This window comes from Branchiostoma belcheri, unplaced genomic scaffold, assembly GCF_001625305.1.
Source record: "Branchiostoma belcheri isolate BF01 breed outbred unplaced genomic scaffold, Haploidv18h27 scaffold12, whole genome shotgun sequence".
In the NCBI taxonomy this organism is placed as follows: Eukaryota; Metazoa; Chordata; class Leptocardii; order Amphioxiformes; family Branchiostomatidae; genus Branchiostoma; species Branchiostoma belcheri.
The window spans coordinates 366,090-425,899 of record NW_017802602.1 but is presented as its reverse complement, the minus strand read 5'-3'; the positions used below and the strand labels follow the sequence as shown (position 1 = coordinate 425,899).

The following is a 59,810-nucleotide window of genomic DNA, read 5'->3' as shown; positions in this document are numbered from 1 at the left end:
CTCCCTCCCTCTCTTTCCCTTCCTCCCTCCCCATCTCTGTCTCTTCCTCTCTTTCTCTCCCTCCCCTACTTTGTCCCTCCCCCCCTCTCCCCTTCTCTCACCCGGCGTGTCTGTCTGTGCGTCCCAGCCTTCCTCCCTCCCGGCCCGGCGGATGGCAGTCACGGTGCCCGCCTCCCCGCCGATGAGGACCCGGTACCCCCCGGACGGGCCCCGGTCGGACCCCGGCGCGGGGGACAGCGCGATGTACACGTCACTCCCGGCTCGCACCTCGAACGGGAAGGGTGACGTCACCAGCGGAGGGAGGTCCCAGTGGTACTCACCGCTACCGTCTGTTGTCGCAGCCTCGCAGTGCTCTGTTGGCGGGAAATATACTGTAGTAACTAGAAAGTAACATTTGCAAAGCAAATGCATAATGTTTACCTTCGGATATGTTCTGCCCTGGTAATTCTTGCTCAAACACATTCACATAGTTTACATGATTGTATATGGTGACAGGAGTCTGAATGCCTACTATGAAATTGCAACATTTATGTAACCCAACACTAGTTACTATGGTGACAGACGTCAACAAATGAGGCCATTGGCCAGGTCAGAGGTCACTGTTTGGAGAAGAAGAAGAGGAAGAAACTGAGCAAAAACAATATGTTTTCCTTCGGTAAACATAATTAAGGTACACATGTCCAAAGCAAATATACAGTGTTTACCTTTGGCTTAACATGGTTTAACCCTATTACTCTCATTATTATTAGGGTCCTGTCATTCTTCTGCGTATAGTCATTGCGTGTGAGTTGCGTACGGAGAATTCTTTCGTACGCAGCTGTACGCACAATACGCACTTCATATGCATCTCGGTCGTTTTATCTGAAAGTTTTGTGAATGCCAGCATACGCATAGCACACGCACAGTGTGGCTCAATACGCAGCTTAGTTTTGAAAGTGCCCAAAATTACACTGGTTACGTTGCTCAAACGTTATAAATACGCAATACGTCATTCGGTCAAGATCTTCCTCAGTTTATATTTTAGGGCATGCAGTCGCTATTACTTTTGGTCAATCTTAGAGTCATATTAAGGTATGTACTGACCTGTGAGTTGCATGCTTTATATCATTACTTTCAAATTCAATAAGAATATTTCAATTTCGATTCAATATTCAACAAAACATCTTACAGTTACACCTGCACCAGGTAACACAGATAACCACAAATCTTGAAAAGGAATCTTCCCTAGCCTCTAACAGGCTTCAGAAGGCGACTGGAAAGAGTAGAAATCGGCCAAAGATAGCATGCCGAGGGAGTTGGTCTGCTGGAGAGAACTGTTTTTCGGCTGAGGCAAACTGTACTCTCCAGCAGACCAACTCCCCTGACATGCCATCTTTGGCCGATTTCTACTCTTTCCAGCCGCCTCCCGAAGCCTGGTAGAGGCTAAATCTTAATTTTCCCACCTGAGCCCAACACCGAAGGAGGACAGGGCGGTCTGCCGATACTGTGGATCTCCTGTTCACTCTGACACCCGGTCCTGGTCATGACACACTCGTTCGAGTGCTCTTTTCCGTCGGAGCCGCAGACCGGGGAGAGGACTAACGGGCAGGCCGTTGGGCACTCGCACCGACCTGCCTCCTCGCTGTACACAGCTCCATACTTGCACTGGTGAACCTCTGTACAACATCCATTGCCACACAGTGGAACAATCGCTTCATTCAGCGTGGCCATACAATGTTATATAGAATTTAACGGCAGATTTACACTGCTTTGTCGTAGTAGTAGTTGCTGTAGTAGTAATAGTTGAAGTAGTAGTTGTGGTAGTAGTAGTAGTAGTTATAGTTGTAGTTGTAGTAGTACAATTTAGTTGAAGTAGTGTTAGTAGTAGTAGTAGTAGTAGTAGTAGTAGTTGTAGTAGTAGTAGTAGTTATAGTTGTAGTAGCAGTAGTGGTTAGTAGTAGTAGTAGTAGTAGTAGTAGAAGTAGTAGTTGTGGTTGTAGTTGTAGTTGTAGTTATAGTTGTAGTAGCAGTAGTAGTAGTAGTAGTAGTAGTAGTAGTAGTAGTAGTAGTAGTAGTAGTTGAAGTAGTAGTAGTAGTAGTAGTAGTAGCAGCAGTAGTAGTAGTAGTAGTAGTAGTAGTAGTAGTAGTAGTAGTAGTTGTAGTAGAAGTAGTAACAGTAGTAGTAGTAGTAGTAGTAGTAGTAGTAGTAGTTGTAGAAGCAGTAGTAGTAGTAGTAGTTGTTGTTGTTGTTGTTGTTGTAGTAGTAGGAAGTTGCTGCTGCAGCACCAGTTACCATGGTGACAGACGTCTGGTCTGGGTCATTGATCCAGTAGGAAGATATACACGTCCGTAAAACTACTGCACATAGATATAAAGTTTAATCTTGTTTTATCTTGTAACCATTTCATTTCTACCATGCAGCAGTACAATTTCTAACCTTCTTCGTCTTCACCTGTCCCGGGGCCTGTTCCATCATCTGGATGATTTTGAAAAGAAACGAAAGTCATGAAAATGAACAAAAATCAGTTTAAATAGCCAGACATGAGAAAAGTCCATTAGTACCCCTCCAGGAATCAGATGAGCACTTTGCATTAACAGAACAACAACAAAACGTACATGAGACATGTGGTTACGAACTTAGAGGACTTAACAAGTCTTTTATCAAGTGGAATGTTGAATAAAGATATTCACAGACAATTCAAACTCTACTAGTACTGGATAAATAACGGAGATAACTTCAGGACGTTTTGAGTGACATCCACCACTCTTCTTCAGCGTCACCAAATGAACTGAGAGCACACGTTGATTTGCTGATGCTGAAGAAGAGTGACGGATGTCACTCGAAACGTCCGGAAGTTTTTTCTATCCAGTAGTAGAGTTTCAATTGTCTTTCTGAATATTGTTTTACCTGGATGTCTGACCCTCATCAACGTTGAAATTCTTATATAATATACATAATTAAATAAAGATGTTTCAGTCAAAAATGACTCAGTCCCGGGTCCGGGTCCGGGGTTTGAGTCCTGACAGGCCACTGATTTTGTGCCCTTGGGAAAGGCACTTAACTCTTAACTCAAGTGAAAATGAGTGTTGTCCTGTCATGTATTTGTCCCCTGTGTTGGTGGCGGCATTAATATAAGTTGAAGAAACTTGAGTGTGTCGTCACCACGTCTGGTGATTACATGTTGGAATAAATAAATAAAAAACATCTAAATGACCACTTACCACATGTCGGCACGTCGCAGTACTCCCAGCGCACATCAGGGTCCATGGTGTAGCACCAGGGGCCGCCGCTGCCGTCCGGGTTCCGGCAGAAGTTCCCGTCCAGGCCGGCCTGCGGGTACCAGAAGGGCGTGATGGCGAAGTGCGCGTGAGGAGACTGGCTGTCCCACGGCTGGCACACCAGACCCGTCACGGTGTGAGCGACGGTGCCTCGGTACGTTTCACCGTCGCCTTCCGCGCAGTCTTCTGTCTCCCCGTCTACCCCTGTGAAAGAAAGAATACACAGATCTAGCCCCTACATGTATGAGCAATGAAACTAAAATCAGCAGGTCAGAGGAGAAAGGTGCCATATACATGTAAAGTTCGGTGTTGTCATTTTCAGAACCTGGCTCCATACGCCAAAAAGTAGTTACTCAAGCAACTGGATATGATTTTGGAATGATTCATATCCAGTTGTCTGAGTAACTGCTTTTTGGCGTATCGTATTACCTGGATGTCCAACCTTCATCGACGTATTTGGCTCCATACACACACAAATGCCACTAACCATTCATAAACCATTCATTCATTCATTCATTCATTCATTCATTCATTCATTCATTCATTCATTCATTCATTCATTCATTCATTCATTCATTCATTCACTAACCTTGGTGGGGGCAGAAGATGAATGTCCCGGTGCTTCCGTAGCCGGTGGAGTAGCCGACGTGCGAGACGGGGAGCGGGTCCGGGTCCGTCCACGTCAGGAACGGGTCGGTCTCGGTCTGCCGGCGGACAGACACGGCACCCCCCGCCGCCCAGGACACCAGGAAGCCTCGGTACACGTACGGCGACAGGATGTCTGGGAGGGGGAACGTGTTAGAAACACAAAATCAAAACACATATTGATAAGAAACGTGTATGATAAACTGTCTAAATCCATCTCCAGTTGCCTTAGAATGCCAGAAGAAATTGTGAAGACCTAGATTAGAAGATTAGACAAAATGTCTTTCCAGAAGTTCCTAAATCGTTTACGTTATCATTACAAAGTATATACATGATGTAACAAAACTAGAAATTCAGCATTTGCACAGTAAATGTATAATGTTTACCTTCAGAAGGTCTAACCTAACAAACTGTTTATTCTTAGTACTCAAACATGTTCAATGTAACCCAACACCACAGGGTGTCTGGCTACAGTGCTAGGTACCAAGGTGACAGACGTGTAGTCCAGGTCATTGACTTAATTTATTTGTGAAGAAGAAGAAGAAGAGGAAGAAACAGAGCAAAAAATAAATTATGTTTCCTCCTGCGAAGGTAAAATTAATAATAAAGACCGTCTGTCCTACCCGGTGTGGCGACTGACGCCAGGGCGTCCCCCTCCCGCTTGCGTCTGATGACGGACATGGAGTTCTCCCATCCACCAATCACGATCTCGTACATGTCATCCGTCGGGGAGTTCTGACTGGACAGCGCGATGTGTACGTCACTGCTGGCCTTGACCTCAAAGGTGAAAGGTGAGGAGGTCAGAGGTGGAAGGTCCCAGCGGTAGGACAGATCTGACCCGGTGACCCTGGTTAGGCAATCTTCTGAAGGAGAAAAATCAATTTTTAGTCAAGCACAAAAAGAGATTCAGTTGTATATAGATACATATACTGGGATACATATTGATCTTGTGTCCTTTGAAAAGGGTACTTAACACGACTTTCCTAGCTTGACTCAAGTATGGATGTATAACCTCCATGACTAAAGTGAGAATGAGTATTGTCCCTCTTGTATTTGTTTCTATATGTGGGACACAACACTAGAAACAGCTGCCTGCGTCCCACGTGTTTCAATTTTGGGGGGGGGGGGTTTCTTTTTAATGCCCACGATCATGATAACGATCATTATGACACACTCATTTTCAGTGAAGTGAGGAAAGTCGTGTAAATTTCCTTTCGTGTAAAGCACAAGATCGGTGACAAGGTGGGGTTCGAACCTGGGACCACTTGGTTCCGGGCCGAAGACGCTACCGCTACGCCACACGGCCCCCAAATCAACTGATGATTCTGGGGTCGTGTGGCGTGCTCGACTCGGAACCTAGAGGTCCGGGGTTCGAGTCCTGACAAGCCACCGATCTTGTGCCCTTGGGAAAGGCCCTTTACACGACTTTCCTCACTTCGCTCAGGTGAAAATGAGTATTGTATTGTCTTCTGTGTTGGTGGTGGCATTAATATAAGTTCGAAAAATTTGACTGTGCCGTCACTACGTCTTGTGATTACATGTTGGAAATTATTTTAAAAAAAACTGATGCTCACCTCCGAAGACCTGCACCTCGCAGAGTGTGAGGTACTGCCGGCCCGGCAGAGCTATCCCCACGTACCGGCCGGTCAGTCCGCCGCAGGCCACCGGGATCGTCTCCTTGCCGGCCGCCGACTGTTCCTCCCCACACGGAGGGTTGGCGGTCACGCTAGGGTCGTCTCCCACGTACACCTGAGTGCATGTAGTAATAACGGTATGCATACGTTTCTCATATTTGTCGTGAGATCTTGATGCCGTAGGATGCTCAAGCAGATTGTGATAGACCCAAACGAGTGTGTGTGTGTGTGTCTGTGTGTGTGTGTGTGTGTGTCTGTGTGTGTGTGTGTGTGTCTGTGTGTGTGTGTGTGTGTGTGTGTGTGTGTGTGTGTGTGTGTGTGTGTGTGTGTGTGTGTGTGTGTGTGTGTGTGTGTGTGTGTGTGTGTGTGTGTGTGTGTGTGTGTGTGTGTGTCTGTGTGTGTGTGTGTGTGTGTGTGTGTGTGTGTGTGTGTGTGTGTGTGTGTGGAGAGAGAGGGGAGGGGGGAAAGAGGGAGAGAGAGCAAGAGAGAGAGAGAAGGAGAGACGACCCGAGGGAGGAAATGAAAGAGTGAAAGCGAGATAGAGAGAGAAACAGAAGGGCAGAAAAGGAGAAAGACGTATACTATTAGATAAAGGGAGATAGAGAGAAAGAACCAGGTTTATCTGGGAAGAAGGACTGTTTTGGATGTGCCTATTTGGGATGTGCCTGTCTGGGATGCGCCTGTTTGGGATGTGCCTGTTTCGGATGTACGTGTTTGGGATGCTCCCGTTTGGGATGCGGCCCACCTTGAAGCCGTCGAGTCGGTCGGAGCAGCAGTCCTCCCGGTTGGTGACGACGACTCGGTCCACGCACTTGGAGGCGCCCAGGTCCACTCGCCACCACGGCTGGTGGTCCATGTCGGTGTGGGTGCAGGAGTTGCCTGGCGATGAAATTTTGTTTATTATATTCAAGTACAGTGATAATATATATTATATATATAATATATATATATATAAACATACACCGTGTCAGTTCCTCACTCAGGTGTAGGAACTGACACGGTCATAATACCCCGAAAATATCTGTATCTGTATACTAGTATTTGTACATGAATCTGTATCTGTACATGAATCTGTATCTGTGCATGAATATGTATCGGTACATGAATATGTATTTGACTGCAAATAAAGATCTCGAGCGATTTCCATAGATAGATAGATATAATGTCACAACACTGCATTTCGGACCGCATATTGGAGCAGTGACTAATCTCCAAGCAGATCTTTCCGAGGCCGCAAAAGACAGTATCAAATTGGCCAGGCAGTATTGGCTGATGGACACTCCTCTGACCAATGGATGCTGCCTTGCCACCGCATTGTCTGCTTGGAGATTAGCAGCGACACCTAGCTGCAGAACGAACCAGGCATTGTTGCCCTGAAGAAGGTGACAGACGGTCATTGAAATGTCGCATGTATAAACCTATTGCTAGTTGAACCTTCTTATACAGTCTCTTGCCAACCTGACAGCATTAATGAATAAAAGACCTTTATTGTACGTTTGTTTTCTAACAAGATGAGTACATGTCATGAATACACGGAAAAAAGAATACAGCAATGATACTTACATACTATACTGTATACTAATGTGATCTACTATTTACAGGTTCAACTTCTTCTCGCTTATTGACGCGGTTAAAGATGTACAAACATTTTAAGCTAATGATACGTGGTTTGCCAAGTTTCATAATGACGGCTGATTTACCAGAAAAGTCTCCGTCCAGGTTGCCGTCCACCGCTCGCTCTGCGGATTTGCCGTACAGCTGGCTGGACTGTTGCGCCGAGCGGCCACGGGCGATGTTAGTTGTACTGCCGGCTGCAGGACAGGACGGGTAGCAAAAAGGACGATGTGTTTCTGACTTAACGGGATACCATATTATCATGAACGTTCATTTGTGTTGGTAGTTACATGTTTAGAGCTAACACTTTAGATCCAACACGAACTCACCTAGAGCTTTCGACTAGTTACGCTGGTCTGCCTCAGTAGACTGACCCAGTGAAGGAAGCTATTTACATCAGGGCCCATCACCATTCACTTAACCGTGACGGGGGCCGACATCGTCTACCAGATACCTTTGATGACCAGTGTTGACGTCACACTTCAAAGGAGCCACGTGACAAGCTTCACTGGGTCAGTCTACTGAGGAAGACCAGAGTGACTGGTCGAAAGCTCTAGGTGAGAGAACTTCTTTGTGTTAGACCAAAAGTTTTAACTTTAAACAGGATACCTTCGAAAGGCCTTGTGTCTAGGCGAGCGAACTCGGGTTCATCTGGCCACTGTTTGGATTCCTTGCATTCCTGGCTGGACGATCAGTCCTTGTACAACTTCTCACACACCAACCGATGTGTAAAATGGATACCTAACTTCGGTTGGGGAGGTAAAGGCTGGTGGAAGGAAAAGGGTGGGCCAAGCCTTCCAAACCCTCCGCCCCTACGGCCTCAAAAAGGCTATAGGAATACCTTTTCTGTTTAACACAATGCACAGCTTTGATCCTAGGATAACCAGTGCCCGACAAAAAAGCAATAATTCGCATTGCGTTCGACGAATTTACAGTTTAATCCTATTTCTAAGAAATTCCAATAACGTTAACAAAGGTGAAGCTTCCAAGCTAACATTTGACAGTATTTTAGTTGGTGTCAGGCCTGGAATGTTTGGAAAATTAAAAGACACCTAACATATCCAAGACGAGTAGTACCACACACACACAAAAGAATCGAACGTTTGTAAAAAGAGGAAATGATTTAAGAAGTAGATACAGATAAGTCCATGATGTTTGCCTACCGCACTGTGAAACCCGCACATCCCCAGACCCGGTGCCTACGGACAAGCACAAAAAGGTATCAGAATGCGGATATTTCAGAAGGTGTCAGAAAAATGTTATGACCATTGAGTAAAGAGACCCTTTCTACACAACTTGTACCAAAACTTTATATTGCAATGCATCACATACGGCTATTCATTGTGTACCTTCATTGCACCGACCTACGTGTAGATTAACAAAACAAGAGTGATATTTTCCCATACCTGACGTTCCGTAAAAGTCCAGCTCACTAAGCCATGGCTGCCAGCCCGAGTGGGTCCTGGTGACCACGAACCTCCAGTACCGCGCTGTTCCCTGGAACCCGCCGAACTCCTGGCGCTGGCTCGTCCCTCCCTGCACGTTACTGACGACCTTGACGTCCTCCCAGGTGTACGGACTCGCAGAAAGCGAGTTTTGCAACCTGAAGGCTGCGATGTCGTGTATGGTGTCCCCGAAGTTTGTGACTGCGATGCGAGTCACAGTTTGGGGCCCTGTGAGGTCCAGTATGATGTACCAGTTGTTGTAGTTTCTTCCCATACCTCTTGGGTTCCAGTAGGTTGCACTGTCCCCATCCAAGGCTTTTGCGGCATCATATGTCACTCCGTTGTTGACATGCGGTGTGCCAGCGGAGCTCACGACCCATGACGAATGCCGAGTCAGCCATTCACCTACATGTAGGGTAGAGGACACAGACTCTAAATTCTATCAAAACAAGGAAAAAAAGCTGCCAAGAAAATGTACTTGTGCTCAAACGCTCATGATATTTACGGCGAAAGTATTTCTTACCGCAGACCGGCACGTCACACAGGCCCCAGACTGCCGGCCCGTCCACGAAGCACCAGACGCCCACTTCGCCGTCAGGGTTTCGGCAGTAGTTCCCGGTCAGTCCGTACGTACCGTCCCACGACAGGCACGTCCCACCCGAGCGAGTGGTGTCCACCGTGCCACGGTAGGACGACCCGTCTCCCACCTGACAGTCGTCCTCAGGAGACCCGGGGTCTGAGGGTAAGCACAAGGAGATGTCAGAATTAAGATATTTATTGGGTGGAGAAAAAGAAAGAGAGGGATAGAAAGAGATGGAGAAAGAGAGAGAATGAGAGAGAGAGAGAGAGAAAGAAAGAAAGAAAGAAAGAAAGAAAGAAAGAAAGAAAGAAAGAAAGAAAGAAAGAAAGAAAGAAAGAAAGAAAGAAAGAAAGAAAGGGGGTGGCGGTCATCTTCCGGAGACTCGGGGTCTGAGGGTAAGCAGAAGGAGATGTTTGTTTATTGCGACGGGGGCCGACATCGTCTACCAGGTAGCTTTGACCGAGTGTTGACGTCACACTTCAAAGAAGCCAGGTGACAAGCCTCACTGGGTCAGTCTACTGAGGAAGACCAGAGTGACTGGTCGAAAGCTCTAGGTGAGAGAACTTTTTGTGTTGGATCTAAAGTTTTAACTCTAAACATGCTACTACCAACACAGATGAACTTTCACTATGTTTGGCATGAAAGTTCATCTGAGTTGGTAAATTACACTATGAAAAACTTAAACTTTTCTCCAACTCGAAATTTGACTCACCAGAAATTTTCGACTGGGAAAAATCACGTGTCCACAGCATTTGGGTCAGATAGCTGAGGAAGACTGAGTGATTCAGTCGAAAATTTCTGGTGAGTCAAATTTCGAGTTGGAGAAAAGTTTAAGTTTTTCATAATTTCACTATGTTTGTTTATTTATCTATTCAATCAAAGAACATATCGCCCTAGAGGGCAGTTTTCAATGCAATCCCCAAACACAATCCCTAAAATAATAACAATACAACATAAAGTGATTGCTGAACAAACATATGTACAATACAAGGTGAGAAAGAAAGAGAGAGAAGGAGGCAGAAGGAGAGAGGAGGGAAAGGTGTTTTGAAATGAATCTGTTTTACCTTCACCATCCGGTCCACCGTGAATGGAATCTGCATGGGAACAAATAACAGACTGTGTGATACAGGTGTACATTCTAATACCAGCTCAGAAATACAGTTATTTGCATTCGAATACCAGAGTAATCAGCCTGGGATTGAGGTGTTCGAGATGTCGTTTTGAGTTTTATATCATACCCGGGCCGCGATAACGTTCGATAACGGGTACCGGACCGGGCTGTACTTTACGGTACGGCCCGGTCCGGAACCCGTTATCGAACGCTTCCATGGCTTCCATAGAACGATTCGAACACGTTTCTCCCTAACCGCGTGTGCCCCTTTCGAAAATTCAAATACAGAACCCGGACGTTGGAATTGATGTTGTTGCAGTTTAGGGTTCAGTGGCACCAACTTTTGGCTCATCTTGCATTGAAAGGCGTGTTTTCTTGGGTGGGTATGACATAAATAAAATACAACACGGTGTATTCCGCATCGCCCTCGGTCCCGGCCCTCCCGCGAGTCGGATCGCCTCCTGGCCGTCGGGCGATCCGACCCGCGGTCGGGCCGATACCTCGGGCGATACGGAATACCCCGTGTTGTACTTTATATGAATTAGTTGCTCAACAGGTAGATATCCCAAGGCAAGGGTGGATACCGCTACCCTGAGTGTCAGCCTTGTTAGCTTTCGTCCTCTCCCCAAGATCCGTTGGCAGGGAGCGGATCTTGGGGAGCAGACGAAACAAGGCTGACACTCAGGCTAGGATACCGCATACCATCTATAAGGAATCAGAAAGGCCTTGAAGCTTACCGCAGTCTGGCAGCTCGCAGTGTTCCCAGCGCACGTACGGGTCCGTCGTGTAGCACCACACCGTCGCCTCTCCGTCCGGGTTCCGGCAGTAGTTCTCCTGGGGAAAAAAAACAGGCAAGTCAAAGGAAATCTAGCATGAAAGTTTATCTGTGTTAGTACAAATCATTATGAAATAAAGACTGAACTTTAACTTCCAACACTAGATACAGAATTGGGACTTACCCCAATTCTGCAAGAGGAGTAAAGGAGGCAGTCTACATAAGAGCTCACAGACCTACCCTGAACAGAGACGGGGGGCGACACAAGTTATCTGGCACGTATGACCCGCTACTACGGTCACGTGTCTCTGACGTGACGTTCCAAGAGTAGACGGGTCCAGTCCGTGAACAAGGTTGATGAAGTCAACCGAAAATTTGGGGTAAGTCCTAATTCTGTATCTAGTGTTGGAAGTTAAAGTTCAGTCTTTATTTCACAAATTAAGGAAATCTATTTCACAAAATGAGCTTTATTTGTGATATTACGCAAATTCTCCAAGGTGCCGGTGGGCGGCCATCTTGACGTTGCCACCTAGCAACGCCGCTCTCGTGCCGCAAATTATCAATCTCGTTCCCATGCAGGAATCTAAATGTTCGAAAATTAACGTTTGTGGGGTCGTGTGGCGTAGCGGCAGAGTGCTCGACTCGGAACCTAGAGGTCCCGGGTTCGAGTCCTGACATGCCACCGATCTTGTTGCTTGGGAAAGGCACTTTACACGAGTTTCCTCACTTAGCTCAGGTGTAAATCAGTATTGTCCTGTTATGTATTTGTGCCCTGTGTTGGTGGCGGCATTAGTATAAGTTCGAAAACTTGAGTGTGCCGTCACCACGTCTTGTGATTACATGTTGGAAATTATTAAAAAAACGTTCTGAAACAGACGTGCCTGCAGCTCCGGATGCTCCAGCGGGCTGCCGAAGCCGTGATAGTGGGGGTACTGCGCGTCCCAGCGCTGGCACGTCCGGCCGGACTCGGTGGTAGCCAGGGTCCCTCTGTAGGTGGATCCGTCGCCTTCCACGCAGTCGAAAGTCTCCTGAGGATCTAGGGACATGGGAGAGAGAGGAAATCATCGAAGAAAGATCTTAGTGGAAGTGACCACCTTTGAAACCAACATAATGAATGTAAGTACATTGTACAAGTCATGATGATAAAGAAGCTATAGGTACAATTACAGTGATGTAAGAGTGTTGCACTCTACTACGACTACACAGTCGAAAGTCTCCGGCGGATCTAGGGACAAAGAGAGAGGGAAACATTGAAGAAAGGTGTGTCAACGGGTGTTTTAAGTTGTTAAACCACCATAATGAATGAATAAAAACGCTGGGTCCTAGCCAGGGTCCCTCTGTAGGTAGATATGTCACCTTCCACACAGTCGTACGTTCCCGGGAGTTATTGAAGAAAGACGTTTAAGAGTGTTGCACCCTACTACAACTAAATTATGGTTAACCAAGTATACCAAACTTACAGTTGTCTATACATGTAAGGGAGCGAGAAGTTGAACCTGTTCTTACCAGTGTATATAGCCTCTACCAGGCTTAGGGAGGCGGCTGGAAAGAATAGAATCGGCCAAATAGAAAGATAGCATGCCAATTAAGGGAGTTGGTTTGCAGTTTGCGTCAAAATATACTCTCCAACGCACCAACTCCCCCGACATGGTATCTCTCTATTTGGCCGATCTCTACTCTTTCCAGCCGCCTCCCGAAGCCTGGTAGAGGCTAGGTTAGTTACCTTCCGGTAGCCTGTAGTCTGTGCACCCCGGACAGTCGCAGTGCTGCTGGCTGCTCCCGCAGTAGTTGTAGGGTGAGCAGCAGGGAAAGGGCCCGTCCGGGTCGCACTCCGCCGGGCCCCCGCCGGGCGCCGGGAAGACCTCCCCACAGCGCAGGTCATCACGCCATTGCTGGGGTTCTGGGAGTCAGGAAAATACAAAATACAAGATATCTGTACTATGACATGCCTGTAGCTATATATTACACTCAGTCACTTTTGTCTGCACCTTGGGAGGACATCGTCTCCTGTTACATTTCTAACACAATGGTAATCTACTGTACACAACTTGCTGACCTGTTATCTGGTAGACCTCATTTGCCCAAGGCCCGCCTTCGCCGTCCGCTGCGCACGCTGTGGAAGGCCCGTACCTGTGTGAAGTGTGAGTGTGATGTGAAATGGTTTATTGAGGATAAAAAAACACTGGCAGCCTTACATAGGTTGAATTGTGGTTCTTTAACAATTCATTCATGTTAGACTCGTTGACAACATAATACAAAATTCTTATCGCATAGATTAAAACAATATAACATTCCAGACATATTAACATCAATTGGTGACTACATATTAAAAAGTTTTACTGATAAATAAGATATTCTATATACATGGAGGCCGCACAAATTGTTACATGTCATCATTTAACAATCGTACGCAGAAGGGAAAAGTGCTGTTCTGATACCAGGCAGTTTTTGCATTTGTACTGGGTAAAAGAGTTGCTATTTCTGAGAGTTCTTACCTGTTGTAAGTGTTGAAGGCATTAGCAGATCCGAAACACTGTCCACCATTCTGTACAGCAAACACGGTAAAGCCGCGAGACTGCGCCACCTGGTAACACTTCTGGATGGCGTCCTGGCGGGATTGATAGGGGCCGTCCAAGCGTGGGTCTGTTCCCTCCAGGATTGGAATGGCACGGTCAGATGTGTCCGCCCAACATCCCAGGCCGGTGTACTGTTGGTTTTCCGGTCCTGTGTAAGAAAAGAAAATCATTGTTGTTTATTTAATTGAAGCAGAAAAATTCATATTTCTTATGAAACTGGACAAACCATGAATCACTAGTTCTATATGCTCCTACATCTATAACTGCGTCAAGAAGCGAGAAGAAGTCGAACAATGTAAATAGTAGATCACATTAGTATGTATAGTTTAAGTATCATTGCTGTATCCTTTTTCCTTGTCTATTCATGACCTGTACTTAGCTTGTTTGAGCACAAACGTACAATAAAGGTCTTTCATTCATTAATTTTAATGTCTAACTAGACAATGTGCAAAATAATGAAATAAAGTTGTAACTTTACAAGTAACATTGTCTTGTTTGCCTTAGACGACGTATCAAACTACTTTCGACCAATGAATGCAAAATAATTTACAACAGTAACGCGAACACGGTACACGGAAGTACGAAGTACTTAAAATCAGTAAAATAATTGAAAACCATGTACACTGATTAAAAAAAATTGGATTGTCCGACTGTCAAGCAAGAAGACCCAGGTTCAATCCCCAGGGTTGGACCCAGACATGTCCGGACTTGCACCCAGACGTTGTGCCCTTGGAAAAGGCACTTAACACGCATTTCCCCCCTCAGTTAGAGGGATCGTGGGCCCTACTAGGGTTTGGGTTGGCGTTAGGAAGGGCATCTTGCTCAAAAAAGAAAAGACTTGCATTTGATGCAAGCACATCTAACCCCCGTTTCGTGGTAAAATGTCGTTAAAATAATAAAAAACTAGAAAGGCCGACATTTGCTTGGGAGCAAATACAGCATATTTCTGTCCATCTCCCTCCCACGCAAAAGTGGACTATATATATATATTCCAAACTTACCCCAGTGCAAAACTGGCAAAGGTTCTCAAATGAATTAAATAGTAGCTATATGAGAACAAAGATGCAAGAACAAGTACTTTGAATCTCGAAAGCTTTACTAATCTTATTACAGGTAAATAACAACAAAAACACAAATACTAACAATGATGAGATTTGATACATTTTGAAGGTCTTAGGCACATAAAATTGAATGTGTGGGTCATTGCGCACGACTTACGTGCAACGTGACCTCAGGTAACCCACAATGGAACACGTGTTCCATGGATGGAACGGGCCATTCTTTAGATAGAACATGGAACGGGTACAGCACTTTTGGCCCTTGTTTGCTGAAAATAGCCATTAAAGTCCCCCAAATGAGTCATTTGGAAGTGGTGTATGCCAAATACGTGACTGCTATTCTGTAGACACACGTTCAAGGTACCCTTATACTGAATGTCATATCATTTGGTTGTAATACCAGGGCTCAGGATCCAAAAATCCATTTTTTGTCGAAAAATGCCCCAAAAAACCTTCATAAAAAGGCATGTTTAAAAACAAAATTAAAAAAAAAACGTCTGGGGGTATTTGCCCACTCTACCCCCATGCCAAATTTCAGGTCATTTGGCTGAATGATGGCGGAGTTGAATCCCTCTGAATGAGTGGCAGAAGGAGGAGAAGCAGGAGGAGGAGAAACATGAGGGAACACAATATATTTCATCCATACCATGGTATGGACTGAAATATAAATACCTTCAGTCTTGTCCATCCAGTAAACGTCACAGTCGTGTTCTGGCCAGAAGTCCCACCAGCCGTGCTCCGTTTCCCTGAAGAGCGCCCCCGTGTGGGGATGTGCGCAATAGCAGACGTCCCTGGCGTCACACTGTAGCGTGCTGTAAGTCCCGTCAGACTCACAGAACAGGAAAATCTCGTCCTCCTCGTGAACCGACCGCCCCGCCTGATCTGCCGCCTCCTGCTGACACTTCGACATCGCTCCTGCCGAACAAAAGAACCAAAAGTAGTTTTTTTAATGTATTCCCACATTTATGAGGGCCGCAAGCCCTTTTCCTTAGAGCGTATTCGCCGTTTTAATTATACGTAATGCGTTGTAGCCACTTGGAATTTATCGTAAAGCGTAATCGAGGGTTTCCGAATTCAGCGTAGAGCGTTGTCGGGACCCCCCCCCCCTTATCACAAGACATACCCTGGATGCCAAACTAGTATCGGGCCGTTAGCCGTTCTCCTTCGGCAGCCAAGAGCCCTTCGCCTGCCGATCTAAATTACCGCTACGAGGGCCGGACAAACCCTCGGGCTCAACCCCCCCGTAGCGGTAATTTAGATAGGCGGAGGAAGGGCTCTTGGCTGCCGTAGGAAAACGGCTAACGGCCCGAGACTAGTTTGGCATCCAGGGTACACAAGACATGGCAACTGCATGCTTAAGTTTTTTTCAACTTATTTATAAGCATTAACGGACGACAGCTACCCATATACGAAAAAATCATGAAATACATTGTTCCTTTGTGAATTTATCTGCTCTGTAAAGTTTCGCCAGCAACCCTCCTGCAGCTCCGGAACAAGCTGCTGGGGGGACCAAACCCACACCACGTACTGACAGGAAAAGCTATCCACCACTAAAAATCAAAACCATAGCAAAAAGACCATAGCATAGATACAAAAACCGGAAGTTCTGCTGCAGTACCAAGGTCAGCCACCAGGAGGCCAATATTTGACCTTGACCTTTGTCTTCCTAAGACCTACCAACATACCAAATATCATCATAACCCATAAAGGCCTTCTGAAGTTATGCTGACTACAAATGTGCGGAAACACAAACACACACACAGGCAGACACACACACAAAGACACGCCAAAAACAATACCTCCATTTTTCATGGAGGTATTAAGAAATCTGGCACGACGTAACTGCCGTTTGGGAATGCTGTACAACGGGAAGCTCACCCTTCTCCGTCTGGCAGATGAAGTACCGCCTGTTTCCGCACGGCGCGTCGTTCCACCCGGACTTCCACAGTTCGCCGCAGTCTTCCCTGCCGCCGGCGTTGTTCGGCTCGCCGGGGGCCCATGCGGTAAACACCGGTACTGCACCGTCTGACCACTCCCACTGGCCGGCCTCGGTCTTCGCCTTATAAAAACGCAAACAACAACAAAATATCTCAACTTGTGTGTTGGAATAAAGTTCAACGTTTTACCAACAATAATTACTACAAACACATATGAACTTGACTTGACTTTATTGGGATCCACACTTAGCTTACAACAAATGTAGCTATTCTTCCTGTGGTCCTTCAAGACACACATGACACATTTACAAAACATTCATGATAACAAAATACCTGCGAATAATTTTATCAAGTTGCATGGTTGAATAGTTATTTATTCATAACCACTGTTTTAACAACTTAAGGCCACAGCAAGTAAATTTTATAGATGACATCCACCGCAGACTCCAAATCTAATGCGAGCGGGCGAAAAAAAAAAACAAGGCGGGCCGAAAAAAAGCAAGGTTCCTACATGCATTTAAAAATGTTGAATTGACTCAATCATTGTACAAATGGTTTTGATTTAGTGGGAACATCACATATACACAGCCAACATCACATATCACTGCATCAAAGTAAGAAACAAAACATTGAATCAGAGCCTTTTCTTGTCTCCTCTCTTCATATTTATCTGTCATCCACCTTCCGGCATGGCAGCAGACATCTTTGCCCATTTTCGGCATGAATGTATATCTTTACTTGCCCACATGCAATAATTATAAGCTCACAGGCACGAATTTGCGATTAAATATTAAAACCCTTGTCCTGCGGAGCCCAACAATTGTTGTTTTGCACATACAGTACCATCTATATAGCACTATAGATTTGGGGATATTTCTCGTGCAATGCATTACACCGCAGCGAAACGCAACGAATGCGGACGTAACTATACCGCCGCAGGGCAAAAAAAAGTTGGGGTTCTATGTTCTAATGAAGACATGGAATTATTGCAAAATATTGGGTAAAAATGCATGCAGGACAAGGGTTAAAATGAGTTTATACTGACAATAGACCAGTACTGTAGTGTATTCAGAGCTCATTGTTTGTCTAACTTTATGAGTGTATATCTTTACTTGCCCACATACAATAAGCCCACAGGCACAAAGTTCCGATTAAATATTAATAATGGGCCCACCACCCTTCACTTAACCGCGACGGGGGCCGACATCGTCTACAAGATACCTTTGACTCAGTGTTGACGTCACACTTTAAAGAAGCCACGTGACAAGCCCCACTAGGTCAGTCTACTGAGTGAGACCAGAGTGACTGGTCGAAAGCTCTAGGTGAGACATTTGGACCAAAAGTTTTAACTTTAAACATTTAAACATGTAACTACCAACACGGATGAACTTTCATGATAGTTAACATAAAAATGAGTTTAAAAAAAAACTAGTACGCACCAGCCCGATCCAGTACTGTCCGCCATGGATGTCCTCAAGAAGCTTGAGAACCTCCTGCTGCAGATCTTCCGTCTTGGGTGCCGCCAGGAACCCCCCGTCTGCCGTGCAGGTGGAGTTAGCGCCGCGCCAGGTCTGCGCCAGGTCGTACAGCTTCAGACAGTGGTCTTCAGACTCGGTGTAGCCGGCATGGCAGGCTGAAACAGTACAGAGCGAGATTCACCACTCTTTCCTCACTAGTTATTGGGTATTACCTACATGTACATGGCAAGCTTTATGAAACTGTTCTCCAACTCATGAATTTCACTCACCGGAATTTTCGACTGAATCACTCAGTCTTCCTCAGCTATCTGACCCAAATGCTGTGGGACGTGATTTTTCCCACGTGTGACGTCAGCAAAGGGTAGGATAGCTGAGGAAGACTGAGTGATTCAGTCGAAAATTCCGGTGAGTGAAATTCATGAGTTGGAGAACAATTTAAATTTTTCATAATGTAATTTACCAACTCAGATGAACTTTCATGCTGATACATGGCAAGCTGATAGTCACAACACACAGAACATGTGCAATATTCAGTACAGTTTGAAGCAGTAGTGGTCAGACTGAGTGTAGCCGGCATGGCAAGAACATCAAATAGCACGTCAATTGTACACGTGGGGTCGTGTGGCATAGCGGCAGAGTGCTCGACTCGGAACCAAGAGGTCCAGGGTTCGAGTCCTGACATGCCACCGATCTCAACGACTTTCCTCACCTCGCTCAGGTGAAAATGAGTACTTGACGCGTGTGTATGTATTGCATTGCCCCATGTGTGCTTGGCGGAATTAATATAAGTTGAAAAAACTTGAGTGTGCCGTCACCACGTCTTGTGATTACATGTTGGAATATGAAATTGTACATCGTACAATGTAGGCCAGCATAGTACTAAAACGAAAAGGGTATAACATGAAACGTAATAACCTAATTACTTAAAATCAAGTGCTAATATCAAGTAGGGCTAATCATGAGTTTTGGCATCTTCTTCTAATAACAAAACAAAAGAGTTGACAAAAACTAACCATGAATTCAACCTCTGTATATTGTTAATGTAAATTAAATTTTTGTCCACGCAAGCATTCTGGCCAGAGCCCGGTTCAGAAATGTGACCTAAGCATTTTAGTAGATGAATGTACATATCATTTATCTACAGCTTTGGCACTACCTTCAATTGCACTACGTTCGGAAATGCATTGTTAACAGTAAAAACTAGCTAAGTGTACTGTGAACCAAGTAACAGTGCACTGTGAACTATGTAACACCTTTAGTGCACTATGCACCAAGTAACATCTAGCGTCAGTACACAGTAAACCAGTCAGAACTGCCCTGATGAAGATGACAGACGGTCATCGAAACGTCGGCTCGTGAAAATAAATGGCACGTGAAAATATATAGAACTTTGCTATTCATTCGTTTACCAACCTGATGAAATTATTTACGGATGAGCTTTTATAAAAGTTTATAAGCTTCAGCCACTAATTAAAGAGAATGTTTAAAGGGGAAACGTACTGGCTGGGTGCGGGGTGTGCCAGTAGACATGGCAGTCGTGCCTCATGTCCTCGCCCAGCGGAGTCGCCGTCTCGTAGTACAGCCTTCCGTCCTGCGGGTCGGCGCAGAAACATTCCGCCATGAGAGCCCAGCACTGGGTGGTGTTGTAGGATCCGTCCGCAGTGCACTGAGGGGCGTACATAAGACATTCACAACATACATGAAAGGGTGGGTAGAACAGAAGAAAATGTTAGGATATAGGGGTTTTCTTTTCGCTCACTCACTCACTCACTCACTCACTCTCTCCCATAGCTTCGATAATGTTCGATAACGGGTTCCGGACCGGGCCGTACTTTACGGTACGGCCCGGTCCGGAACCCGTTATCGAACGCTTCCATGGCTTCCATAAAACGATTCGAACGCGTTTCGCCCTACCCGCTTGTGCCCCTTTCGAAAATTCGAATACAGAATCCGGACGTTGGAATTGATGTCGCATTTTAGGGTTTAGTGGCACCAACTTTTGGCTCATCTTGCATTAAAAGGCGTGTTTTCTTGGGTGGGTCTCACCTAAGTGCTTACGTTTCTGTGTCTATCATACACCTTCCTCACAGCTTCTGACAGGAGTTCTTTGTCGCCTGTTTTGTCTCCCTCCATTGTACAATATTGAAAATTCAAATAAATATCAACATAAACTTATAAACAGCCCACCTGAGGGACCTCTACGCCCAGCCAAGCCAGTAGCTCCCCGTGAGACGCCTCGCGTTCACACTCAGACTGTTCTGTTACAGCTGTGGAGACAACACGGCCAAAATCACTCAAAATGTAGGAAGAAAACTCACAAACGAAATTCACCAGAAATTTTCGACTGAATCGCTCAGTCTTGAGCAAAAAGAAAGAGTAAAACTGCATGTGGCAAAATGTACTCTCTGGCGGAACAACTTCCTCGGCATGTTTTTTTTCCTATTTGGCTCAAATTCTTCTCTTTCCAGCCGCCTCCCGAAGCCTGGTAGAAGCTACATTAAGCACGCTATACGAGTAAAAATGGTTGCGGCAAACTGTACTCTCTAGTGGACCAACTCTTTCGGCATGCTATCTCTCTATTCGGCCAAATGTCTACTCTTTCCAGCCGCCTCCCGAATCCTGTTAGAAGCTACATTATAAGCACACTGTAATTCTGCCTTACCTGTATGGTTGTTTTGTAGGTGGTCGGCCCAAGCTGAGCCCAGCAAGAAGACCACACACCAAGGACACAGACCGATGGCCGCTCCCCGCCACATCCTGCCAGACAACCCACACCTGGCTCCAAACCTGTCGGAGCCTGTGTGCAAAGAATTCTATTGGAAAACTTTAGAATGTTCTTTCCCGAGAGAAGGCGAGTCCATGTATTGAGGAATGTGGTGGGTTAGGGTGGGTTTGCTACAGAAGTTTTGCTAATATTCTTTCCAGTCGAATGTTGAAACATTTGAATGGTTAGTAAAGGTTTGTAGTACATGAAAGTTATGTAAAGAAAAGTTTGCTTGAATTTGAAAATACCGGTCCTATAGGGACAGGACTATGGATAAATGATATCTGTATCTACCTCTGTAACAGTTTGGATGGAAGAGTCCTTGCTTGACGTCACAAAGCGCTCACCCGGCCTGGTACGGGAGGGTTTACGACTTGTCGCGACGTCGCCGGACTCACAAATATTTCTAATCATCAAGACCTGCACGCAACAACTGCCGACCAACAAAGCACGCGAACATTCTTACAACGCTGGAATAAAACCGGTTGTAATCTCCAAGCAGATCCTATAGGGTGGCAAAAACAGTATGTGGGGTCGTGTGGCGTAGCGGCAGAGTGCTCGTCTCGGAACCAAGAGGTTCCGGGTTCGAGTCCTGACATGCCACCGATCTTGTGCCCTTGGGAAAGGCACTTTACACAAATTTCATCACTTAACTCAAGTGAAAATGAGTATTGTCCTGTTCCTCTGCGTTGGTGACGGTATAAGATAAGTTGATATAACTTGAGTGTGCCGTCACCATATGTCTAGTCATGAAATGTTGGAATATAAAAAGAAGACAGTATCAAATTGGCCCGAAAAGGGTCCAATATGCCATGGATGCTACCTGGCCAATTTGATACTGTCTTTTGCCACCCTAGGATCTGTTTGGAGACCCCAAAAGGGACCAGGCCAACCGTTTTATTATTTAGTTCGGAACGTTCGGAGGAAGCTGGTGATAAAGATTTAACCCTCTTCATGCAGAGGCAGCCTTTCAACAGGAAACTTGTACAGGATACAGGGTTAAGCAGCAGGAAGGGGGTTAAATCACCAGAATAGATACAATGTAACTAAAATTTACCGGCCCAAACTTCCTAATCTCCAAGTAGATGTAGGGTCCTGTTTTTTTACGCTCGTTTTTGAAGCTTTTAATCCCCCCCCCTTAATCCCCAGGAAAAGTCTTTAAAACACTGACGCGCACCCTGCATCTGCTCTGAGATGACCTCTGACCAAAGGGTGCCCTGGCGACTTGCTTGAAACCCGGACTTTGTATCCCCTGGAGTAATGACCTTATCAGGGCCGCACACATGACTTCAGACTAACGTTACCTGTTCAGCATTACAGGTAAAACCTTCACGGGACACACACGGTGGACAGGTGTTGCAAGGATCTGCGGGTTGGGTTACTGACTGAGACAGTTTAATACAAGGTATGGAACTGCTGTAATGCACTAGGTATGTGTTAAATACCGGGGTAGTATACCTACGAGTCTTATACACTAGGTATAGCACAGTACCTTCACAAAGTACAAGTTTAGTACAAGGTATGTACAGTACAAGGGCAGGTGTTGGAAGGATCTGCAGGTTGGGGTTACTGACTAAGGGACTGTTTAGTACAAGGTATGGAACTGCCGTAATGCGCTAGACGCGAACATGTGTTTAATATAGGGCTACGGAGTCTACCTACGGGTCTTATGCACTAGGAATAGTATAGTACTGTACCACCATAAAGGTGGCATATACTAATCTCCAAGCAGATCCATTTCGGTGGCCAGAGAAGGTCGCCGGCCACCGACGGGGTGGTGGGGGTAGCGACAAAAAAGGGCCATATATAAAAAGCTAACGATCCTTCCCCCACAACCTCTGCTTGAAGAGTAGCATGTACAAGACTTGGATCCCTTAACTTAATGTTGCAGTAAAATCCTTATTTTGTTAGATTATCTCCATTATGTTTTGCCTTGTTACGTCTGTTTTTCGTATTTGAGTCACGACAAAAAGACTGTGTACGAATATCGAAGTCTTGCGTAGTTCTAAACGTGGCGTACATCGACTTATAACAACAATGTGTTCTACAGGTGCTGTTCTATTAGCTTAGAGGAAACTTTTCAAAATGTCAGCACCAACCTTAAAAACTTCTAAAACACATACGTATTGATATTTTGCCCGTACAGTAAGGTATAATGATGGAAAGACCTTTATCGTACATTTTTTTCTCATTGCGAACTAAGTACAGGTTACAGCAAATAGCGATGGTAAACTAAAATATATCTATAGTAAAACTACATATGTACAGGTTCTGCTTCTTCTCGCTTCTTAAGACAGTTGTAAATGTAAGAACAGATGGAGTTTATAGTGCGAGGGTAATGTATAGTGATAAGGGACCACATGATAGTTGTATACAGCCTTCAGCGTGCTAGCCACGTGCGTGTTTACCGTGTGCAAACATGGCGCCTGTCGTGCAATAGGCTGGGTACACATCATGGGATACATACGGGGTCAGTGAAAGTACGCGCGTAAGTTTTTTTTTGTTTTTTTGTTTTTTTTTTGTTTCCCTCGTTAAACCTATTATAGCTACCGAGTGTGGAGCGGATGTAGGACTCGGGAGTTTAGTAACCAGGCTATAAAAATGGCACCTCCCACTTCACCCTATTTTTCCACCCATCATAGTTTTTCATAACGAAGTGTTGAACGGGCATCAAGCATAAGCCGGATATAAAAACAATGTGTAAGCCATAAAAATATGAAAAAATATATAAAAAAATATTTAAAATGTTGCTATAAATGTTGGTTGAAGGTTTAAACTACTATCATGTTCCGTTATAAACAATTGAAAATATAAAAAATATGAACCATAAAAATTGGCCCTAAATCACCTTACGGTCCTGCAAAATTTTCCCCTATTAATCTGGCCAATTATTCGTCGCTTATCATCCCCAGAATGGCTAGTTGAATAATGAACTGTCCCCTTTTCTAGAAAGCTATCAAAAAGCAAACATCTAGTTCGGCTCAGACCGGGGAGGAGTTTTTGGTGTGACTGTGATAACATCAACGCATGTTTACAATGTGGATAATAATTTATATATTATGCAATACATGTACTAAACTTTCCCCCTCCCCAAAAAAATTCCTAGCCCTCCAGCCCTACCATAACTACTGGACCGTCCCTAGATACTCCCTACTGTTACCCTCCAACCCTACTATAACTACTGGACCGTCCCTAGCTGCTCCCTACTGTCACACTCCAACCGTACCATAACTACTGGACCGTCCCTAGATACTCCCTACTGTTACCCTCCAACCCTACTATAACTACTGGACCGTCCCTAGCTAACCTGCGCTACCTTACTGTTAAAGTTCAACTCTCTAACCTATCATAACTATTGGACAGTCCATAGGTAACCTCTGCTACCTTATTGTTAAAGTTCAACTCTCCATCCTACCAAAACTACTGGACCGTCCCTAGCTGCTCCCTACTGTTACTCTCCAACCCTACCATAACTACTGAACCGCCCCTAACCTGTGCTACCTTATTGTTAAAGTTCACCATTGATCTGTGACGTTACCAGTTAGAACTGGCGAGGTCCCGTTTGAGTTCTAGTCTCTTTCCTTGTCGTTCTCCTCTACAATTTCTGAAAACTCAAGACTGAGACCCATGTCGGAACGTCGACTCGGTAAGTAGTTCCGTGAATAGTTTCATCAGGTTGGTAAGACACTGAGTACAGAGACTCTTTTTACACAACCAGCAACACCTGTGCTGCAATGCAATGTGAACCAGTCAGAACTGCCCTGACGGTCACCGAAACGTCGGCTGAATGAAAGACTTGGTTCTGTAAAAAGAGTCTCTTTACTCGGTAAGTAGTTGTTATTAGCCATATAGTTACACTTTGCGTCGTTCACAATTGTTCATATATATTTTAACTTAGTATAATATGTATTAGTCTCTTCATATAGTTTTAGGGGAGTCGGCCTGTTACAGCAACACACTCCTCAAAATTTTATTTCTGTAAAGTTGACTATTATATATTACATAAACAAATAAAAGTAACGTTAGAACTATACTTTGCATACAAATAACAGCTGTATGCATTAGCTATGTTATTTGCCTTTTTAATTAGCGAAGTTAGTGGCAACAAACACGGCGTACTTTTGCAAAATGAGATCAGTAGAAAATCCGTCCGAACCTAGGGCACGTCCGGAGATAGGTCACCCCGCGTTACGTTTTTCCTAAGCTGAATGAAACATTTACCCTGTACCCTGTACGTACCTTGTACTTTAGAACCTATTATAACCCAGTTCAGGGTCGTGGGGACACTGCATGGTGGAGTCTCGAATCACCTGCTTCCACTTAAATATTCATGATTATTAGCTTGAAATCTTCACATCTTTATTTAGGGAACAACATTGCAGACAGAGTCTGAATTGAGTAGCTAGCTTCCGGTCCACTCTGTGCAGAGCATAGGGGCGGTGCCCATCACCAATTCTTAAGCCTTAAGCCACACAGTCATGCCACGTAACGTTGACACTTAGTTTTCATCAGTTTATATCAAATTCTATGTTGAATGAATCACACACCCTTTCAGGACCAGAGCAACGTTACTTGGCACATAATCACTAACTTGAATACCTGCCGTTGTGACCCCAGCAGGTACATATTGTCTGTCGGTGTGTTTAAACATTAACTCGGGCCTGTGTATGTGGTCTGGGGGCAACTTCTCAAAGTTCAAGTTCTGTGCCTAACCGTGTGTTAATTCAACACTCTGATTTACATAATGAAATATTCTGCGAATGTCGGCTGTGTTTATGTTTAGGATTACCGAGGTTGTGCGTGGGTGTGTTAGCCTTAAACATGCACATAGGTGTCACAGGTAAGACTAAGCGTTTTGTAAATGACTGTGAGAAATGTTGAAATTCAATTGTCACAGTTGAACAATTCCATGTCTGGTAAATGTCAACTGTTTTCGTGTTTTTGCTCTGACGTTTCTTCCTCAATCTTATACCCTCCAACCAAGCATAACCACTGGCCCGTCCCTAACCTTGGCCACCTTGTTGTTTAAGATTAACTCGGTCTGTGCCTGTATTTACCAGTTAGAACTGGAACCGTCCCGTCAGTGTTCTAGCAGCCCCAATTTTGTCATCGTTTCCTTCCTTTACTTTTTCTGAAAAGTCTGAAAACCATGTCGGGACGACGACTCGGTAAGTACGTTTTGTATGCTGAATAAAACACCGACGTTATGCCTAGTATATCTTTTGTGTTGTCTTCATTTACCTTGATGCCTTTGGTCTGATTCTAGGGAAAACGTACAAAAAGAAACTTTCGTCGATCTGCTTAAGAGAAGGAGTATTGTGTGATAATAACCAGTTCCACAGACAATGATTCATTCATTTGATTGTTAACGAATTCTATTTGATCGAAACCATTCGGACTTTATATTCAATTAAAAAGCTCACCCCTCCCAAAGTTAGTGTGCCATTCTTACTCGATGTTGCCATTCTTACTCGATGTTGAATGTTTGCCAACTTGAATACCTGGCCACTACTGACCCTGTGAGGTTAAGCTAACCCAAGGTGTGCTTGTATTTGGGATGCGTGAATGAATGGGCTGCTTAAAACATGTACACAGGTGTCCTAAAGGTGACTTAGCTTTTAGTGGATAACCTTGAAACTATTTGTTTAAGCGGCGTGTGTATATCCTTAAGTCAAAGTTAGGTAGTAAGGAGTCTGTCACGGTTTAGTACATTGCGTGTGTCCTGAAAATGTCATCGAGTGTTTAGCGTCAACACACTTAGAACATGTATGCAGCGATGTCGACTTTCAAACACAGAAACACCTGACAGGTTCTAAGGAAAATCGTCATCTTCCTAACTGGAAGGAGGCTAGGAGCCTGCTAAGGAGGCTAGGAGCCGGCTAGCTGAAGAGGCTAGGAGCCTGTTAGGGAGGCTAGGAGGCTGCTGGGGAGGCTAGGAGCCTGCTAGGGAGGCTGGGAGCCTGCTAGGGAGGCTGGGAACCTGCTAGGGAGGCTAGAGGCTTGCTAGGGAGGCTAGGAGACTGCGAGGGAGACTAGGAACCTGCTAGGGAGGATAGAGGCTTGCTAGGGAGGCTAGGAGACTGCGAGGGAGGCTAGGAGCCTGCTAGGAAGGCTAGAAGCCTGCTAGGGAGGCTAGGAGCCTGCTAGAGAGACTAGGAACCTTCTAGAGAGGCTATGAGCCTGCTAGGGAACCTAGGAGCCTGCTAAGGAGGCTAGGAGCCTGCTAAGGAGGCTTGGAGCCTGCTAAGGGGGCAATGAGCCTGCTTGGGAGGCTATGAGCCTGCTAGGGAGGCTAGGAGCCTGCTAGGGAACCTAGGAGCCTGTTAACTAAGGAGGCTTGTAGCCTGCTTGGGAGGCTGGGAGCCTGCTAGAGACGCTAGGAGCCTGCTAGGAAGGCTAGGAGCCTGCTAGAGACGCTAGGAGCCTGCGAGGGAGGCTAGGAGCCTGCTAGGAAGGCTAGGAGCCTGCTAAGGAGGCTAGGAGCCTGCTAGGGAGGCTAGGGGCTTGCTAGGGAGGCTAGGAGCCTGCTAGAGACGCTAGGAGCCTGCTAGGGAGGCTAGGAGCCTGCTAAGGAGGCGAGGAGCCTGCTAGGGAGGCTAGGGGCTTGCTAGGGAGGCTAGGAGCCTGCTAGGGAACCTAGGAGCCTGCTAAGGAGGCTAGGAGCCTGCTAGGGAGGCTAGGAGCCTGCTAAGGGGGAAAGGAGCCTGCTTGGGAGGCTAGGAGCCTGCTAGGGAGACTAGGAACCTGCTAGAGAGGCTAGGAGCCTGCTAAGAAGGCTAGGAGCCTGCTAGGGAGGCTAGGAGCCTGCTAGGGAGTCTGGGAGCCTGCTACAAAACACGTAACTAAAAATTTCATTCACAACCACCTGTTTAAGTAAAGAGCTATCTTCTTGCTTACTTATCATAGAAATCTGAAGCCCCCTTTTTGGATCTTGTTAAGCAAGTGGCTGTCAATAAAGAACGTTGCTATTCGATAACTCTGCAACCTGCTGAGATCATTAACGGAAAACGCGTTTTTGTTCTTCTGCCTCTATAACAGAACGGCTTCCCGGCAGCAACGGCCACATGGCGTCTGAGGCGGACAGCATTCTCACGGTCAACAGGTCAAGAAAGGCAGAAGCGCCGCCTAGCTCCTGGTACGAGAAGTACCTCCAGCCGTGCATCGCGGAGTTCGTCGGCCAGATCGTCTTTGCGTTCGTCGGAACGATGGTGACGGGTAAGCGTGCACACAACTATATTGTCGTAAAAGAAGTAAAAGAATTCCTGCAGCAAATAGTATAGTACACGGAATGACAGACTGTGTTGAGGAGGATTTTAATTACTAGTATTTTATTTATTTTATTTATTTATTTCAGCTTTATTACAACAGTAATGTGTAAGAGGTTGGGGGCAACAGGAACAATACTCCTTTTCAATACCCCCACCAAAATAAACTAATAAAGATTACATAAATAATAATCAATATAAATAAATAATAAAAATCATAACAACTCTTGTAGGATTACATAAATAATAATCAAAATAACATGTGATTGTAAGAACAAAAACAGCAAAATGAAACAATAACGATCATAATAGTAATAATAATAATAATAATAATAATAATAATAACACTTGGTAATGACATTTGATTTGAAAAGGTACCTAACAAAATAATTCAAATAAATCGTAAAAATAATGAAAAGATATCTGATTGGGCTGATTAGAATGAAGAACACTTGCGACAAGAACATTGAGTATGCAAATGTTCTAATAAGTAATGACACAACCCACCGAGTGTTCCTTGTTGATGTCTGGTTACAGGTTACGCGGCTCGTGGCGGGCCTACATGGTTGATCGGCATCGCCCTGACGCACGGGCTGACCATAGCCCTGCTCGTCGTGGGGCTGGGGCACATCAGGTGGGCGGATTTTGGTTGTCATGGTTACTTATCCAAGGTCTCAAAATGGCTGCCACTATGAGGTCAAAGGTCACAGAGAATGCTGGTATACTATTTCAGAATGCTGTAAATTGTATCATAGACGTCTTTAATTTTCCTTCCCCGTTTGTCGCAGAGGTTGTTGGTGGCAAATAATTATAATCTTTGAGGCGAATGCTCACATTTCTACGGTTAAAACAATGGTTAAATCTTTCCCTTCATAGCGGAGGCCACTTCAACCCTGCCGTGACCTTGGGAGTGACCTTGGCGGGGGGAATCCACCCGCTGCTGGCGGGAGGGTACGGAGTCAGTCAGCTGATGGGCTCCATGATCGGCGCGGCGTTTACCAAGGTGGGGATATGGAGGGAGGATAGTAGGGAACACAGAGAGCGGGAGACAGGAGAGAGAGGAGAGAGAGAAAGAGAAGAAATACTAGTAAATAAAGAACGAAAGAAAGAAGGGAAAGGAGATAGAGAGAGGAGAAAAAGAAAAGGGAGAGGAGGAAAAGGAAAGGAACGGAACGGAACTGTGCTGTTGTGCGATATCTGTTAACGAATGTTAACGAACGCTTCTATTTTGTATCGATGCAGGCGATCCTCCCCAACACGACGTACCTGGACTGCCATGGCGGCACGCACAGTATCGGGGAGGGCGTGTCTGTGGGCGGCGCGATCCTGTGCGAGGCCCTCCTCACCATGACCCTGGTCATGACCGTCATCATGTCCGCAGTGGACTCCGCCTCCAAGGGCAAGGCTCTGCCGCCGCTCGCCATCGGACTGGCCGTGGTCATCGGCATACTGGCCGGGTGAGTACATGGCACTTGTTATGTCTGGGTCGGAAGTATTGTTTTCGGACGCGTTGATTAAAAGTTTGTGTGTGTGTGTCCATTCCGCACTGAGGTCTGGGGGACTGGATCATTTGAGATTGGGTTTCACTGGATTTTCACTGGAGTTTCACTACCTGTGGTCATCGGAAAATTGAACATTTTCTGACATTCGGGACGAAAGTTTTGTTTCGGGTGCCGGTGGTAATTTCTCCTAGGTTTGTATGTTTGGGTTCTGAAGTGAGTGGGTGGAGATCGGGTTTCACTTCTACCCTTAACTCGGTTTCTCCTGTTCCCCTCCCCAGCGGCCCGTTCTCCGGAGCGTCTCTGAACCCTGCCCGCGCGTTCGGTCCCGCCGTGGTGGCCGGGATCTGGACGGACCACTACGTCTGGTGGCTGGGACCTCTGATAGGTGGACTCATCGCGGGAGCGCTGCACAGGTACCCCAGGCTTTCCCTCCCCTCATCGCCGGGCTAGCTGCTACTCTCCAAGCAGAGGTTTTGGCTTAATTTTGGCGTGTTTTAGGCTTTTTTCCTCGCGCGTTCTTTTTTGCACTGGTATTTTGTTACTGGTATTTTTTGCGTAAAAAAGTGCGAAAAGAAAGCCCGATAAAAAGGCCTAAAAACACGCCAAAACCCAAACCTCTGCTTGGAGAGTAGCCAGATGCCTGTATAAGTCGAGCAATGGCCCTGGCGTACTGCTACCTTCGGTGCTTCTTGCTGTGTTAGCCAATCAGATACTTCCTCTCCTGTTGTTGGAGGGAAAATCATCAGCCAATCATGTTGCCTCTTAACTAGAACACTTTTTTTTTCGTCAAAAAATAGGGGGAAATATCTTAATTTTTTTTTCTACCAACGTCTGCTTTAAGAGTACCTATCAAATCTCCAAGCAGATCATTCCGTGGCAAAATTGCGTTACTAACCAACCGGCAAAGTAGTATCCAGTTGATCAGAAACTATCCAGTCAACTTACTCTCCAAGCAGAGGTTTGGGTTTTGGCTTATTTTTTACATTTTTACGCCAATCAAAATAAGGGTGATAAAAAAAGAGAGCCCGATAAAAAGCCTAAAAACACGCCGAAAACCCAAACCTCTGCTTGGAGATTATAGTCAACGAATATACATGTACATGTACATGTACATGACTAGCAAAATGGATGCAGCTTTGCCTCTTGGTTACGCACGGTTTTGCTACGTTAAGATCTGCCTGTAGGTGACACCTACCCCTAGCCTCTACCAGGCTTCGGGAGGCGGCTGGAAAGAGTAGAAATCGGCCAAACAGAGAGATAACATGCCAGGGGAATTTGTCTGCTGGGAGAGAACATTTTGCTGCACCCAAAGTGTGCACGGGAGCGGCAAACTATTCTCTCTAGCAGGAAAAAAACTCCCCTGGCATGTTATCTCTCTATTTGACTGATTTCTACTCTTTCCAGCCGCCTCCCGAAGCCTGGTAGAGGCTAACCTCCCCCTTCCTTCTGCCGTAGCGCCCTCGGCTCCAAGGCGACGTGCGTCAGCCGGCCGGAGCAGGGGGTGGTACGGCACGTCACGTGGGAAGTGCTGGAGGTGTGCGATAGGGAGACGTCATTATGACGGCCCTTATTAGGTAAGGCCCCATTAAGACGGTCCTTATTAGGTAAGGCCCCGTCGTTATGACGGTCCTTATTAGGTAAGGCCCCATTCTGACGATCCTTATTAGGCAAGGCCCCGTCGTTATGACGGTCTTTATTTGGTGAGGCCCCAAATTGCCATTAACGAAGACCACTGGGCAACTTAAAACCACTTCGTTCGCTTCGCTCACTCGGAAGTTTGATATCACAGCATATACACCTCAGGGTGGGTCATTAACAGTTGATTAACGATGTCCGGCCGTTGAGAAATCTGTCGGCATTTTGGACCCTCGCTTCTGTGGAATTCCCTCTTCAGATGGTTGTGTTGGAAGATGTTTTACTTTTTTTTAATTTTTAATGCCACGTGATTTAAACGTGATTGTTGCTTTCTACCCCTTTCTGACGATTTTAGAAACTCTGTCCTATCGTTTTATGTAGCCACTTGTGGACTAGATTTGACCATACTTATTTCTTCTTACTTTGTGGCACTGGTGTTGATGTATTCATGATTTTTTTTTAAACTTGGTATGATTTTAGTCATGTATAAATGTAAATACTCCCCTAAAACAATAACCTCTCTGCTCTGTTTCCTTCAGGGCATTCCTGGCGAGCAACGACCGACGGCTTCTATTTAAAAATGACGAAACGCGAGGCTACTAAAGAACTACAGAGGTCAAGGGCGATAGAACGGGTGGGGAGGGGGGCGGTAGTGAAGGTCACCATGTTTGTGACGGATGTTCTTTTACTAGAGCTGTTCTTGTATTGGGGACTGTGTGCCAAGGTCAGTTTAACTAAGGGGAAAAGAAAATGGAAGAACGGGTAATGTGTAAGTAGGAGAAAAGCCGAGAAAGTCAAATATAATTGGAGGCCCTGATGTTTCATTTCAATTATGTACGGGCCTGCTTACTTTTGAACCATTATATCTGTTGAACACATGCTTTTGTTAACCTTCAGTATACCAAGGTAGCTATTTGGCACCTTTTTGTTTATTGCTTATGGGTTCATAGATACAAGGAGAAGGTTAAAATAGCTTACCTTAGATTATCGTCTTCGCCATATATAACGTTAGTCTTCCTGAAATTGGTAATTTTGTGCATATCATTAAATAGAGGTTTAGTGTTTTACGGTTCTTGCCAATGTCATAATTAAGCCCGATTTAAAAGTCTTTGAATATACGATATACTGTTGCAAACACGATATATCTATGCTATGAAGTTAGTTGGGCATCTAAGATGCATGATATTATACTATATGTAATTATAGTATAGGAAAATTACTGGAAGATCATGACATCAATGTACAATATAATCCAGATTTGCATTTGTATGCATACCTAGTTTGGACAAGTACGAGTATGTGTCTGCATTTTTGGAATTGCAAACGTTTCAGAAAAAGGTTAACGAATCTAGACAAAACGGTCTTCTTGACAGGATTGAAGCTTTAGGGATAATTTAGTGACTCGATAAAATTGCGATTAAACCTGCTCTAATTTTTAACACTTTGTGTGGCCGTGTCTTCGTGTCTGATCGTATGTAGCACTGTTAGTGTAAAAAAAAATCTTTTTAAAGTCTTAACTGCAAAATCGCATAAATCGCAAACACAGGCCAGCTACTCGAGCTCGGCTGGGGGACTAAACAGGCCAGATTCTCGGCACCAAGGCCAACAAGGCCCCGAGGAAAGTTTACGGCGATCGGTGCCAGCAGTGCAGAAGAACGGGGTGGTATAATTACATGTAGCCTCCGGCGGCATTTGGCTGGGACTGTGCCGGCAAGGCGAACTGCCGAGTCATAACATAGGGGACGTCGGACAGGTTACGTTACGAACATTTCGTCACTTCTTCACGAAAACTGTTAAGACAGTGAAGCGTATCCTTCGTCATGTCTGGCACCCGTGTCCATGCGGATCGTCCCTCTGAACCTACTGGTAAGTAGGGGATACATGTACATGTATGTCTGTCGACAGGTCTGTTGTGTATGTACGAACAGGTCTGTTCCCATGTAGATAACATGTCGGGCCAGACAGACTTTTCCGCTTGGTTGCACTTCGACTGAAATAGCGCCCTGTGTTAGTTGTCACGAATGATCGTTTAACTCAACACACTTCTTACATGGATAATATGACTCTATATGTTGACCATGTGTACTAATGTACGAATGTATGAATGAGAATCTTCTAAGCAGGCCTATCAAGGGTTTTTCGTAAGATTACAAATGTTATATTTGAACCGGTTCTCTAATCGCAGTTAGCCTTGGGACGTGTCCAAATTTGGCAGTAGACAGAGTATCATATATAAGGAATTGTCTGGTTTACCTGGTCCCAATATCCAATGTGATATCAGACAGGTGGGTATGTGAGAAATGGGTTGTTAATGGGTTGAAGTACATGCTCACAAGGACAAACGATTCTTCCTACAGAGGTCAAGGTCGGAGGTTATAGGGCAATCTGGCAAAATGGCTGACTAGAGACATACCTGCTGGTTTCTAGTTGGTTGCGTGTAGATGTATTACTTAGTATAAATGTAAACATATGTATAAACTTGCATGTAGATATGTCTTACTTAGTATAATTGAGGAACGTCTTCCCAATAAGCATGTTTGTAAGAACATTTGTTACGACGTAAATTTCTTCAAATATATATATATGGAAATATGCATTGGGAATATATAAATATATTTGAAGAAATGTACGTGGTAGGAAAAGGAAACAAGCTCAGGACATTTTTCTTCGTGGTGTGGTGAACCCATAATAACCATTAGCACTGGGCCCAAGGGTCCACTAGTCTTACTGGCATTCATTCACGAATATACGTACAATACATATACATAAAAGACTTGACAGCATCACTAGACAATATCTATAACGTATTTACCAAATTATGATATAATTTATTTAAAACAGACAGACAATCCTGTTACACAAGTCTATGTCGTGATCTACAGGAAGGGCTGGAATTCTGTCTGTGGATATGTTTAATGGGTTTGATGACACCTGTAGAGTGTTGCTGACGTCATAAGGTCACGTGGTCCGCGATTGCTCATTCAAACCTGAAGAAGACTACAGTACGGAATTCAGTACAGGTTCGAACCACGGTTTTAATATGGTCGGATTGGGGTCAGTCATCCCAATCACGTTCACCGACTATTCAATCCTCAGAGTCTCTACCAGACTAACTACGTTAGCTATATATATATAGGATAGGAGAATATTTGCCAGGGCAGTTTGACCGCCTTGGGGTTTGACTGGCCACACGCGCATTTAACCCGTGGACTGACTCTCCTAGCCAACTAATTCTCTCTTTTTTTTTACTGAATTTTAGGATCCGTACACCCGTAGAAAGGCCTGGTGGAGGCTACACTCCTAGCCCGTTAGTCCAAAACTGTTGAGTTAAATTCCTTCGGTGTCTTCTTGTACCACCTGAAGAGAGCTTACTTTTCAATTTGTCCAGGCTCCTGCTGGCGAGCGAAGACCGGCGTCTGCTGACGAAGTCGGTCTGTGGGAGGCGGTCAGGGAGGAGGGACATCACCAGAACGTGATCAACTGTCCCTTTAATGCGTTATATTTTTTTAATGCGTTCTTTCAATTCATCCATCTTTATTTTATTGCCTCGATGAGGCTACAGCCAGGCAATGAAGGAGATGCTTCTATTTCGGTGCATGAAAGAAAGATATAATGAAGAACGCTATATGTATATTCATCTTGACTGTTTGGTCATATATATAGACATCTATTTATGAAAACCATAAACAAATATGTACGGGTGCGCAGAAGGTAACGTAAGCAGACATCGTAGTTTGAAGTCAATGCATTTTCCTACTTATACCTTTTCTGCAGTTCTAATGTAAACCACCAGGCGACCCCACAGCAAAGATAATTTCTGTGTCCCCACAGGTGTGTTTGTGTGTTCCTTTTGACATGCCAAAAATGCAGGGTCACCCTAATAACAACCTACTGCTGTGATTGACAAGTTTAATAAGAACCCGGCGCGGTTCGTACTTCTGTAGTCAGGACGCGAGGTGCACTTTAGTCTTTACACTGAGTCTGTCAGAAGGTGAGGGTTACTTCTGATAACGTAACACGGACATCGCGCGTTCTTACAGAGCATAAGGTATATTTAGATGGTGTGTGTTAGTATTTTTGCTACTGTTAGTTTATGTTTGATATATTCCCTGTGTGTCGTATGTGTGTACATGTCAGAATGGACCACAGGAAGAATAGCTTCAGTTTATTAATTGTACGCTAATTGTGGATACTAATAAAGTCAAAGGAGGTGCCAGACAACGTGGTCAGCCTGATCACTGAAACAACCTCCAGTCGTTTAAAACAAGAGTACACCGGCATCTTCTTTCCACCATCAGGACTTCTACATGTAGTTAGAACCTTGCAGTTGCTGTAAACCAATGCTTAACCAGGAGTGTTATAATTGTAATGTTACAACCCAAGCTAGTGTTTACGTTAGCACATTATAGAAAAAAGGGTAAAATCTACATGTTAAACCATTGAAAGTTCCCTCCTTGTTAGCAGAATTATTCCCAAATGGCACCATGCGATGTTTCAAAGCCACGCTCCTTCATTACATAATGACAAAACAAACATAAACAAAATGCTTACGTAACCACACGATGAATAACCTTACATATGACGTACACATGCCTTTCTGTAATTTCTGTTGCCGAAGACACAATCTCCAAGCAGATGTTGGAATGTGGAAAATCTTACCAGTTTTCCGGCCTACCGGCTTTGAATCCCGTAGTAACAGTTCTCTGCTAGGGTAGATTCACAGCCTTCACATACAGAACTACTGCAGCCTGGAACTCTCTACCACATGGGTTACAAACAGTGTCATCACATGAGAAGTTCAAACAAGGCCTACTAAAGCACATGAGGGACATGAATAAGTAGAACACATACAATGCCACACACTTGTTTTCTTTTAAGATACTATGTAATGTAAATGTATATGTAATTGTATGTGATGTATTGTTATGTCTTACATGTATGTACCCTCTCCTGGAAGAATAGCTGCCACCCTCGGGTGGGCAGCTAAAGGAGAGTTTTTCCTCAATAAACCTCAATAGATTGCTGTCAAAAACTTTTCCACCGCAACTTGAATGTCCGTACGGGTAATTCAGCCGTTTTGAACCCATTTTGCAAGTCATTCTTACCCGGGCTGCTCAAATATAACGTCGACAAGCGGGATCGGGGCTTTTCTACATCAGGCGTTTAACAAACACATAATGTCAGCTGGAAAATATGAAATCTAAATATACCAAACCAAACCAAACTCTGAGTATTCAAACCAAACCCTAGAACGTTACATTGTTACAGAGGAAGAACTGCACCGTCACGGCTCCAACACCAGACCCGTCACTTACCTGCAGCCATTGTGGCAGAGTATGTCTGTCACGTATCAGCCTTGTTAGCCACCAGCGGGCATGCAGCAGGAGAGGGAAGGGCCCCTGAAATCTTCGGAAACGAAGCCAAGCCAAGAAGAAGGAAGAACGTTAAATTACCAGTCTCCAGTACTCCCTTATCAAACCATTCCAACTTACTGTTACCACCTCGAATAACGTAATGCGTTGCCGCCGTCTTTCCCAACTTAACGTACGTAAAGAAGCACCATGCACACACACACCCCCCCCCCACACACACACACATGGAGATTTTTTTTAATTCCGAAACATGTAATCACAAGACGTGGTGACGACACACTCAAGTTTTTTCAACTTATATTAATGCCGCCACCAACACGACAGGACAATACTCATTTTCACCTGAGCTAAGTGAGTAGAGTCGTGTAAAGTGCCTTTCCCAAGGGCACAAGATCGGTGGCATGTCAGGACTCAAACCTGGGGCCTCTGGTTCTGAGTCGAGAACGCTGCCGCTACGCCACACGACCCCACACCAAGAGATTAATGGAGATTAATTAGGGCAACACACACCCTCACCTCTCATTAACGGTTCGTCCCCAAAAGGGGCGTTCACACCTTGGAAGTTGTTCAGGTTTTTACCCACTTTGTCAAGTTAAGGGCATCAGAGTGTCGGTCGGGGTAAGATTTCGTCTCAAAGTTCACAAAAAAAACTTGGGAGAAGAGTTCATACAACATCGCTCAACATGTCCGGAACCGTGCAAGCGGAGAACCTTCAACAGACGACAAGTAAGTTTTATTTTACATTTGTCGTGCGGTATTGTCGCACGATTGTCGCACAATAGTCGTGGATCTGTCGTACCAAATTCGTGTGTTTTGTGACAGAAACGTTCTGTCTTATATCATTGTCGGCGGTTGGTTTTGTCACATCTTTCGTTAAATTTCTACGACAACAAAATCGTACAACTCACGAGTACAACAAGTACGACATTGTAGGGTTGTCTTTCGACAGGCATGTCGTGTTTAAAAATGTCTGATTCTTTGCCGAGAACATTTTGCATGTGTATTGAACAGACTAACTGCATGATTACATATCGCGTTGCCGTTGTTTTACCTTGAAGTGGCTGCGTTAATATGCCTGTAGTCCCGACCTTTGAGCTTGATCACGCTGTATTACACAAAAAGTAGGCGTCACTATTTGTACACCATAACTTAATATAATCTCCAAGCAGATCCCTCTCGCTGGCAAAAAGACAGTTGTATCAAATTGGCCAGGCAGTATCCATTAGCCAGAGAAGGTCGCTCCACATTTCCTTCCACGGTCAAGGGGGGCGAAAAACAATGGAGGTACATGCAGATCCATGCCCAAAGCTGTAAACTTGTTAGCGTCAGGCAAGAGCGAAATAAAACTGTGATTGAGAGCTATTTTATGACGAGAGATGAGATAATGGAGTGTTGACCGGCACAGGCTAAGTTACGCGTTCTACTTTGTTTGTTTATTGTAACTCAAACACATTCATTTATAATATATGATGAGCAGTCCCTCCATCTCTGCCCTGCTACATAATGTAACCCAACACCACAATGCTAGTTACCATGGTGACAGACGTCTAGTCCAGGTCATTGACCTTATTTGTTTGGAGAAGAAAAGGAAGAAGAAACAGAGTAAAAACAATACGTTTTCCTACATTTCTCCCTCAGGAAAGGAGGACTATGCCTACCAGAACAGCGCGTACGACCACACGACCTCCCCCGCCGACACCGCCGTGCAGCTGCGGTGCGTCAGGCAGTCGGTCAGCATCTCCTCCCTGACGACCATCGGGCAGGACGCCCCGCAGGAGCCCGCCCGGGACCCGCCCGGCGCCCGACTGTACGGGGCGTACGTCCTGCCGTGCGTGGCGGAGTATGTGGGGATGACGCTGTTCGTGTTCGTCATATGTATGGTGTCAGGTACGACATGGTTAAGTAGACTAGACTATACCAGACCCGGGACCCACCCGGCGCCCGGCTATACCAGCCCCGGGACCCGCCCGGCGCCCGGCTGTACGGGGCGTACATCCTGCCGTGCGTGGCGGAGTACGTGGGGATGACGCTGTTCGTGTTCGTCATCTGTATGGTGTCAGGTACGGCAGGGTTAAGTAGACTAGATGTTCACAAAATGTTCTCGTGTGGCGTAGCGGCAGAGTGCTCAACTCGGAACCAAGAGGTCCCGGGTTCGAGTCCTGACATGACACTGATCTTGTGCCCTTGGGAAAGGCACTTTACACGACTTTTCTCACATAGCTCAGGTGAAATTGAGCATTGTATTGTCCCCTGTGTTGGTGGCGGCATTAAATTGATAAAACTTGAGTGTGCGTGCCACGTCTTGTGATTATATGTTGGAATTTAAAAAATGTTTTCCTTGTACAGCTTACGGCAGCACGGCTGGCCCCGCCTGGTTGCTAGGCGTGTCCCTGACGACCGCGTTCGCCTTTTTCTGTCTGCTCGTCGGCATAGGACCAATCAGGTAATTATCATTTAAATGTATGAAAACTGCATGCAATGGTTCTTTTGATAGGAATTGGACGCACATACCTTACTTTCAGTGCTGTAATCAGCTGAGTTAGTAATCATCACTATCTTTCCTGCATCAATGTAGCCTACATTAACAGGCAACAACCAAAGAAGGGCCTTATAAAATAAAGACTAAGTTTAACTTCCAACACTTAGATTACAGAATTGGGACTTACCCCAAATTTTCGGTTGACTCCATCAACCTAGTTCACGGAATGGACCCGTCTACTCTTGGAACGTGACGTCAGAGACACGTGACTATAGTAGCGGGTCATACGTGCCAGATAACTTGTGTCGCCCCCCGTCCCTGTTCAGGGTACGTCTCTTATGTAGACTGCCTCTTTAACTCCTCTTGCAAAGAAGTCCGATTCAGAATCGAGGATTTTAACCCCTTCCATTCCGTGAACAGGGTTGATGGAGTCAGCCGAAAATTTGGGGTAAGTCCCATTTCTGTAATCTAAGTGTTGGACTTTATTTCATGATGACTTGTACCAACACAGATGAACTTTCATGCTAAGTCAAAAAAGGCCTGTTGTGCCCAGAACCGTGTTTTATCCAGAATCATAACCCTTAATTCTCACCTGTTCTTCCTCTCACCTGTTCCAGCGGCGCCCATCTCAACCCAGCCGTAACCATGGTGATCACGCTAGGTGGGGACTTCAACCCTTTTATGGGCATCCCTTACGTCATCGCGCAGCTAGCGGGGTCAGTGACCGGAGCAGTCCTCACCAAGGTAACGTACAGTGCAGCAGCGACACCTACCTGCAGTACCAGTCAGTGTTGCCCTGAAGGTGACTAACCTCCTTTTTAGCCGTTCCCGGATCGGTCGGGTTTTTTTTTGTGTGTTGGGGGGGGGGGTATTTTCTGATCAAACGTAGATCGCACTCAATAGAAGCTCCGGCCGGCAACCCTACATATATCTCCACGGAGATACAAAAAAACGGCCGATCCGGGAACGCCTGAAATGGAGGCTAGAGGTGACAGACTGTCACCGCAACGTCGGAGGTGACAAACCTACTAGTTGTTGGATAAAGAACCTGCTTACCTCTTGCCAACCTCATGATATTCATAAAACTAGACAATTTTCATTATTTCAGGTCATCCTACCGAGCAGCACGTACTCACTATGCCTCGGCGGGGCGCACTCTGTAGGACCGGGTGTGACCGCTGGGGGCGCTATTCTGTGTGAGGTGCTCATCACCTGTTTCCTGACACTGACCATCCTCATGTGTGGGGTGGACTCCGTTAACAGACAACAGCCTCTGGCGGCACTGGCGGTCGCGCTGGCAGTGGTCGTCGGGATTATGTGCGGGTAAGTTTCGGGCATGCTGCCGCCGCGCCGCGTGCCTTTCAAGCCGGTGTGTGTTACGCCGAAGGGCGGTTATACCGGCTATACAGATACAGAAGCTGGTGTGTTACGCCGAAGGCGGTTATACCGGCTAGTACAAGATACAGAAGCTAGGTGTGTTACGCCGAAGGGCGGTTATACCGGCTATACAGATACAGAAGCTGGTGTGTTACGCCGAAGGGCGGTTATACCGGCTATACAGATACAGATACATGCCTCCCACCATGGTCCAAATGTGGGCCAAAAATCTGACGAAATTCGAACCGAATTATGTTCGATCTGACGAAATTCGAACAGAACGCGTGTTCGAAATTCGAACAGAACTCGTGTTCGAAATTCGAACAGAACGCGTGTTCCATCTGGGGTCACCTGTGGTCATTTAGCCACTACTACATAGGCTCCTGGCAGCACATTTCTGGGTATTCTTGGGACAGTTGTGGCTTGGAACCCAGTCTTGTTAGTTTTAGCTTAAGGCTATACTGCTACATGCCTCCCACCACGGTCAAATGTTGGCCAGAGTGTCCCCGAATCATGTTCGATCTGACGAAATGCGAACGCGTGTTCCATCTGGGGTCACCTTTGGCCATTAAACAGTTACTCAAATTCAGCAACGTTAACGTTGTACGATATGTTCATGGCTACTGATGTTCTCCTGTTCTGACTTTTTTCTAGCTTGAGTACTATCCGAATTTTGCTCCATTACGCTAGAAAAAATCAAGCACAATGATGCAAAATCCTGATGGTACCCAGGCTAACTTTTCTCTTCCCCTCACAACCAGCGGCCCTTTCTCTGGTGGTTCCATGAACCCTGCCCGCGCGTTCGGCCCGGCTGTTGCCGCGGGGGTCTGGAAGGACCACTACGTCTGGTGGGTGGGGCCGCTACTGGGCGGGCTGCTATCGGCAGGCATTTACAGGTAGGACAATCATCTTTTGTCATCTTGTTGTCATCTAATTTCAGCAGTTATTGTCCGTAATAAAACTTCCCCTTCAGAATAGGTCAATTAGATATAGAAGTCCAAATACTACATTGTGTTAATGGGCTTAAATTCTCCTCCTAGCTCTGATTGGTGGATGTTTTTCCGCCAATGAGATATAGGAGGTTACCACGTAATCTTATCTTATCTTTCAAATAGCTTTTTTAGAATCTAATTTAACATTGTTAATGCCCTGGGGTGGTGGGACTACGGCGCACAGATATGTCAACTTTGTATATTTAAATGTTGATTGTACCTTTTTTGTTGTGTGGCGCTGTTAATATATGTTGTTAACGTGAGTGCAGCGTCACACTGTCCTTGTTATGTCTTCATGTTTTGATGAATAAAAAAAAATAGATTTGTTGTTTTTGTTTAAAGAATTTCCAAACATTCCCTTTTTCTGCTTACAGAATTCTGCTGGCCAGTGAGGACCGTCGTGTGATTTTATGGAGGAACAACGTTAAGAAGGACACTCCGACTACAGGATGAGAATTGTTCACTTCCTAAACCTGACTAAAGCCCGGCTTATAAGGAACTGCAAACATTAACCATCAGCGAACCACTGCTATCATGAAAGTTCATCTGTTTTGGTAGTTACAAGTTTAAAGTTAAAACTTAAGATCCAACACAAAGAAGTTCTCTCACCTAGAGCTTTCGGCCAGTCACTCTGGTCTTCCTCAGTAGACTGACCCAGTGAGGCTTTAACCCAGTGTTGACGTCACACTTCAAAGACGCCACGTGACAAGCCTTACAGTGTCTAGTTATCCGGTAGCCACCATCCCAAACCCCAGATACAGCTCTCTTAGCGAAAAGAACCCGCATAGTGGGTCGGCTAGAAATATCTGTTCAGGAGGCGAACATTATATAGTGCGATACAATCCACGTTCCAATACTTCATACACATATAAGCAGTACAAATTTCATGATATTTCTAGTGAACTTAGACAAACCTTTAATTATGAAACATATCTGTTCTTATCTTTTTTTTTACCATCACTAAGAAACGATAAGAAGTCAAAGTAGCTTATAGTTGTAGTTACTTGTATATATAAATGTATAACGTTCTCTGTATTCTGTTCTTTTGTTGTGAGCTTGTACCCATTGGGTATGTGTGTACAATAAAGGTCTGTATTCATTCTCCACCATGTTAACGCTGGCTGTGTTCACCCAAGCGGGTAACCTGCCTGATATGCATCAGTGGGTAGTTACGTGTCATGGGTGATCGCCAGCGTTAATGACACAAAACGAACCGTTAAATCAAGCCTAATAGCGTCGTGCAAAATTACAGCAAGCGATTGTTATATACAATTTACATTATACGGGCACGCTGCAGCTATAACATGGAAGTCATAGGTCTCGTAGCCTGAGTGTCAGCCTTTTAAACTCTCGTCCGCCTCCCGAAGCCTGGTAGAGGCTTCGCTCCCCAACATACGCTTTTGCCGGTAGCGGATCTTGGGGAGCGGGCGAAAGCTAAAAAGGCTGACACTCAGGCTATAGTTCTGGTGTATATAGATGGTAGATTTCTCTGAAACGCTCGAGGCCGATATATTCTCCACACCCTGCATGACTTTACCCCGCACCCTCTGGTGCTATGTTCTAAGCGGTACAACCAGCCTAGCATGACTTACAGCGCACGCGTGTTGGACACACCATAATCCGTAAGACTCAGGGTAACACATTCGACACCTCCGTTTGTGATCCCAGTAACTCCTCTCCTGAGCAGGTAAGCTCAAACACACTCCCTATGCTTTGTAAAGGACTCTAAGGTGTAGCTAAAGTACACTGACTATTAATGACTGTTGCCATGCATGCATGTGTGAACGGGGCACGAGGGAACAGTGAAACTGAATTAACCGTGAGAGAAAGTAACTTCGGGGCGTGTTGCTTGCAGACTACACTGCGGTAGTCGTTAAATATGAGAGGGTCTTTGTTTACCCGTTTGTATACAGTTTTCAAACATCTATGTATCTAACATTGGTAGAAATTAGATACGTAAACACTGCTCAACAGGATAAAGATGTCGTGGGGTCGTGTGGCGTAGCGGCAGAGTGCTCGACTCGGAACCAAGAGGTCCCGGGTTCGAGTCCTGACATGCCACCGATCTTGTGCCCTTGGGAAAGGCGCTTTACACGACTTTCCTCACTTCGCTCAGGTGAAAATGAGTATTGCATTGTCCCCTGTGTTGGTGGCGGCATTAATATAAGTTGAAAAGACTTGAGTGTGCCGTCACCACGTCTGGCGATTACATCTTGGAATATAAAAAAAAAAGAACAAAGATATTAGTTTCCCTAGGTAGGCAGACTTGTGTACATATATTATACTGAGTCAAGTGTAGTAGAGGATGTCAGAATGATGAGAAATAGTAATGGCGACGTCACGAAAATGTACACTTTTTCTCAATTAATGATGAAATTCCACGTTACTGTTACATTATACAGTACGCGGTTATGCAGGCGTGGCTAATATGTGTGTGGGAAAAGGTTAACCTTACTCTCCAAGCAGAGGTTGTGGGGAATGATCGTTACCTTTTTATATATGGCCCGTTTTTTGTCGCTACCCCCGTCGGTGGCCGGCGACCTTCTCTGACTAATGGATACTGCCTGGCCAATTTGACACTGTCTTTTTGCCACGGAGAGGGATCTGCTTGGAGATTAGGATAACCTTGGCGTGGCGTGGGAACGATAATTATTAAGTCTGCACTGTTACGTAAACGTCCAAACGGTCTAACAGTAGTAGTGAAGGCTGATTGACAATGAACTGACATTGTAAACAGCTTTCCTTAGTACGTAGGGTGTTTCATACTAGGTCAAGTTTAGAGAGATAGCACAATCATATGATACTGTCACTTATACAACGTAATACCCAGCACAGTGCTATACTGGCGTGGTTTATGTCATAAGGCCAGCCTTACCACGGGGTCAGAACCATAATTACGAAGTCTGCACTGTTACGTAAACGTCCAAACGGGCCTGGGGCAGGCAACTAACAGGAGTGAAGGCTGATTGTCCTTGTAAACATTTGTTAAGCGCTTTCTACGTAGAGTGTTTCATAGTGTGTTTCATACTAGGTCAGATTTAGAGAGAATGTAGGAGATCGGCACCATAAGATATTACAGTGATGCTGTCACTTATACAGCATGATATATATAATATGTATGTAATAATAGATATACTTTAGAAACAAACCTTACGTTGCTGATGAAGTGAGATTATCCAGCACAGTGCTATACTGGCGTGGTTTATGTATATGTCAGGAGGCCAGCCTTACCGCGGGGTCAGAACCATAATTACGAAGTCTGCACTGTTACGTAAGCGTCCAAACGTTCCTGAAGGCAGGCAACTAACAGGAGTGAAGGCTGATCGACCTTGTAAACATTTCTTAATAGGGGATTGAGTTTGGCTTTCTTCAGTAGGGTATCTTATAGTGTGTTTCAGACCAAGTCAAGTTTAGAGAGAATATAGGAGATCGACACCATAAGATATTACAGTCATACTGTCACTTATACAACATAATATATATATAATATGCATGTAGTAATAGATATACTTTAGAAACAAACCTTACGTTGCTGATGAAGTGAGATTATCCAGCACAGTGCTATACTGGCGTGGTTCATGTATATGTCAGGAGGTCAGCCGCACCGTGAGGTCAGAACCATAATTACGAAGTCTGCACTGTTACGTAAACGTCCAAACGGGCCTGGGGCAGGCAACTAACAGGAGTGAAGGCTGATTGTCCTTGTAAACATTTGTTAAGCGCTTTCTACGTAGAGTGTTTCATAGTGTGTTTCATACTAGGTCAGATTTAGAGAGAATGTAGGAGATCGGCACCATAAGATATTACAGTGATGCTGTCACTTATACAGCATGATATATATAATATGTATGTAATAATAGATATACTTAAGAAACAAACCTTACGTTGCTGATGAAGTGAGATTATCCAGCACAGTGCTATACTGGCGTGGTTCATGTATATGTCAGGAGGTCAGCCGCACCGTGGCCTGGGTATGATAATTACGAAGTCTGCACTGTTAAACATTCAAAACGGCCCCGGGGGCAGAGAACTAACGTTTGGTAGATGCTCATTCATCTGGTAAACATTTCTTACTAAGATTAAAACTGACTTTCTTCAGTACTTGGGGTGTTTCATAAGGTGTTTCATACTAGGTCAAGTTTAGAGAGAATGTAGGAGATGTCACAATAATACTGTCGCTTATACAAAATGATATGAAATATATGTAGTACATTGTAATACATATTTACTTGGGAAATATATGTGGCGTTACTTAAAGAAAACAACGTAACGAAACAAATTTTACGTTGCTGGTGAAGCACAATTGTAAGGCACAGTGCTATACTAACGTCGTTTAGCCTTCATAGCATGCCTGGGGGTTTTGGGGGGGTCTTCGGGGTCTTTGGGAGCTTTTATGTGCTATTTTCTGATTGCATATAGACAACATTGCCGGCCTGGTTGAATTACCCCCGTTTTTAGAACTAGGCTAATCAGAAAAACAACCGAAGGCCACCAAACCCCCAGTTCTATAAGCCTGCTACGGAGGCTAATCAGAAAACAGCCGAAGACCACCAAACCCCCAGTTCTATAAGCCTGCTACGGAGGCTAATCAGAAAACAGCCGAAGACCACCAACCCCCAGTTCTATAAGCCTGCTGCGGAGGATAAGCGTTGTTTATGTAGAAGTCAGGAGGTTACCCGCACCTTGGCCTGGGAATGATAATTACGGACCCGTTCTCTCCTACACTGTAACGGCCTCAGGGCAACCAACTGTTTAATATTCATGTTTTGCTGTCTGTGGCTGCAGACACTTTACGGTAGATTTAAAATAGCAGCTTCCGTACAAGGGCAATCTCTCTAAGATCGTGAATTGGTTGGACAGAAATACGGCAGTCTTGTTAAGACAGTAATCTCCAAGCACACACAGTTACTAGTGGCATGACAGTGGGCATAAAAAGTGAGAAAAAAAAACTGTCACACATTCAGAACCTTCCCCCGACTAACCAACTAAGAACGAAGAAGCAGGTCACCAAATAAGTAAGGACCGTATGTTTCCGAGTAATGGATCGCATGTATCCAGTAAAATTCGTATGAATTCTTTGGCACCTCTGGCTAAGTCTCTTCATAAAATTTCCTTCTTGCCTGCAGCTGACCCTCGGTGACCCAGACCACCGCCCAACCTTGGCCCAACCTCCCCACACCCAAATGTCTTAAATATTTTGTGACAATCGACTGGTACATCTGAATAGTAGCCGACCTTTTAATACTCCCGACCTACTCCTAGCCATGGTCGGGGAGTTGCCTATGTGTGATAGGAACTTTAGTATCTTGGAATTCTCAGAATCTCCTCTTTGACTAACTAACAGTCTAGTTCGTAGGTTTCACATGCACCGTCTAAGTCTCTTCTAAGAACCTCTTCTTTTTGTCATGAAAGCTCATCTTTGTTGGTAGTAATCATAGTAAAACGTTGAACTTTATTCCAACACACTAGGGGTACACAGAGATCGAATTTTCAGCGTGAATAATGTCACGTGTCTGTAACCGTAACTCTCGCGAGATTACGTTTTGAGGTGATAGGTCATTCATTATTCCGATGAAGGCAACGATGGTCCCTGAAAATTTGATCTCTGTATAACCTGTGTGTTGGAATTAAGTTTAACATTTTACTAACCTCCTCTTTTATTCCCAACCTACTCCTAACCATGGTCGGGAGAGTTCGGCCGTGTTCGGGAGGCCATATCCGGCTATGTGTGGCAGGTACCTAACAGGCTAGTTTGTAGATATGCCGCTGTCTGAGTCTCTTTAGAAAATTTCCTGTTTGCCTGGGATATAGGGGTTTCTTTTACACAAGCAATACTGGCTTATCTTGCTAAGGCCTGCTAACGTAGACACCTTTGCTTCCTCAGAGCTTCTAGCCGATGTAGGTGGCGCTTTTGCGGTGAGAACACAATCCCAAACGTGGCTGAGTTTGTAACCCCCCTCGTCCCTTTTCATCACTGGGGTCTACTTCCTTATCCAGACTGCTTCTTTGATCCATCGCATTCTCCTGTTGTCTTCTCTATGAATGACCTCCCCCCCCCCCAGTCTATCGCACAGTTGTTTCTGGTAATATGGTCCGTTACTACCGATTTCTTCTCTTCCCCTTTTTATCTAATCTATATTCCAACATGCAATCACAAGACGTGGTGACGGCACACTCAAGTTTTTTTCAACTTATATTAATGCCGCCACCAACACAGGGGACAAATACATGACAGGACAATACTCATTTTCACATGAGTTAAGTGAAGAAAATCGTGTAAAGTGCCTTTCCCAGGGACACAAGATCGGTGGCATGTTAGTACTCGAACCCGGGACCTCTTGGTTCCGAGTCTAGCACGCTGCCGCTACGCCACACGACGACACGAAATCTTTATTCTGTTGAGCAGTGTTTACGTAATCTAATTTCTACCAGTGTTAGATACATAGATCTGGTCTTCCTCAGTAGACTGACCCAGTGAAGCTTGTCACTTGGCTTCTTTAAAGTGTGACGTCAACACTGGGTTTTGTGTTGGACCAAAAGTTTTAACTTTAAACATGTAACTACCAACACAAATGAACTTTCATGATAGTAGATACATAGATGTTTGAATATATATTATACTGTATATATACTGTATACAATATAATATGATCTTCCCCTTTCCCCACAGGCTGCCCCCCCCCATGCCCGCCATGTCCCTGAACACGGACGACACTAGCGAGTTGACGCACCTGACGCTGGAGAAGGAGGAGGGACCGGCCAACCTGTACGAGACGTACGTCATGCCGTGCCTAGCCGAGTTCGTCGGGCTCCTCATCTTCGTCTTCATCGGTACCATGGTAACAGGTGGGTAACCATGGTAACAGGTGGGTCACGGTGGTGCCGTGTGCAAAGTCAGAGTGGTATCGTGTGCAAAAATCACCTCTGGCGGAAAGGCTACCGTGGATAAATATCGACGGCTGGTTTGGCAAAATCCTATGAAAATCCCGTGGCAAACAAACAAACAGTGGTCTACGATGACTATAACCGCGTCTTCCCGTAGCTTTGTTTTAAAAAGTTCTAGCTCCAGATGCTTTTCTACCGTCTCTGTGCTTTTCCAAGCCCACACATTTTGCCCAAAGTTGCGTCTCTGTACTTATTAACTTATTAATGCCTAGAACACATTTGCCCAAATTTGCCGGCTGAAAGTTTGTTGCATGTTGGCAGGTTACTCCGCGTCTGCCGGGAGCTTGTGGCTGCTTGGCGTGGCGCTGGCGCACGGACTCACCATCGCTCTGCTCATCATCGCCATCGGACACATCAGGTACAGTACAACCTCTTTGGTGCTTCCCTGCTAAAAAGCGACTGAGAGAGCGTATTAAGGCCTTCGACCAGTCACTCTGGTCTTCTTCAGGAGACTGACCCAGTCAGGGGGACCGACTCACCATCGCGCTGCTCATCGTCGCCATCAGAAACATCAGGTATCATTTTGGAAACGGTCAGGTATTTCAGGCAGCTTCCACTACCTTTCGTCAGTCACTCGTTAGTATCTCGTAACTTTCGTTGTTCACGAGTGACGTGTACTTTCTTACACCTAAGACTATGAAAACTATGATGACTTGATTTCGTAATCTTATGTCATAAAATCGCGTGACTACAAATCTCTAGAACGATTAAATGATGATGTAACCTGATGCCAGCCTTCTGAGCTCAATAGTACGCAATCTTTGTCGCTTCCTGGCCAAAAACGACTAAGAGTGCGTATTACAGCTCATAAGTCTGGCATCCAGGCTACTGAACATGTCTGATGTTACCATGAAAGTCCATCCGTGTTGGTAGTTACATGCTTTTAACTTTAAAACTTTTGATCCAACGCAATACATTTCTCTCACCCAGACTGACCAGAGCTCTCGACCAGTCACTCTGGTCTTCCTCAGGACTGACCCAGTGAGGGGGCCGACATGGTCTACCAGATACCTTTGACCCAGTGTTCAAAGAAGCCACGTGACAAGCCTCACTGGGTCAGTCTACTGAGGAAGACTAGAGTGACTGGTCGTAAGCTTTATAGGTGAGAGAACTTTTTTTTGTTGGATCCAAAGTTTTAACTCTAAACATGTCTGATGTTACTTTACTGCTGCCTCCCAGTGGCGGTCACCTGAACCCGGCCGTGACCCTAGGCGTGACCCTGGCCGGCGGGGTCAACGTGCTGCAGGGCGTCTGTTACGTCATCAGCCAGCTGCTGGGAGGAATGGTGGGAGCGGCGTTCACCAAGGTAAGGTACAGGCTTCATAAAGGCACAGCTAGATACATAATACACGCAGTGGTAGAGAATCAACCCATTGAAATAGCCTCAAAATGGTAACTATAGAAACAGAAAAAGATTATCATAATTAGAGCATGTCATTATCCATTCCTTGCGACTTTAACACAAGTATGTTACAAAGCAAACAAGACCTACATACACACACACAAACATACACTCAAACACACACACACATTCACACACACACACACGCACACACACACGCACGCACACATACACACACGCGCACCCCCCCCCCACACACACACACACTCACACACTACGGATTATCTGGTATGATATGCTCCCCTCCCCAGGCCATCCTGCCTAACGGCACGTACGCCGGGTGTTCGGGCGGCGCGCACGCCCTGGGCGGAGGCGTGTCGGTGCCGGGAGCCGTCCTGTGCGAGACGCTCCTCACCATGATCCTGGTTCTCACCGTGCTGCTGGCGGCTGTGGACTCCGCCACCTCAGGCAGCGCCCTGCCGCCGCTCGCCATCGGACTGGCCGTGCTGGTCGGCATTCTGGCTGGGTGAGTATGAACTTAGTTAGACTGACTAGCTACTGATCAACCCTCAGCAGCCTTTTACTGGCCAGGCCCCTGCCGCCGCTCGCCATCGGACTGGCCGTGCTGGTCGGGATTCTGGCAGGGTGAGTACTGCCTTACTCAAATTGTAACCACGACAAGGCATGGCAGTAAATCCAGCTAGCTGAGTACTGTCTGTAGCAACAACAAAACGAGCTGGTCGGCATCCTGGTGGGGTGAGTACTGTACGAACTGATGATTGTTGTATCCAGAACCGTCCTTTATCCAGAATCATGCTCAGGCCCGGTCCTGGATAGCCCCTGCGTATCCAGAACCGTCCTTTATCCAGAATCATGCTCAGGCCCGGTCCTGGATAGTCCACGCGTATCCAGAACCGTCCTTTATCCGGAACCATGCTCAGGCATTGTCCTGGATAGTCCACGCGTATCCAGAACCGTCCTTTATCCAGAGCCATGCTCAGGCATTGTCCTGGATAGTCCCTGCGTATCCAGAACCGTGCCTGGGGTAAATCTACGTTCTTGGATGCGCTGAAATTATCCGGTATCGAAGACCCTGTCTCTGACCCATTCAGGCATAGAGTTGCTGGGATGGTTCTAGATACGATAGTTAGAATATCTCAAATTGCAAGTTCATGCTGGGGAAACGAAGATATGGAAAATTAACTTATAATCTAAAAACAATCAATGCAAATTAACCTAATCACTCCAGAAAACATTAGCCAAAATAGCTGGGATCTAAACCATTTATTGATCCATCTCCACCCTTTTGCTGTTCCCTGTTGTTTTTGTCATGTATTTTGTCACTGTATACCCGTATGTCTGGTGGTGAGGTTAAAATTAGCTACAGCTAGAGTACCTCACCACCATGTCCTGTATTATCCATGTTGAATTGCACTATAAAAAACAACTGATTCCCCTCCTCCCTCCGCCTTTAGGAGATCATTAGGAGCAGGACTTGACACTGTTGATGTTTAGGATGTTGTGTTCAGTAATAGTTTATGTACTGTGTATTTGTTGTGTGTATTTTTATGTGTATCCAGGATTACCTGAAAAGCAGGCCAAAATGGCCTGAGCTGTAATTACTGGTTAAATAAATAAATAAATTGAATTGAATTGCCTCCCCAGCGGTCCGTTCTCCGGAGCGTCCATGAACCCTGCCCGCGCGTTCGGTCCGGCTGTTGCCGCGGGGGTGTGGGACTATCACTACGTCTGGTGGGTGGGGCCGACCTTCGGCGCTCTCCTGGCCGGACTGATCTACAGGTAAGGGGGAGCTTTAACCAGTAGCCTCTACCAGGCTTCGGGAGGCGGCTGGAAAGAGTAGAAACCGGTCAAATAGAGAAATAAGCATGCCAAGTGAGTTTGTCCGTTGAGAGAACAGTTTTTCAGGTGTGGCGCCTCCCGAAGCCTGGTAGAGGCTAGTTAACCAGGACAAACGTAGTTTTGGAATGTAAAACAGTGAAATGAATGTAGAGAAATGTCAGGTTTTGCGCTGTAGCCTAATAGTATTCTGAAAGGACCACTACGTCTGGTGTTTGGGGCCGACCATCGGCGCTCTCCTGGCCTGGCTTATATTCAGGTAATAATAAATATAAGGTGGAGCTAACATAGTCTTTAACTGTTAACCAGGACAAAGGTAGTTTTGGAATGTAGAACAGTGAAATGAATGTTGCAACAAAGCTGCTAACCACCGAGATTAAAGTTACAAAAAAACAAGAAGTGTCAGTAATGTAATGTTTCTTGGTCTCAAAATAATCTGCCATCACATGCTCAAAGCTGGAATCTGGTGAAAGACCTTAAACATAGTCCCAAACATTGCCTAGCAGCTAGTAAACAATATCGGTGCCTGATATCCCGTGCACTGAATATCAAATACGATGCGGCAACAGTTTGGCATCGTTGGAGCTGAAATCAAAGCATACTGGATATCAAGCTTCAGAAATTAAAAAAAAAATACCAAGCTTCAGAAACGTCGATGTCGAGGTTAGACATCCAGGTAATAAGATACGCCAAAAACAGCTACTCAAGCAACTGGATATGATTTTGAAAATGTCAGACGTTTCAGCTAGTATCCACTAGCTTTCGTCAGTGACTGAGAGACCAGAGGGGAAATGCAGGTTTATAAGCACAAACTATTGATTGATATGCGAATGAGTGAAGACAATTGGGGGGGGGGCAAAAAGGAACAAAAGCTTTCAGAAAGTTTTCAGTGGTCCAATATTACAAAAGACTCGCCATGTTCCCTCCAGGGCGTTCCTGGCCAGTGCAGACCGGCGGCTGATCGCAGGAAACAGGAAGAAGCGGTACTGATGAAGCGGAGGAACATCACAAGACTTCCGGGGACCAAAATAGCGGTGCAGCTAATTTCCGTCTCGTGAACGGTCGTCGCCTTTTGAAACGGTTGATGCCATATCGCAGAACGGCTTAAAATTTAAGTATATCAGCACGGTCCATCCACCCCGTGATGTTTCGTGGCGTAGAGGGTTAGGGTATGGGTTAGGGTATAGGTTAGGGTTTTAGAGCTACCCTTTCAGACCGGGGTCGAATCCGAGCTTGTGCTTTTTTTTTTCACTGATACATTTACTATTTTTCATGATCCTCCCTTACATTTGCAAATGCTTAAAAAACTCAAATGATACGCTCGATATGGCACGGAAGGTCGACGACCGTTTACGAGATGGAAATTTGTGGCGGTGCAGTCGCTACAAGACTCTATTGAGTGGCTGTAAAGATGGTGGCAATAGGATAAGTAACATATCACTAGTTCATCAGCAGTGGTTAATCTGGACTAGAGAATGACCAAAGGTCGACTTTTAGTGGTATTACGTCGGCTATTAATGCAAAGGTTTGGTTTTTGATTTGGACGTCTCTTTTAAAAATGGAAAATAAGTACATCATCTAAATATATACTATTATATATACAATTATTAACACATAATTGTGTGTGTTGTTACATTGACGTTTATTTTTATGGGTTAACATTTACCAGAGATGGTTGCTCTGACAAGCACAGACAGGATTATGTACAGGAAACTTTATCATTACCAAAACATTTTCTTTATAAAATGATCTATAAAACGAGCACAACAGTCAAAGCTATAGGACGATTCGTGATGTAGTTTACTGGTGTTTCAGAACGGCAGGGTATGGTGTGTTTCCCAATACATCTAATCTGTGATATTCTGTTGTGGTGGGTAAAATACTGTTTGGGTTCCAAGAGCTCCAAGAGCTCCAAGAGCAAGACAGTGCTACTTTAATATGTGATGACGCTATCCATGGAGCAACATGTGGTATTCGTTTATCCATCTGTAAAGTCTAATAGAAGATTCACTATTCCGTTTTATCTTGTACACACAGGACTGGAAATACATCCATGATAAATATACATTTCGATGTACAACGGGTGTCTTTCTTCCTTGATACCTAATTACACAATTTAAGCAAGGCTATCCAATATTAAGGTTCATACTGAGGCAAATCTACATTCTTGGATACGCGGAGACTACTAGCATCCAGAACCGTGCCTGATCCTAACCCTAGCCCATTTAGGCACAGAACTAGATAGGCACGGTTCTGGATACGATAGAGGCTACCAAAAACATGCCTGATCCTAACCCTAACCCATTCAGGTATGGAACAGGCACAGTTCTGGATATGATAGAGACTATCCAGAACCGTGCCTGATCCTAACCCTAACCCATTCAGGCACAGAACTAGATAGGCACGGTTCTGGATACGACACTACAATAGGCACTTCGCTATTGTTACACATTTCACATCACAAAGTAGCCCTAAACCCGTGAAAACAACAGGACCAGTGTATGAATGACAGAACCGTGCCTGGTCCTAACCCTAACCCAGTCAGGTATAGAACTAGATAGGCACGGTTCTGGATACAATAGAGACTATCCAGAACCGTGCCTGATCCTAACCCTAACCCATTTAGGCACAGAACTAGATAGGCACAGTTCTGGGTACGACACTACAATAGGCACTTCTCAATTGTTACACATTTCACATCACAAAGTAGCCCTAAACCCGTGAAAACAACAGGACTAGTGTATGAATGACAGAACCGTGCCTGATCCTAACCCTAACCCATTCAGGTATAGAACTAGATAGGCACGGTTCTGGATACTATAGAGACTATCCAGAACCGTGCCCGATCCTAACCCTAACCCATTGAGGCATAGAACTAGATAGGCACGGTTCTGGGTACACAATTTACAATACAAAGGAGCCTTAAACCAGTGAAAACAAGAGGACCAGTGTATAAATGACAGAACTGTGCCTAACCCTAACCCATTCAGACACAGAGACTAGACAGGCACGCGGTTCTGGATACAATAGATACATTGCAATTGTTACACATTTCACATTACAAAGGAGTATTATTAAACCAGTGAAGAGAAAAACAACAGGACCAGTGCATAAATGACAGAACCGTGCCTGATCCTAACCCTAACCCATTCAGACACAGAGACTAGACAGGCACGCGGTTCTGGGTACAATAGATACATTGCAATTGTTACAGCATTTTACATCACAAAGAACTCTTAAACCCGTGAAAACAACAGGACCCGTGTATAACTGACAGGAGTCTGTTCACAGCTGGAGGCGGATGTTTCTAATTCACTCCCTCTGATAATAAAAGCGGTACAACCGGGCTAGCCTGACCTACTGCGCACGCGCGTTGGGACACCTTGAGGCTAGAGACACAGTGTAAAGCGTTTCCAGCAGCGATCTTGGCAACTTCTTTCTAAAATCAGGTAAGCTCGATCACCTTTTCCATGTTTTGTAAAGGACCAACTTGTGTCTATAGAGCTTATTCACCACGCGTCATCATGACGTCATGACCCCTCATGTCCCGTGCGACGCCATTTTGGGGCTCATCTGTACAGCGAGTTTCCAAGCGTTGAAATGGCCGACAAACGTTAGGTAAACTGTCCTTTGTCCGACTACACGACCACTCATACCTCTCGTTACTGGAACAAAATAAAATTTGTTGGGATTGACCCGTTTTTGTTGAGTTTTGATCAGTCTTATCGAGACCGCCTACCGCCAGCGGAGTCCATTGACGTGACTTAGCTTCGTATTTGGTACTGTGCTGAGAAGTTTTTACACACAACATCGTTTCAAACCCTCTAAGAGTCTGGAAGCGTTGTATCAGGATGTGTAAAAAGTGTTGTGGGACAGTTGCGTGATGACAATTAAGTACGTTGTAGTCGGGAAACGCAAAAGGTCGCTATTTTCGAACAGCCCCGGACTGTGTCTGGATAAACAACACTGAGCAAAGGCTGCGGGGGCCATCGGCCGCCATCCTCAGTCCGCACTGCCGCGACTGTGGCTGGACAAGGTGAGTGTTGCAAGTTGTCAGCGCCCTGTTCTACATGGACATTTACCACAGAGTAAAGGGACAAGTAGCTCCAACAGATTTACCGTGTTCATGGCTACCCATGTTCTACAGCCCCCTACGCCGCGCCAGGGTAAAACACACCGATTTCTGATCAGCAAAAAAAAAAAACAACGTAAAAGCCAATCTTGACAACATGAGACGTGGACGCGGAGCCAAAACAACCCCAAGGACAATGTTACTAACAAGAAGAGTGTCCAAAACGTTGATTGTGGCCCAAAATACGCAACTATCGCCAAGAGTTTGCATAGCATTGCATAGCGATAGGCACTACGCTGGACCCCAAAATGGTGGACGCCAGGGGGAGAGTCACGTGACAATCTGTGGTGAATAAGCCCTATATGTTCTTATGCTTGTGATAACGTGGCATAAAATAACAATCTTGTTACAGTTACCAAGTTACCTTATGTTGCTTGTGTGCAGACTACTCTGTATGCCTGTAACATATGATTGGGTCTTTGTTTATTTGAGTCCAAACGTTCACACTTTTCGTAAGAAACTTCATTTACACAACATTGGAAGATGTTAAATATGTAAATACTGCTCACTAGAAAAGTAAATTCGTTTTTCTTCGGTACACGGGAGTATGTTTGATGCCAAATGAAGTGTAAACAGCTTGTAGACGGGAAATCAGCACCATGCAAAATCGTAATGGTGTCAACACGAAAATGAACACTTATAAGTCAATTAAGGAACAAATCCTACGCTGCTGCTGTTGTGACATCATCCAGTTCAGTAGTCACTGGAGTGGCTAGTTTGTAAGTCAAGAGGTTACTAATAATACAACAGGTACTTTGCTACACAGGTGGTTAGATATATACATGTAATAATTAGAAGATTCTACCTTAGAACATTGCAATGGCCCCGAGGGCAGACAAGTACTAGTAACTAATCTCCGAGCAGGTTTCTTTTGGGGACAGGACACTATCAAATTAGGGGGCCGATGGGTCTTACCTGCGAAGAATTTTGCATGGAAATTTAGCAACTTTGGTAGGACATGATACTTATTGGATATGTCAGCATTGCTTGTGAATGTGTGACAGTCAAATTTCTTCTGTGAATCCCCTCTTTGCCCACAACTGACCCTCAGTGACCACCATGTCCATCAACATGGGTGACGCAAACGAGTTGACGCACCTGACGCTGGAGAAGGAGGAGGGACCGGCCAACAAGTACGAGACGTACGTCATGCCCTGCCTAGCCGAGTTCTTCGGCGTCGTCATCCTCGTCTTCACCACTACCATGGTAACAGGTGGGTAACCATGGTAACAGGTGGGTAGCCATGGTAACAGGTGGGTAACCATGGTAACAGGTGGGTAACCATGGTAACAGGTGGGTAACCATGGTAACATGTACGACTCTTCATCATCACCATGGTAACAGGTACGACTCTTCATCACTACCATGGTAACAGGTACGCCTCTTCATCACTACTATGGTAGCAGGTACGCCTCTTCATCACTACCATGGTAACAGGTACGACTCTTCATTACCATGGTAACAGGTACGCCTCTTCATCACTACCATGGTAACAGGTACGCCTCTTCATCACTACCATGGTAACAGGTACGACTCTTCATCACTACCATGGTAACAGGTACGACTCTTCATCACCATGGTAACAGGTACGCCTCTTCATCACTACCATGGTAGCAGGTACGCCTCTTCATCACTACCATGGTAACAGGTACGACTCTTCATCACCATGGTAACAGGTACGACTCTTCATCACTACCATGGTAGCAGGTACGCCTCTTCATCACTACCATGGTAACAGGTGAGTACGATCACATGATAAGGAAATTGAATTGAAAAAAACTGTAAAGTTTAATAATAATGAAGATGAGAATTTTTTTAAAAGTCGCTGGCTGAATATTTTCTCTATGTTGCCAGGTTACTCCACCACCGGCGGGAACCTGTGGCTGATTGCCGTCGCCCTGACCAGCGGGTTCACGGTTACTCTCATTATGGTCTCCATAAGCCACATCAGGTAAGGCTCAATCAAACAGAAATGTTTTCATATTTAAAAGAATATGGGTGTTGCTATCATCAGTTTCCTATTTTCCAAAATCCAAATTGCTACAGTTACACAATCAACATATTTAGATTGCCGGGACCAACTCTCCTAGATAGGTGTAATTCACGAATGAAATAGACTTTTGGTCCTTTTTCCATGGAACTGAGGTAGATTACTATGATCCTAGTCCGTCTATTGCACCGGTGATGTAGCCTGGATGCCAGTCTTTTGAGCTTTAATACGCTCTCAAAGTCGCTTCCCTGTTAACAAGCTGAAAAGGCTGGTACGTCGATGAAGGTCAGACATCCAGGTAATACAATACGCCAAAAAACAGTTACTAGTACTCAAGCAACTGGATATGATTTTGGAAACGGTCAGACGGTTCAGCTAGTATCCACTACCTTTCGTCAGTGACTGCTTTTGGTGAAAAGGCTGGTGCCCAGACTACTGAAGATGCCAAAGATGGATTCTAACTTACTCCTGCCCCCCCCCCAGTGGCGCCCATCTGAACCCGGCCGTGACCCTGGGCGTGACCCTGGCCGGCGGGGTCAACGTCCTGCAGGCCATCTGTTACGTCATCAGCCAGCTGCTGGGAGGCATGGTGGGAGCGGCGTTCACCAAGGTAAGGTGGGCTGGAGGGTATAGATTTGATAGGGGTGCAGTTAAAGGAATAAAACATGCGGTATTGGACAAAAGAAACATGGAAACTTTAGGTCCAACACAATAAAGTTCTTAAATCTGTCTAACGTCGAAGACCAGAGTGACTGGTCGAAAGCTCTAGGTGAGAGAACTTTATTGTGTTCGATCTTAAGTTTTAACTTCTCTCTCTATGGCAATCACTCGTGATCTCTTATTTTGCAATCGGATACATATTCATGTACAGAGACATAGTCAGATATACAGGTACAGACTTTCCGAGTAAGATGACCTGAGTGAGGGAGACGTGCTGGTTCCGGTTGGGATGCTTGCAGCGAGCTGCCGGATGACTTGGTTACGCTCAAGGTCCGCCTTGATCACGCCAGCCCGCCTGGCGCTGCTCTCGTCCGCCAGCTGAGGACAACTTAAACATCCTATACACCGAAGGAAAGCGGGTCCTAAACCCTCTCTCTGCCCCCCCCCTCCCCAGGCCATCCTGCCTAACGGCACGTACGCCGGGTGTTCGGGCGGCGCGCACGCCCTGGGCGGAGGCGTGTCGGTGCCGGGAGCCGTCCTGTGCGAGACCGCTCCTCGCCATGATCCTGGTTCTCACCGTGCTGCTGGCGGCTGTGGACTCCGCCACCTCAGGCAGCGCCCTGCCGCCGCTCGCCATCGGACTGGCCGTGCTGGTCGGGATTCTGGCAGGGTGAGTACAAAATCAGACTGACTACATCAACCTTTAGCTGCACTGCCTTTACTCAAACTGTAACCACGACAAAACGTGGCACTGCAAATCCAGCTAGCTGAGTACTGTTTGTAGCAAGAAAACGTGCTGGTCGGCATCCTGGCCTGGTGAGTATGAACTTAGTTACACTGACTAGGTATATCAACTTTCAGCAGCCCTAAAATTCACTGGTCAGGCCCTATAGAGGAGACGGAATCAGCCCCTGATAGTGAGAAATTGTAGAACGTAACTACATCCTTGGTCTCCTGCATGCGCGTTAAGTATAGTGTATACTAGTAGTCTATTGGAACCTAACCAAGAAAAGAGGAGTTTATAAAGTAACTCGAATTTTATGTACTGCGAATCGTCAGTAACTAAGTTATTCGCCCCCCCCCCCTCCCTAGCGGTCCTTTCTCTGGCGGTTCCATGAACCCTGCCCGCGCGTTCGGTCCGGCTGTTGCCGCGGGAGTCTGGAAGGACCACTATGTCTGGTGGGTGGGACCGCTCCTGGGCGGGCTCGCGGGCGGAATCATCTACAGGTAAGGCCGAGCAAATGTAATTTTGGTATCAGCATGAAAGTTCATCTGAGTTGGTAAATTACATTATGAAAAACTTAAACTGTTCTCCAACCCAAATGCTGTGGACACGTGATTTTTCCCACGTGTGACGTCAGCAAAGGGTCAAAGGTTGTCTGAAGTC

At 45.4% G+C, this 59,810-nt stretch overlaps 3 protein-coding genes and 1 pseudogene across 5 annotated transcripts; all 4 read left to right on the top strand.

Annotated features, from left to right (window-relative positions):
• Positions 1–22,243: 22,243 nt before the first annotated feature.
• LOC109462908 (aquaporin-8-like) lies at positions 22,244–32,707 on the top strand. Of its 3 annotated transcripts, none has more exons than XM_019759540.1 (7): positions 22,244–22,280; positions 27,914–28,090; positions 28,678–28,774; positions 29,017–29,143; positions 29,383–29,597; positions 29,921–30,055; positions 31,817–32,707. In XM_019759540.1, the coding sequence occupies exons 2-7, from the start codon at positions 27,940–27,942 to the stop codon at positions 31,878–31,880; spliced, it is 789 nt and encodes a 262-aa protein (XP_019615099.1). In that variant the 5' UTR covers positions 22,244–22,280; positions 27,914–27,939; the 3' UTR covers positions 31,881–32,707. The 3 variants fall into 3 exon arrangements, with proteins under 3 accessions (XP_019615099.1, XP_019615100.1, XP_019615098.1); XM_019759541.1 differs by lacking the exon at positions 22,244–22,280 and adding an exon at positions 22,462–22,470; XM_019759539.1 differs by lacking the exon at positions 22,244–22,280 and adding an exon at positions 24,406–24,521.
• Positions 32,708–37,332: 4,625 nt separating this feature from the next.
• Positions 37,333–41,950, top strand: LOC109462619 (aquaporin-8-like). The gene is made up of 7 exons (XM_019759182.1): positions 37,333–37,375; positions 38,288–38,536; positions 38,996–39,092; positions 39,746–39,872; positions 40,237–40,451; positions 41,267–41,401; positions 41,872–41,950. Exons 1-7 carry the CDS (start codon positions 37,333–37,335, stop codon positions 41,948–41,950), a joined length of 945 nt encoding a protein of 314 aa, XP_019614741.1.
• A 6,230-nt stretch (positions 41,951–48,180) lies between these two features.
• On the top strand, positions 48,181–52,677 carry LOC109462729 (aquaporin-8-like). Its single transcript, XM_019759287.1, has 7 exons — positions 48,181–48,343; positions 48,704–48,800; positions 49,622–49,748; positions 50,096–50,293; positions 50,413–50,429; positions 51,450–51,584; positions 52,571–52,677. The coding sequence occupies exons 1-7, from the start codon at positions 48,181–48,183 to the stop codon at positions 52,629–52,631; spliced, it is 798 nt and encodes a 265-aa protein (XP_019614846.1). The 3' UTR covers positions 52,632–52,677.
• A 4,114-nt stretch (positions 52,678–56,791) lies between these two features.
• LOC109462726 lies at positions 56,792–59,654 on the top strand (annotated as a pseudogene).
• The last annotated feature ends 156 nt before the right edge of the window (positions 59,655–59,810 follow it).

What these genes read in the sequence shown, in the direction of transcription:
- LOC109462908 (XM_019759539.1), top strand. An exon ending in CGTCGGAACGATGGTGACGG is followed by an intron (nt 28,091 to 28,677) that starts GTAAGCGTGCAC and finishes GTCTGGTTACAG; the next exon opens with GTTACGCGGCTCGTGGCGGG. An exon ending in GTCATCGGCATACTGGCCGG is followed by an intron (nt 29,598 to 29,920) that starts GTGAGTACATGG and finishes TCCCCTCCCCAG; the next exon opens with CGGCCCGTTCTCCGGAGCGT.
- LOC109462619 (XM_019759182.1), top strand. Translation starts at nt 37,333, where the DNA reads ATGTCCGGAACCGTGCAAGCGGAGAACCTTCAACAGACGACAA. An exon ending in CCGGAGCAGTCCTCACCAAG is followed by an intron (nt 39,873 to 40,236) that starts GTAACGTACAGT and finishes TCATTATTTCAG; the next exon opens with GTCATCCTACCGAGCAGCAC. An exon ending in GTCGTCGGGATTATGTGCGG is followed by an intron (nt 40,452 to 41,266) that starts GTAAGTTTCGGG and finishes CCTCACAACCAG; the next exon opens with CGGCCCTTTCTCTGGTGGTT.
- LOC109462729 (XM_019759287.1), top strand. Translation starts at nt 48,181, where the DNA reads ATGCCCGCCATGTCCCTGAACACGGACGACACTAGCGAGTTGACGCAC. An exon ending in CATCGGTACCATGGTAACAG is followed by an intron (nt 48,344 to 48,703) that starts GTGGGTAACCAT and finishes GCATGTTGGCAG; the next exon opens with GTTACTCCGCGTCTGCCGGG. An exon ending in CTGGCCGGACTGATCTACAG is followed by an intron (nt 51,585 to 52,570) that starts GTAAGGGGGAGC and finishes TGTTCCCTCCAG; the next exon opens with GGCGTTCCTGGCCAGTGCAG.